We start from the raw sequence: 60,948 nt of genomic DNA, 5'->3' as shown, positions 1-60,948 counted from the left end.
ATACTGATCCAAGCAAGCATTAGCTCATAGCCTGTTCCTCTTCCTTATTTGAAGGTGTTTTTACCTTTCTCAGCATACCACAAGTTACTTCCTCCTTCCTTTGTTCTCATCTGCCTTTGCCTCTTTAAAAAAATTCTAAGTTGCTAGCCAATCGGGACAAATACAGACTGTGAGGTCCCGTTCCAGCCAGTGAAAACCAGACGCAGCAGTAGGGTGGATGCATCAGATTATAAATAACCCTGTCTCCTTTGTTCAGTGTACTCTCGTGGCAAAACTGCTGGTGAGTGTACCCTTTCTGCAGAAAGTAAAAATGGCCTTGATGAGTAACTTAAATTTATGTTCAAGTGCTATTTCTTTACGGTCCTGGGGAACAAGCATTTCAAACAGGTGGGGGAACGATTGCTGGAGACTTCTATTTGGTCATCTTGCTTTGCCCCCTCTTTCCAGAAATCTAGGTTTTAACAAGTCTCCAGCTAATAGTAATGTGCCTAAATTTTGAGAGCCACTGCTTTAGTCTATTCTGAATGGAAGAGTGGCAAGCATCACATGTCTGAGTCTACCAGTGGTTGCAATCTAAGCTGCATATTACAGCCACCTGGGGGAAGTTTTGAAAATCCTGGTGCCCAGGCTGCATTCAAAGCCAGTGAAATTTCGTAGGTGGCTCTGATGAGCAGCTGAGGCTGAGAACCACAGGTGTACTAGATTTTACATTGTGCCTTCCACCTTATAAAGCTCTTCAGTCATGCCCTTCTTCCTTAAAGCCATAAAGATAATGCACATGGGAACGGTATCTTGCATTTGAAAATGCTCTAGCAGATGCTACATATTTTCTGGAACAGATATGTGCCAGAGAAGATTCTTCACCACTGCACAGATGAAGCCACCTAGAAGGCAACTGACTTGCTCAAGATCAAAGAAAGTGACTGGGCCATGGCTCAAAACTAAGAATCCTGGGGCTCACTAATTTGTTTGTTCATTCATTCATTTATTCAACAGTCTATGTTGGCTACTGTGCTAGTTTCTGGACACATATGGACGAATGTCACTGAGCCCTGACGAAAGGATTTACAGTCTGCTGAGAAAATGGATGGACAGACAGACACGCAGCCACAACAATATGGAGAGTGCTTCAGTACAGGTGGCACAAGGTCCCCTGAGATGCAGACAGACACATAGCCACAACAATGTGGAGAGTGCTTACGTATAGGTGGCAACAAGGTCTCCTGAGATGATCCAGCAAGAATTCCCAAGCCTTTGGTGGAAGGGATAGCTGAGGAGAGTTTCCAGGGAAGCTTGGTTGGTGGTCTGGGACATGTAGGAGATGTCCAGGCAACAGCAGACAGCTTATATCAAGGTGTATCTAGAGAACAAACCTGGAGAAGCAGAGTGTTCTGAGAATCTCAAGGAAGGCCTAGTACCCAGACATAATGCCCCATTCAAGACCTTGCAAATCTTTTTCATCTTAGTCTTATTGTCCATTAACAGGTTTTTCAGTTACATTGGAGCAGTATCCGAGGGCAATGCCAGCACTCCAGGCCCTGCACCATTTTTGGTGGTATTCCAGAGAAAATGGGATTTGGTCTAGGGGTCTTGTCTTCCTTTTCTGGGCCAAGCACAGGGATAGGCTTTGCCTTCTCTGTGGTATAATAAATGGGGTGGAACCCAAGGAAATTGTTGGTGGGGGTTGCTCAGTACGTGAAGTGGGAAACTTTATGGTCCAGAGCTCAGCATTACCAGAACCAGGTCTGGCTTCCGTCCCGTGCAAGTTACTAGAGACCTGACCCTTTCAAGCCATTTGACCTCTGCATCTCTCATATTTGTACGGTGGCCATGCCTCCCTCATTGGGTTGCTGTGAGGCTTCAAGACAATAATTCCTGTGAACAGGAACAGCGAGATACCAGCTGCTTCACTGATGCTGTCACAGTGGAGGGAAGTAGGGGCTGGAAGTGGAGGACTGTGCTCACTATGGCTGTGTTCTCTCCAAAACCTTGACTCCAGAAATGTGTTTCACTAGCTGTGGGCTGAGGGCAGATCAGGAGTGAGAGAGCATGAGAGGGGCCTGCTGAGACTCCCTGGCCATGCAACTGTATTCAGTTTTTGGTTTTCCTTCTGGCACACATTGATGCAAGTGTTGCTGCTCAACAAGGAAACAGAAATACCTCGTGGATAACTGATGGCAAATAATGTTCTCCTCACATTTCTTACTACTTCCTGAAGAGGGCTGCTTCTGCATGAGGATGTGGAAAGAGGAAGCCCTCCCTGCCCAGAGGTGGATCCCAGAGGGAGCCAAGCAGTGGCTGTGCTTTGATTGGAGAGTGACGACCCTGCATAATCATGATCCCCCCAACTCCGGCACCCATTTGGCTCCACCTGGAGTGGGGTCAATTTCCTTACACAGGCTGCTTCAGATGCCCCTCTTTCCCCAAGATGATGATCACCCATTTTAGCAAACTCACCACTCTGAAAATCAGTCTATATTAACAAGAATAACAGACTGTATTTTGGCATTTTGGGGTCAACAATATGCAAGAGAGTAAAAATATGGAGAAAAATCTCTGGATATCCAGGAATGTAGGATTACAAACTGCTATGATAAATGACTTAAAAGATTACTTTAAAGTTTTTTATTTGAAAACAATTTCAAACTTGCAGAAAAGTTTCAAAAATAGTACAAAATATATCCTATGTACTTTATTCAGATTTGCCTGTTGCTAACATTTTCCTCCATTTATTATTTCTTCCCACCCCCTTTGCATATATACATTTTTTCCTGAAACCATTCAAGGATAAATTACCTTCATACTTGAGAGTAATTTACATATCTCATGGTTACTCACCCCTAAATACCTTAATGTGTATTTCCTAAGATTATGGACCTCCTTTTACTTAACTATTGCATGATTGTCAACTTCAGTAAGTTTTATGTTCTTTAATTTATTGTCTGCAAGGTGTGTAAGAACAGTAAAATGTGTTTTTTTAGTAAAAGGGTATATGAAGGCATGGAAATGTAAACTTTTGCTGAGGGTTAAAGGATTGTCTAAGATGAGGAAAGCTGAAGGTTCAAAAAAGTGGTTGAAAAATTGTGAAAATTGATCTTACAGAAGAAGTTCTCTGTGTGAACATGTTGACTAAATTCAAAAGGGTTATAAGGTTTTTGCTTCTTTAAAATTTCTGAGTCGTGATTTTGGCAAAATAAATAACTTGTGGTAATCTGTAATTCCCAAAATCAAACTTCAGTTTCAAAATTGTCTTCCCTGGCACCTGGCTTTTCAAATACTTCAGAAGGCCCCTGAAATGTCCAGAAGAGAGAGGTAAACAGGATTATTTGACATGTTCAGGTACATGGGATTGCCAAAATGATGCTCAATCTTCTTTAGGTTACATTTTTGTGAATAATACTAATATATATTCTGAAATTTTATAGGATTTCTAAAATTCTAATGTCTAAGTATATGTTACCAATCACAATTACAGTTATGTTAAGTTATTGTAAACCACAGAAATAACTAAAAGGCATACACCGTATACGACTTTGTAACTTTACTTCATCCTCTTCATTTACATAGGGTGTGTCCCAAGTAGAGGGTATTTAAACTCACAAAAACTGTAACAGGGCCTTTGAGCTCCTACGCTCAGGCCCGCTCCCACCCTGTGGAGTGTACTTTCATTTTCAATAAAACCCTTCATTCCTTCCTTGCTTTGTGCGTTGTGTCCAATTCTTTGTTCAAGACGCCGAAACCTGGACATCCTCCATCATTAACATATTGACTGTTTCTTGCGGCTGGAGTCCATTTCCACTCCAGTTTGCCCTCTGCACACGCATATACACACCCCAGCCCTGCACATGATGCTGCTGCCACTGCTGCCACTGCTACCAGTGTTTCATAGCTGCTGTGTCCTGTGCTCCATTTCTTTCCTCATCAATTGATTGTTTAACGTAGTGGCTTAAAATACAACCATTAATTGTTTCTCACATTTCTGTGGGTTGGCAATCTTGGTAGTTTTTCTGCTGGTCTCATCTGGGTATACACACATGGCTGTTTTCATCTTATGATTAAGCTGGGCTGAAGAGTCCAAGATGCCCTCACTCACACATCTGGCTGTTGGTGGGACGCCTCAGCTCTAAATGGCTGCTAAACATCCAGGAGGCCAGCATGGGCTTCCTCACAGCATGGCGGTCTCAGGTTTCCAAGAAGTTGAAGATGGAAGCTGCAAGGTCTCTTAAGGCCTAGACTCATGAAACCACACACATCACTTCCACGATATTTTATTGGTTAAAATAATAGACAAAGCCAGCCCATATGCAAGGAGGTACAGAAATAAACTCCAAGGGTGAAGTCTTGATGGGAGGGAGAGCAATGCCACATTGTAAATGGGCATGGATTCATCAGGGGCCATTATTATAATGATCTACCATACCCCATGATCTGGTGAGCAAGAATTAACCAAAACATGCCCCAGCAGGAAAAAAGCAAGCCTCTCTCAACTACAGCACTGGCATGTCAGCTAGTGATCTTTGGTGGCAAACAACAGAAACAGACTGTAGCCAACTTAAACAGAACAGCCATCCATGAGAAGGGCATCAGAAAGCTCACAGGCTTGGTGGAGGAGTTTTGCAATGAGACCTCAAAAGCATCAGGAACAGGGCAGCTCTGGGGGTGGGGAGCAGTCTCAAGCAGGGATTGATGGACAGCCATTTGAGGGGACTACCATGGGAATGACTTTATTTTTGCTGACTTTTTTTTTTTTTGTCTTTTTTTTTAGTGTCATTTGGCTCAAGATTCAGATTTCTTGGGGAGCACTGGCCTGACTTGGGACATGTTTCCAGGGCTTCGTTGGGTAAGTGGGCAGGAAACTTGATTGATAGGACTATGTGGGGTGGGGAGAAGGGAGCACCCCAAAGGAGAAGATGGGCACTGTGGCAAAAAGTGGAGGAGGTGCTAGGCAGGCAACAATGCCCACTGTCTCCTGATGTCCAACCTGTTCCTGGGGGCGCTCACTTGGATCTCTGGGGTCTGATAGTGACTTAGGAGTGATCCCCTAAATCTAACTCAATGACTCTGCTTTTACCCAATGAATGAAAACAGTCATTAAAAAACATTTTTCCCTCCTACATGCAAAATGTAATTTTAGGTTAATTTTGTCACACTGGACTTTTTTTTCTCATTAAACATTGTTTTCATGGGTCTCAAAATCCTGTGACAGATGTTTGGTCAAATTGATTCTGATTAATGAGTACCGATTTTAAAAACTAATAACTTCAAAAAACTGTCACACACACAAAAAAACAAATGGTCCACAAAACATTCTCCTTTCCTTCTGGACGTTTTATGATGCATTTATTGTTAACTAGTCTTTTACTATTAACTTAAATGTCCAGTTGAAACAAATAGTTCTGAGACTTTTTCCACCACTGATTAAGACTCGGGTGGCATGCATTAGGGCTAATATTCATTTGGCCTTCTGAGATTTCTGGGCAGACTTGGTGGCCTTGCCAGCTCCTGCAGGCTTCTTGTCCACTGCTTTAATGACATCCACAGCAACTTTCTGTATCACATCATCAACAGCAAAGGGACCCAGAAGAAAACAGTTAGAGAAGCTTTCTACACACAGAACCATATCAACAATGGCGGCATCACCTGATTTGAAGAATTTGGGTTCATCTTCCACCTTCCCACCAGAATGGTGACCAATCTTCTCCATCAGCTCAGCAAACTTGCAAGCAATATGAGCCATGTGAAAATCCAGTGCAGGGGCACAGCCAGTATTGATTCGGCCTTGATGGTTCAGGGTAATCACCTGAGCAGTGAAGCCAGTTGATTCCATTGATGGGTCATTTTTGCTGTCACCAACCAGGTTGCCACAATAAGCATCTTTGACAGACATGTTGTTGACATTGAAGCCCACGTTGTCCCCAGGAAGAGCTCCGCTCAAAGCTTACTAGTGCATTTCAGCAGACTTCAGTTGTGATGTTGACTTGAGCAAAGGTGCGGTACCCATGCTAGGCTTGAGAGCACCAGTCTCAATTTGGCCCACAGGGGCAGTATTGATACCACCAATATTGTGGACATCCCTGAAGGGCAGATGAAAGGGCTTCTTAGTTGGACAAGTTGGTGGTGGAATGCAATCCAGAGCTTCCAGCAGTATGGTTCCACAGGCATGGCCATTTTTATGGGTGACTTTCCATCCCTTGAGCCAAGGCATGTGAGCACCTGGGTGCAGCCTTCTGTCACTATTCCCACTGATAATTGGCACAAATGCTTCTGTGTCTGGGCTGTAGCCAATTTCTTAATGCAGATGCTAACTTCCTTAATAAATTCCTCATATCTCTTCTGGCGTTAAGGTAGCTCAGTGGAATCCATTTTCTTAACACCAACAATTAGTTGTTTCACACTCAGCGTGAGCCAGAAGGGTGTGCTCATGGGTCTGTCCATTCTTGGAGATAACAGGTTCAGATTCATCAATGGAAGCAACAGTCAGGCCAGGATAGACAGCCCCAAATGTCCCCGTAATCATGTTTTTGGTAAAGACTCAATGTCCTGGGGCATCAGTGATGATCACACAACACTTGCAGGTCTCCAGTTCCCACAGGGAGAGGTGAATGGTGATACAACACTCACTCTCAGCCCTCAGTTTTATGCAAGACCCAGGCTTACTTGAAGGAACCCTTTCCTATCTGAGCACCCACCTTCTCAAATTCTCTAAATGCCTCTTTTGTCGATCTGCTTAAACTAGAGTCTGTTGTCTGCAACTAAGAACCCTGCCTGATATACACATTCACACATGCCCCCGCTGCCGAGCTGTAAATGTTAAACAATAGGCTCTCTGGGGAAAAAAATGCCCTGTGCCATTTTGCACTCCCACCAGCAGTATAGGAGAGTTCAGGCTGCTTTGGTTCTTACCAGCATCTGTTTGTCAGCATGTTATTGATGTTGGTAAAAGAAACAATGCGATTAAAATAAATGTTCTAATATCATAGTGTGATTTTGGGTGTGGGGCAAAATATTAACACACCTTTCTATTCCTCTATCACTATTTTTACTATTAAAGAAAAGCGCACTTATTTCAGCCTAACACCTCCCATTTGTTGACCCATATAGTCACAAGTGGAGAATTTGGGGGTCTACCCCTTGAAATATTGTTTCATTGAAACCACAGAAATGTCTGAAAATGTATAGACATAGCTTCTCTAATTGTTCCTGTCCTCTCTGCAGGGGTGTAAGCGCATGGTGGGCAGAGCCGTCCCACCACTGGTCCAGGGTAAATCACTTTATCTCCCTGGGTTGTCCTATGAATGGGAAGGAGACTACGAATAAAGCGAATCAGGTATAGCAGTTCAACTTCAGGATCAGTCTGTAATTTAGTGTAATTTTCATGTTGGATTAGGAAGCACATTCAAAGACAAGAGGCATATGGTTAGTAACTAATTAACGGCCTTGATGGAATTCTTAACAATTCAGGATATCGTGCTGATTTGAAGCCATTGCCAGCTCCCTCTGTTAATAAGCTGTGCTCTGTTCCCCCTTATCTCTGACTCCCAGAGTCTGCTGCAGAGCTAGATAGGGATTTCAGCCTGCATGCCCATCAGGGCCTAACTTGCTGGGGACTGGCATCTGACCTCAGGACCCCCAACTTCAATTTTTCATCTACACGCAATTTTTCTTGTCTTACCTTCCAAGGCAATGTTCTCAGCACATGATCCCTGACATCCAGAGAAATCCTTGTTATCAGTGTCAGAGTATTTTAATAAGAGACTGGGCCCCATTTGTGCTCACTGGTGTGTGAGAAGAAGACCGAGAGCAAGGTGGGTGAAGGGGAGGCAGCAGAGCGGTGGTGAGCTCAAGCATTCCAAAGAACCAAATAAATGATTCTGGATAATCCACCATTTCAGTATTGCCTTTTCTCCCCTCTTTAGTGCAGATGGCATGGGACTGTATTAGATCAGGTGGTGACAGGAGGACAAGCACCTACTGAACTGCTCAGGCTGAAACATCTCATCCCCTCTGCCTCTTTAAAAGTAAACCTAGGAATTGCATTCACTCTGTTGTAATCCAATTTTGAAGCTTCTAGAAATAGGAAATTTGTTGCCAGGCCTCAGTAGAAGTAATTCCTTTCCCTAAAAATCAGGAAGGAATTAAAACAGCATGCAATGGGGCTGGTGAAGTGTGTCCTTGTAAAATATTAGACTTGGCTCGTCTGGTTTTAACTAATATGCCAAACTATAGGTGTGGATATAACTTATTTCTGAATTCCATGATGGTTATTTTATTGGATGTTTTCTCATTTGTGTATCTGAATTCTGAAGTGACAGAGACTCAATTTCCCTTTGATTCTCCTCCCCACCCAAGGTTTGACCCAGTGTATCAGTTAGCTTCTGCTATGTAACAAGTCACTCCAAAAGTCAGTGGTTTAGAATGACATATGTTTTTTTTTTTAAAATGGACTTTATTTTTTAGAGAAGTTTTAAGTTCATGGAAAAATGGTGCAGAAAGTAAAAAGAGCTCTTACACATCCTCTTCCCCAACACATATGCAGCCTCCCTGACTAACATCCAAACCAAAGTGATACATTTGTTATGATTGATAAACCTACATTGATACACCAAGATCAACCAAAATCTACAGCTTATCATAGGGTTCACTCTTGGTGTCCTATATTCTATGTGGTTGGGGCAAATGTACAATGACTTGTGTTCACCATTACAGTATCATGTAGATTGGTTCACTGCCCTAAAAATCCTCTGCTCTGCCTATTCATCTTCCCTCCTCCTAAGCCCTGATAACCACTGATTACCACTGATCATTTTACTGTCCCCCAATTTTGCCTTTTCTAGAATATCATGTATTTGGTATCCTACAGTATGTAGCCTTTTCAGACTGGCTTCTTTCACTTAGTAATATGCAGTTAAGTTTCTTCCATGGCTTGATAGCTCACTTTTTTTTAAGCATTGAGTATTCCATCATCTGGATGTACCATGATTTATCCACCTACTGAAGGACATCTTGGTTGCTTCCCAGTTTTGGCAATTACGAATAAAGCTGTATTAGCCCATTTTCATGTTGCTGATAAAGACATACCCAAAGACTGGGCAATTTACAAAAGAAAGAGGTTTAATTGGACTTACAGTTCCACATGGCTGGGGAGGCCTCACAATCGTGGTGGAAGGCAGGAGGAGCAAGTCACATCTTACGTGAATGGTGGCAGGCAAAACAAAAGAGCTTGTGCAGAGAAACCCCCAATTTTTAAATTTTTAAAACCATCCGATCTCATGAGACCCATTCACTATCATGAGAACAGCATGGGAAAGACCCATGCCCATGATTCAGTCATCTCCTACCACATGTGAGAATTATGGGAGCTACAAGATGAGATTTGGGTGGGGACACAGAGCCAAACCATCCATGCCTGACCCCTCCCAAATCTCATATCTTCACATTTCAAAACCAATCATGCCTTCCCAACAATCCCCCAAAGTCTCAACTCATTTCATCATTAACTCAAAAGTCCACAGTCCAACGTCTCCTGTGAGACAAGGCAAGTCCCTTCCACCTTCCACCTATGAGCCTGTAAAATCAAAAGCAAGTTAGTTACTTCCTAGATACAATGGGGGTACAGGCATTGGGTAAATACAGCCATTCCAAATGGGAGAAATTGGCCAAAACAAAGGGGCTACAGGCCCCATGCAAGTCCAAAATCCAGCAGGGCAGTGAAATCTTAAAGTTCCAAAATGATCTCCTTTGACTCCATCTCTCACATCTAGGTCACGCTGATGTAAGAGGTGGGTTCCCATGGTTTTGGGTAGCTTTGCTCCTGTGGCTTTGCAGGGTACAGCCTCTCTCATGGTTGCTTTCATGGGCTGGCGTTGAGTGTCTGCAGCTTTTCCAGGTGCATGGTGCAAGTTGTTGGTGGATCTACCATTCTGGAATCTGGAGGACGCTGGCCTTCTTCTCACAGTTCCACTAGGCAGTGCCCCAGTGGGGACTCTGTGTGGGGGCCCCCACCCCACATTTCCCTTCCACACTGGCCTAGCAGAGGTTTTTCATGGGTGCCCCACTCTGCAGCAGACTCCTGACTGGACATCCAGGTATTTCCATACATCCTCTGAAACCTAGGTGGAGGTTCCCAAACCTCAATCCTTGACTTCTGTGCACTCACAGGTTCAACACCATGTGGAAGCTGCCAAGGCTTGGGGCTTGCACCCTCTGAAGCCATGGCTGGAGCGGCTGAGAGGCAGGGCACAAAGTCCCTAGGCTGCGCACCAAATGGGAACCCTGGGCCTTTGGAAACCATTTTTTCCTCCTAGGCCTCTGGGCCTTTGATGGAAGATGCTGCTGTGAAGACCTCTGACATGCTCTGGAGACATTTTCTCCATTGTCTTAACATTTGGCTCCTTGTTATTAGGCAAATTTCTGCAGCTAGCTTGAATTTCTCTTCAGAAAATGGGATTTTATTTTCTATTGCATTGCCAGACTGCAAATTTCCCAAACTTCTAAGCTCTGTCTCCCTTTTGAAACTGAGTGCCTTTAACAGCACCCAAGTCACCTCATGAATGTGTTACTGCTTAGAAATTTCCTCCGCCAGATACCCTAAATCATCTCTCTCAAGTTTAAAGTTCCACAAGTCTCTAGGGCAGGGGCAAAATGCTGCCAGTCTCTTTTCTAAAACATAAGAGTTACCTTTGCTCCAGTTCCCAACAAGTTCCTCATCTCCCTCTGAGACCACCTCAGACTGGTCCTTATTGTTCATATCACTATCAGCATTTTTGTCAAAGCCATTCAACAGGTCTCTAGGAAGTTCCAAACTTTCCCACATTTTCCTGTTTTCTTCTGAGCCCTCCAAACTGTTCCAACCTCTGCCTGTTACCCAGTTCCAAAGTTACTTCCACATTTTTGAGGATATTTTCAGCAACACCTCACTCTACTGGTACCAATTTACTGTATCAGTCCATATTTACTCTGCTGATAAAGACATATCCAAGACTGTGCAATTTACAAAAGAAAGAGATTTAGTTGGATTTACAGTTCCACATGGCTGGGGAGGCCTCACAATCATGGTAGAAGGCAAGGAGGAGCAAGTCACATCTTATGTGGATGGCAGCAGGCAAAATAAAAGAGCTTGTGCAGATAAATTCCTGTTATTTAAAACCATCAGATCTTGTGAGACCCACTCACTATCATAAGAACAGGACAGGAAAGACCTGCCCCTATGATTCAATCACCTCCCACCAGGTCCCTCCCACAACATGTGGGAATTATGGGAGATATGCAGTCTATGCATGTCTATACATGTTAACAAAATTACATTTGTACCCCATAAATTTATACAAATACAAGATGAGATTTCTGTGGGGACACAGAGCCAAACCATATCAAAAACTGCTATAAATATCCATGTGTGGTTTTTGTGTGTACATAAGTTTTCAACTTTTTTGGGTAAGTGCTAAGAAGCAAAATTTCTGGATCATATAATAATAGCATATTTAGTGTTGTAAGAAACAGCCAAACTGTTTTCCAAAGTAGCTGCACTATTTTGCATTTCCATCTTCAGTGAGTGAGAGTTCCTGTTGCTCCACATCCTCACCAGCATTTGTTGTTGTCAGTATCTTCGATTTCTGCCATTCTAATAGATGCATAGTGGTAACATTCATTTTTTACTTTTTAAGATTCTGTTGGTTGTTCAGGTGGCCTTTCTCATCTGAACTTCTCAGGCGGGATGCCATGGTCTTGGATGATCTTAATTCTGTTACTGGGGCTTTGGCTGGAATGGTTGTGGCCTCATTCCATGTGATCTCTCATCCTCCAGCAGGCTAGACCAGGCTTCTTCACATGATGGTGGAAGGGTTCCCTGTAGCAAGAGGGTATGTCCAAGTAGAAAGCATTTTTCAAGCTGCTGTTTGGCTTGTTTGTTACATGAAAAAAAATGCAAGTCACACATCTAGGCCTAAATTGAAGAGATAGAGAAGAGCTGGATTCTATCTCTTCATGGAAGGATTTGCTCTATTTTCCCCTTCTATAGCAATTGGCGACTGTGATGTCTAACTCAGCACAGAGATAACCTCTGACATTACATCCAGTCACTCTAAATCCCCATCTAAGGGGGCACCCATAACATTGGAGATTACTTGGTGGGTACAATGTATGTTATTTGGGTGATGGGTACACTGACAACCCTGACTTCACCACTATGCAGTCTATGCATGTAACAAAATTACATTTGTACCCCATAAATTTATACAAATACAAATTAAAATAGATAAATAAAAACAGCTTCTTTAGTTAGTACAGGGAAGTATTATAGAAAGGAGATTAATTAATTCTGCTTTTCTAATTATTCAGCTGGTCTTGTTCCAAGGAGGCAGTCATCATCCCCTAAAACCCCAGCTGTAGGAGCTCAGAATCTTTGGTCTTAATGTTCTATAAAATAAAAGCAATACATTTACTCTTGCCTGCATTTCTTAACTGCTAAACAAGAAGTTTTTGAGGTTTAAGGGCTTACGATTAATTGTACTCCTTTGTCTTCCATCTTTAGAATCAGTTGAGAAACAGATACAAACAATGGGAATTAAACATCAAAATGATACCTCTATTGCTGACAGCACTGGTCCAGAGAAAGCAGCTTGGGGTACAGCCAGACAGGGCTCCTGCTTCTTCCCATAAGGACAGACTTGGCATTCTCCATGGGAGAGGAGCCTGGGTCTGCAGAGCAGGTCCACTGGCCTGGCCAGAAAAAAGGAAAGTTGTTGCTTCTCACCTTCTAGATTATGGCAGTCAAGACAGAGGGATCAGGGAAGGGCTCAGGAACAGGGAGAAAAGGGGCCACCAGGCTGTGTGTGAGTATGGCTCCTTCTCCCACCTCATCACCAGTAAGCTACAGCCCTGCCCTTTCCAGGGGAGGAGTGAGGAGCAAAAGGATGAAAAAATTAGGTGGAAGTTTTTTCCAAATACTTTCTATTTTGACTTTTGGGGAAATTTTTCTATATGCATATTGTGTTAACTTCTTGTTGAAGGAAAATACACAGAGGAGAGCACTCAACATGAGCAGACAACTCAGCACATTTTCACATATGGAAGACACTTGTGTAACCAGCACCCGGAACAACAATTGAGGCATTACCAGCCCCCTAGAAGCTGTATGGGTTCTTTTTGTGTCTGACTTCTTTTGCTCAAAATGATGATTGTGAGGTTCACCCATGTTGTGTGTAGATGCGACCTGTTAATTCTCGTTGCTGTGTAGTATTCCACTCTGTGAATACATTGCAATTTACCCATTCTACTGTTGATGGGTAAACTGCATCAACAGTAGAGTGGAATGCTCTGTGAATACATCTAGAAACCATGTCTAGTTTCTAGATTTGACTGATTAAAACATTCTGATATGTGCCTTTTGTGAAAATATGCAGGTATTTCTGTTAGGCATATCCCTAGAACTATCCTTTAGAACCCAGAGGTTCCACTTATAGAGATGTATGCACAAAAGATGCTTAGCAATTTTAGATAGTAAAAACCGTTTTCCAAAGTGGAACCGTGTCGTACTCCCACTGGCAGCATCATGAGAATTCCAGATGCCCACCTCCTTGCCTCCCAATATTTTGAAAAGGCAGAAGTTCTTGTTCTATAGATAAGTAAAATACTGAGAGAGAGAGAGACACAGAGAGAGAGACAGACAGAGAGAGAAAATAAGTCCCCCTATAATTGAAAAGGGAAGAATTTTTCAAATAATTTTTGAAAATTTTAAAAAATGCATCAATCCATCTTATTTTTTGATACAGTTCAAAATAAGTTGCAGACAATTATTAATAACAGACAGGGCCTTTTTAGGTGCAATACCTCCTTACAAGCAGAAGAGTGATTCATGATCTAACTTTAGAAACTTGAGATGCTCTCAAAATCTCATCCAGCTCTGTGGAGGAAGGATTCTGCAGACAAGATGTTCCCTCCACAGAAATTGTGATAAAGCACCAATTAGTGACTACAGCAAAGAAGTGGGAGTGTTTAACCTTTTGGGTGCACCAACAATGTGCTCCTTAATTTGAAAATAGGGTACAAAGTGTTAGCAAGTGAAGAAGAGTAATCGTTCATCACTCAACTTGACATATCTCCTTTGCAGCAGAAGCAGGAGAAGGGATCCTCTCTGCTCCATTTATTTTGGCTTTCATCTAACTTCTCTGAGAAAGGACCAGATGCTCTAATGAGGGGTACCAGACACTGAAAATATCTGGAGATCAGGATAAAACATGCTGACAACTTTCCCCTTGAGAAGCCCACCTTCCCTCCGAGCTCCTTAGAGCATTTTATCTGCATTACCCAGCAGCAAGTCTTATTATCCTTTTTTTGCAAATGGTAGAAAAGTGATGCAGGGAGGCTGAGCTGAAAAAGCTCACTTGAGGATACCAGGGAAGCCAAATGTTCAGCTCAAAATAGAAACCGAGAGCTCTGGGAAACTCAGACAGCCTGAGAAGGTCCTTTCATCTCTGGACCCTTCTGTATCTTTTTAGACAATAAGCCTTTCCCTGAAAGAATTTTTCCCCCTAATGACAGCGCTGCCAACTCTCCCTCCAGGATGTTGTAAAAAGGTGACATTTAACTGACGAAATGGAAACTCTAATTGACTTCTCCTAAAGTAGAAAAATAAGTGGCCTGTATTCCTTCTCTTGGCCAGATGTTTGTAATTGTCCCCTTGAGATTCTACCTTGGGGGAAGCTGAAAGAGGCAAAACAAAATAGTCCGCTTGAATTGGTCTACACACAAGAATTGTTTTTACTTCACGGTGGAAGATGTGGAGAGCCCATCCAAGAAGATAGTAATTTCGGGAAGAGGATTCCAGCTCATGTCACTAGCTGCCAGCCCCAGAATCTCTTGCAGTGATAAATAAGGAGCTTGAGGCGAACACTCCATTTTTAGATCTGGGTATATGGAGGCCTGTGCTTATTTGGACCAGTTGTGTTCCTTCCTTTGGATAATGGAATTCTGGCAGAGATGATGTGAGCAAAGTCTTGAAATGTGCTTGTTTAGGATGTCTTGCCCTCCTGTGTTGCAGTCATCATCATGAGAAGAACATGCCCCAGGGAGTCTGTGGGTCTGAGGAGGATGGACCAGCTGAGCTCAGCCTACATGGGCCAACCACTAGCCACTCTGAAAACATGCAAGCAAGAAATAATTGTTTACTATTGTGAGCCACTGAGTTTTGTGGTGGTCTGTTATGCATCACATTATGTTATAATGGACAAATATAGGGCTATTAAGAGTAGAATAAGTAGAGGAGGATTCTTAGCATGCTGTGGACAATGCTTACAAAAGTGTTTGGCTTAGGGTAGTCACATAGCAAGCACCTAGTAACTATCAGAGAAATGGAGCTCAACAGGTTGATTGTATATCATATAATTTAAAGATTAGAGTGAATCGCATTAAATATTCTGAATGTCTGGACTGTCTGTTGATATCTTCCTATTAATTGACAGTAACTTTTCTCTCTTTTTTTCTTTTTTTTTTTTTTTTTTTTTTTTTTTTTTTTTTTTTTTTGAGACGGAGTCTCGCTCTGTCGCCCAGGCTGGATTGCAGTGGGACGATCTCGGCTCACTGCAAGCTCCGCCTCCCAGCTTCACACCATTCTCCTGTCTCAGCCTCCCGAGTAGCTAGGACCACAAGTGCCCGCCAACATGCCTGGCTCATTTTCTTTTTTTTTTTTTTTTAGTGGAGACGGGGTTTCACCATGTTAGCCAGGATGGTCTTGTTCTCCTGACCTTGTGATCCACCCACCTCAGCCTCCCAAAGTGCTGGGATTACAGGCATGAGCCACTGTGCCTGGCCACTTTTCTCTCTTTTTTGTATCCTTTTCCCATGACTTCTTTACTGTCTTTTCTCCAATCAGTATTTCGGTATCTATTTATGACTCTCTATCTATGACATCCATCTATCTATGACTCAATCCTGGGCTGAACTATATACTCGACACATAGATTCTGCAATTAATATTCTGCTGTATTTGTTTTTTGTACATATGTATCTACGCTTGTATACATCCATCAATCCATCTTATTTTTTGATGCTTTTCAAATAAGTGGCAGACATCAGTACTCTTCACCACTATGGTGAATTTTGATAAATGCATACACTCATTATCCCTGAAGGTGTCCTTAGGCCCCTTTCCAGTTAAGTCTACCCCCAACCCCCAAGGTGAACACTATTCTGATTTTTTCCCACCATAGATTAGTTTTGCCTGTTTTAGAACTTCATATAAATGAAATTGTACCTGGTGTAATCTTTTGTGTCCAGCTTCTTTCATTAGCAAAATATTTTCGAGTACCTGTGTTGTTATAAGGGTCCTCATTTTAAAACAAATAATTTGACAAGATCTTTGCAAACTGATCTTTACTTTAAAATTTTGGACTTCCCTGATGTGTATTAAATACAGTAACCACCTTTAAATTAAATAGCCTAAATACAGTAACCACTTGAACTAAGCCTCCAAAACAGACATCTCTCTCATGTGTCTGTCAGACCTTGTCTTTTTGTTTTCATGCTCCCCACATCCCCCTACCTTGTTTAGCATTGATAAATATTTCAAAACTGCAGAAGGAATTTATCATATTTGTCTCATGGGCACAGAGCTTTTGATTTACTGTGTTCAGTAAGATGCAGGGGGCTAACCAAGCTCTTAGGATTAACTGCATCTGACTTTCCTTCAAAAGGTCATCAGCAGTACATCCTTAGTAGGCCTCACAATAGTGTGTCCACACTACGGGTTAGTGGGAGTGATTGAAAGGCTTGGCGAGTTGTCCTTCTGGGTTTGCTCTGGTTGGGCGATCAGAATCCATAGTACTGCGTGGGAAAACATGAAAGAAAATAAGTGAAAGTGACATGTTCCTCCAGAATAGCTAAAGGTCAGCGCTCACCCCATTCAACCACTGTATTCCCTAGACTTAGCATGAGGCGGTTGTTTCTAAAAGTCAAAGCCACACTTAGCGTGGTAATGTGGCTTTGTACCATGTCAAACTAGCTAAGCGGGAACTACGTTTCCCAGAATTCCCTTGCCTGTAGGTTTCCGGGGTGAGCACAGGCCACGTGACCTGATGCGTGCTTCGTGAGGCGGAAGTGAGGCAGCGCTGTCGTCTCGTAGGCTTGAAAGGTAGGTGCCCGACATTAGGGACTGTGGCAGCCCGGGAAATTGTCCCCGTCTGCTAGCTCACCTTGTGGGCGTGGAGCCCCTCTAACTTTCCTAACTCCCGGGCGGCCCGCGGGCCTGCGGCAGATTCAGCTCTCAGGACTCCACCTTCGGTTTCTTCCACTTCTGGGCCAGGCTGCTTGTCCTGCCACTCTCAGACCCCCCACCAGACACGGAAGCAACAGCAGTCCCTAAATGTTGCAACTCGCTCCTTCCCGCAAATGTAGAAGCTCAAATCCCTATAGCAAATTCCATATTCTATATCATTCTTAATGCTTCCATCTCTCTGGTTGAATCTAGAATGGATACAATCAGTGATGCACATTTACCAGACAGAGGATGTGCAGCGTTTACTGTTGATTTCTCTCTTTTCCTCCCTATCACCTCAGTTTAGTTCCAGGATCCACACTCCTCCACCATAGTCAGGAGATTCAGGGAAAGCTGGCAGGGTTCAGCTTTCAAGTTGACCCTTGATGAACCATGGCCAATCCTGTTAAGAGGCATGAAAGCCAATCCTAGCCAATGAGACGGGGGAGAAATCACTGAAGAACTTGTGGAAAACAGACCTTTTGGATAAAGAGACATGTATGGGGAAAAAGGGGCTTTTTAATGTTATTCTGGATGTTTCCCAAAAGTACTGCTGCTGCCTTGCCTCCCTGTCAGACGCTGGCCTTAGGATGACATGCGGCAGGAAGGAAGGACAGATCTGGAGTTTTTCAAGACTCACTGAGATGCGCAAGGAACCAACCCTCGAGTAGCCAACTCGTTCCTGTTTGCATGTGTCGGCTGAAAAGAATGAAAATAAACAAAATATAACTTTATTTCTAAGAGGTTACAACTTGCAGGCAGGAAGCAGGCTTCTACCTGAGGCCATAAAGCATACTTTGAACGAGAAAAGGTAGGTGTTTATGCTAGGTGGAGAGGTAGGATATATGTATTCTGTAGCATACAGGAGAAACCTATGAAAATTCATGGAGGAAACTCGTTAGAGACACGCACTGGGCTTACATATGAGGAATATCCAAAAGCGGACCACCTATGTCCCCTCTGGGGTGAAGATTTAACATTTAAATGTATTATAATTAGGCTATAAATGCAAAAAGGTGAAACATAGGGCACAAGTTCACGATCTGTGCAATCTCCGGAGACCAGTCTGATCTAGCCTGCAGCCGGCAGTCATCTGTCAAGAAGGGGCTCTTTGTAGCCAAGAGTAGCTGTCAGGTTGGAACCATGAAACCAAAAGGAAGGCATTGGCGGTTAGGTGAAGAGAAGAAGTCTTTTGGCCTTTTTTTCCTCTTCAAGTCAGCTTTTGATAAGATCTAGTAATAATAAGGGGATGGGTGTGGCTGCAGGTGGGACATGTCTGTTCTCTGTCCTGTCACAGCTAAGAGCTAAGAACTTCAGAGTCTTTCAGCCATAGAGGGTCCTGTTATCCATTGAAGGGATCAGTCCATTGGGATTTTGCCAGTTTTAGCATTGATCCTGTGTCCTGGGAAACCCCTCAATACTTAGCAGAAAGTCAGCCACTCTAGCCCTACCTCAGGACCTCTTTTATGGGAAAGAATAATTCCCTCAACTGCTTGAGCCATTTGAGTTGTGGCTGCTTTTGGTACTTGTAATTGAAAGCATCTTGAATGTTCTGGGACAGTAAAAGAATGTGCCTTTGTTTCTGACAGCAATTATAAAATCAATTATATGTTTATATTCTAAAAAATGTTTTGAGTAATGCCAACATCATTGGAAAAGTGCATCACTTAGAATATGTATTTGTGTGTCAATTTTGTTTGTTCAAAATCAGTTTCATTAATTTATGGGAAGATACACCTTGTACATTTTACCTAATTTAAAAAAATGTCGCCAGTTGAGCATACTTGTGATATATTCAAAGATAAATAAACGTTTTCAATTTTAGATATTCATATGTCTTTGGGTCTTTGTTTAGTTTTGTCCTAAAATAGGAGTGCTTTTATATGGGCCAGATTCCTGCAGTGATGCTATCTGGGAAGGAAGGGAGGGCATGATCTTTGTTCTACATGTTTAAAAGTCTCAAATGAGTTACTGGGATTTAAAAAATATATTCGCACATGAGTTTGGTACAGTTCGGTGAATTTTTTTTTTTTTTTTTTGAAAGAAAGAAAGGTTTCCAGGGCTTGACACTGTCCTGTGGGTGTGGTCAATTAATTGCATTATTGGTCCCAACTCTTTACACCTACCCTTTGCCATGTAGCCTGGTAGTGGCCTCTCACTATGACACTAGGATTTCCCATGTGATATTCTTTGGCCAGTAGATGCAAGCAAAGGTTTGAAGAGCACTGGGGAGTTGGGATTGTTTGCTCATATCTCTGCTTTCATGATTACAGTGTGCCTCGGTTAGCCTGGGGAGAATGAGTGTCACATGGTCCAAGCACCACTATTGCTACAGCTCATGATACGTCAGATAACTGCCAGATTTAAGTGGGCCCAGAGGAGACCAGAAGAATCACCCAGCTGAACCCAGCCTAAATTGCTGACACATTAACTCATGAGCTAAATAAATGCTTATTGTTTTAAGCCACTAAGTTCTGGGGAGGTTTGTTGTGTAGCATTATTGTGGCAATTCATAACCAAGACATCTTTTAAGCATTAGGGACATTTTGGGAAGGGCTGTAAGAGTTAAATATGTTGGCTTTATAGGCAGCTGTACCTTATACAGTTTAACTCAGAAGTTACTCAGTAATCACCCACTTATGCATGTGTATGTCTTATTCAAAGATGAGTGCAACAGTACCATTTTAAGTATATATGTGTGTCTTTATGCCTTTTGCCTTGCCCCAAAATGGGAGTGCCCTCAGATGGATCACATCCCACCAGTGGGAGCTGGTTTCTGTTTCACATGTGTAATAGTTATTGGGGGTTTTAGGAATGGGTTTTTCTGTTTGGTGTAATTAAGTGATTAAAGACTACATCCACCAGATTCCTGTGTAACTTCCTTACAGTAGTTTATGACCATGTTGGGGTTGTTTCCTACAGTTCTGATGGGAAATCATATATGACTAAATTTAAGTTAATTATAATTAAATAAAATTAAGAATTCCATTTATCATTTGCACCAGCCATGTGTTAAATGCTCAGTAGCCACATACAGCTAGTGGCCACTGCTTTGGCCAGCACAGATACAGAACACTTTTGTTACCTCAGAAAATTCTATCCGGCAGTGTTGGTCTCAATGCTTAGTTCACATTTTTTATTTACAGAATCTTTTTCTGCCTAAACTTCTAGTTTCTGCTGACCAGTTGCTTATGACAGATCCTCACTCTGGACCTCCCAGGAAAAATATTATTGTTCCCTAGTTTATTATATAAAACTCAAGCTAGCCTGTTTTGACACCTACATCATTGAATGTTCTCTTAGTTTACAGGTCACAGAGCTAGCCATTAAAGTGGAGTTTTTATTTTACAGAGGGAGTATCCATTCTGCCAGGGCAGAGTGAGGCTGTGGGAGGGGGTGATGGCCTCTGAGGAAACCCCCTGCCTGAGTTGTGAAAACCCCAGCAAAACCCGAGGGGAGAAAAGGAGAAGAAACCAAGGCACAGGAAAGGAATTTTGGGCAAAGTCAGGAAATGCCCAGGTACCACTGGACAAGGTTCCCTTGTATTTATCCTCCCACTTCCACCCCACTTTAGCTAGGATTTACTAGAGGGGACAGACTGTCTTTGCTTTCTGGTTTCCTCAAAGGATTTTCCTCCAGTTTCTCTCCACACTCACTCAGATGGGGTGACCTTTTTGGATGATGAATCTAGGGAGTATAAACTAAGCTCCTCTATGTCTGGAACTTTCCCTGGGTGGGCCCCTCACTGCCAGCCTTATGTTCAGAGGCCACCCAAGGAGGGTGACTGATGGGTGGGTGGGCACTCTTCTTTGTATTGTGGGGTTTAGTTGCAGGCCCATTGGGCCCTCACGTTGAGTCTTTTCTTTCAACAATACTTCTGTCAGGGATAAAGGCAAAATTTTGGTTTCCATCTGCCATTTTTTTTTTTGGTCTTTTTGTCTTGATTTCTTTGGAATTCAAGTGGGGAAGAAAGATGCTGTTTGTGGGGTGTTCCCGCAGACCTCAAAGTCTTGGTAAAATGTTTTCTGAGGCTGCCGCATGCTTGACTTGGGCTGCATTTGATCTCTGTACACACTGGTTCCACTTTGCCTTCTGCCATGAATGGAAGGGGCCTGAGGCCTTCACCAGAAGCAGATGCTTCTTGTACAGCCTGCAGAACCATAAGCCAAATAAACCTCTTTTTTTTTTTTCATAAATTACCCAGCCTCAGATATTCCTTCATAGCAACACAAAACAGATGAAGACGAATTGTGGACCAACCAACCAACCAACCAAGTGCTGACAAATGTGTACAGTGTCTTAGGTTGAGCTGCTGTAACAAAATATTATAGACTAGGTGGCTTAGATGACAGAAATTTATTTCTCACAATTCTGGAGGCCAGGAAGTCCAAGATCACTGTGCCTGCACATTCAGTGTCTCCTGAAGGCCTGCTTCTTGGCTGGTAGATGGCCATCTTCTTGCTTAGAGCATGTTCAGGATGGGCAGGGGGGCTCTTTTCCTCTTCTTCTCTCTTCTCTCTTCTTCCTCCTCCTCCCCCTCCTCTTCTCCCTCCTCCCCCTCCTCCTCCTCCTCCCCCTCCTCCTCCTCCTCCACCTCCTCCTCCTTCCTCCTCCTCTTCTTCTCCTTCTCTTCTTCCTCCTCCTCCTCTTCTTCTTCTTCTTCTTCTTCTTCTTCTTCTTCTTCTTCTTCTTCTTCTTCCTTCCTTCTTCCTCTTCTTCTTCTTCTTCTTCTTCTTCTTCTTCTTCTTCTTCTTCTTTTTCTTCTTCTTTTCTTCTTCTTTCTTCTTCTTTTTCTTTCTTCTTTCTTCTCTCTCTCTCTCTCTTTTTTTGTTTGTAGAGATGAAGTTCCACTATGTTGCCCAGGCTGGTCTCAGACTCCTGGACACAAGTGATCTTCCCACCTTGGCCTCCCAAAATGCTGGTATTATAGGTGTGAAGCACTGTGCCTGGCCTCCTCTTTTCTTATAAGTGCATTAATCCCATCATAGCCTACCCAATTTAATTGCCTCCTAAAGTCCCCACCTCCTAATATCATGATGTTGGGGATTAGGATTTAATATTTGAATATTGGGAGGACACAAATATTCAGTCCCTGACACAGAGCAACTAGAATCCTCACGCATTTGCTTGTGGGAATACAAAATGGTACTTTGGAAAACTATTTTGGAGAGCTTCCCAAGTGGAGGCTCAGTCCAGAATTCCTTTCCCAAAGCTTGAAAGGACTAGATAGTTACCCAGTTTACTTATTTATTTGAGTTGTTTTTTAAATTTTTAAATTTAAATTTTTAAGTTTAAACACAGTAAAATGCACAGGTCTCAAGTGTACAGTTGGGAGGTGGGTTAACAAGTGTGCACCCTGTGTAACCACTGCAGTCAAGTTACAGGACATTCCCATTATTCTAGAAAGTCCCTGAAAGTTCCCTAACCCTCAGTCCCAGGCAACCATGAATCTGCCTTCTGCCTTCTGTCATTATAGATTAGTTTGCTTCTTCTAGAACTTCATATAAATGGAAGCAAACGGGGCGTAGTCTTTTATGTCTTCCTACTATATGCTGTTTGAGTCCATTTATTTTCTGACATAATGGGGCCAGAGAAATGCCATCCCAAAGCAGATTTTGGTGATCCCTGGGTATGGCAGGCATTAGTGATGCCCCACCCATACCCTGCCCCCAACACAGTGGTGCCTACAGCCTGGCTCCCAGCTAGCTGCACTTGCCCCAGGGCTTTCTCTGGCCATTGACACCTGCCTTGTTCCCATCTCTGCATGCTGGAATTAATGTCCTGGGAGCAGTGGCTGATGGAGTTGGTGGGTAAGTCCCAGCTCCCCTGTCCCTCATGGGAGTGGGGTTAACTTGTCTTACATGAGTTTTCTAGAGTTTTCCTGCAAGATTAAACTCCAGTGGCCCAGGGTAACTTCTTTCTTTCTTTTTTTTTGAGATGGAGTCTTGCTCTTTTGCCCAGGCTGGAGTGCAGTGGTGCAATCTCGGCTCACTGCAACCTCTGCCTCCTGGGTTTACGCCATTCTCCTGCCTCAGCCTCCCGAGTAGCTGGGACTACGGGCGCCTGCCATCGTGCCCAGCTAATTTTTTTTTTTTTTTTTTTTTGTATTTTTAGTAGAGACGGGGTTTCACCATGTTAGCCAGAATGGTCTCGAGCTCCTGACCTCGTGATCTGCCCGCCTTGGCCTCCCAAAGCCCAGGGTAACCTCTTGAGTACACACCCTCTATTGGCTGGTTTCCCTTCTCCATCTCACTTCTCCATTCCCCCAACTACATCTCACAAATAAACTACTTTGAATTCATATCTCAGGTTCTTTGTCTGGGGGCAGACAAACAAGATTCCAGGAAATTATGTAAGTTTCAGACAAGAGGCTGCTGCCTGTTGGGTGTGCAGAATGGGGATCCTGATGTGCTACCTCATTGTCTTCTTCCCTAAGCAGTTATTATCAATCTCTTCTCATAGTTGGATTTTTAAACTTGTATGCATCTCTCTTGCCCATGTTCTGAGTTTCTGGGAGCAGGGATCACGTATCTGTCCTTCTCTTACCCCATGCAGGCTCCAGCTTATTATGTTGGGCAGGATTGGTACTTACCAACCCTCAATTGAACCATCAATCCTGTGAGTATTTCTGGGACCCAGGCCAGGGCTCAGCATTTTTAAAAATGTGACTGGACTCAGCAGGGGCCAGGGAAGTGGGTGATGGTCCTACTGGAAACCAGATGGCCCACAGAACAAAGATTTTAGCCTTCAGAGATGTTCATAAAAGTTGATTTCCCATCTGTGTCAAGGCTCAGAAGGTATGATGTCTTCTCAATGTGGAGATCCTGGTTTATGCCTCTGGTCTTTCAGTCTTTGGTAGAGACACTTTCAGACCTTCCTCTGGGGACTCATGGTGACAGCCCCATGCTGCCAGGAAGCAGCCTTCCACCTGACGATTGAAGAAGAAACCCCAGCTCCTGCTTGTTCATGCTTCTGCACACACTGCAGACGGCTCCATGCTCAAGGCAACTGGGGGCTGTGGGCCACGTGGCGTTCAGCTCCTTAGTACTAAAATGTGTTATATTCAGGTGTGAGCATTGGTCAACTCTCAGCAAATGTACACTTAAGATTTGTGCATTTGTGTGTAAATTTTACATTAAAAACTAAAGAAATATTAAACTGTAGTAAATGCTTTGCATGCTCAAGTGTTTGGGGGCTACTGATACTTGTAATTTACTTTGAAACATAAAAATAAGATAAAAATAAGATGGAGAGCTTCAAACAAGTGTAATATAATGCAATGATAGAATATTGGTGAATATTTGAGTGTTCCCTGTAGAAATCTTTCAACTTTGCAAAATATGCCTAAAAATTTTAAGAATAAGATGTTGGAAAAATTGTATTCAATTAAAAAACCATGGAGAGAGTGCACACTCATTACAAACAAAGCAGAATATATAAAGTAAAAGGTGAAAGTCCTTTCCTTCTCCTCTCACTGCATCTGATAACCAGGTGCAGGCACCTTGTCTGAGGCCCTCAGAGCAAGGGTAAACTCGGTGACATAGATTTGTTCCCATTCAGGGGATGGGGGTGGGTGACACTTCTTAATCCCATTCCCCCATTCTGTTTGATCCATCTGCCAGCCCAACACCTATGAGTGAATACATCTGCCCAGGTGCTGGGTTGGCAGGTGGGAGATGGATTTGCAAACTTTCAGAAAGAAAGCCCCCAGCCACATTTTGCTCCCAGTGAGGAGGTTGGCAAAAAAGGGAAATGACCTTTTGTTATTGAAATGTAATGACACCAAAGCTCTCTAAAATGATGGGGTTTCTCCTTGTTGCCTTCTGAGGAGCAATGGAAGAAGCTGTGGGTACCTGTGGTGGGCACCTGTCACTGTGTAACACCCTTTTCTTTCCTGTTACCCCAACTCCAATTCTGTCCAAGGGATGGGGAGCCCTGCTCAGGGGTGTGAATCTTGATGGACATGTGATTAAGTCCTTGCCAATGAGACCAGTGGAGGGCTTGGGACCTTTTCTTTCTGGTAAGCAATAGATCCAAGGAGAGGCCTTTTTTGTCCCTTTGGCTTGGGCTGCTGTCTTGTGAGGATGTGATGGAAAGTGCCATGGCAGCCCAGCAGCCGTGAAGTGACAAGCTGGGGACAAAAGGTAGAATGGTAGAATGCAAGAGTGGACACAGCACAGAGGTCTTGGCTGACCTCTCCGAGTCATGGTGGAAAAACCCAATTTTCAGACCTTGGAGGGCCTGTTATAACCCCGATTGCTGGCATGATGGTTCACTTTATGTGTCAACTTGACTGGGCCATGGGATCCCCAGACCAGAGGTAAAACATTATTTCAGAGAGTGTCCATGGAAGCATTTCTAGAAGGAGGGGACAGCATTTGAATTGGTGGACTGAGTAAGGCAGATGGCCCTGCCCAATATGGGAGGCATCATCCCATCTATTGAGGGTCTTAATGGGACAAAAAGTCAGGGGAAGGTGGAACTCAGCCTCTCTGCTGGGCCTGAGATGTGGATCTTCTCCTGCCTTTGGACATCTGGGGTCCTGGTCCAGGACTTACACCAACCCCCGCCACCCCCCAGTCCAGGCCTTCGGACCTGGACTGAATACACCCCCTGGCTCTGTCCCTTGTTTGCAGGTGGGACTTCTTGACCTCCAAAACCATGTGACCCAGTTCCTATAATAACTCCTTTCATCTCTCTCTATATATATCACATTGGTTCTTTTTCTTTGGAGAACCCTGATTAATACAGCAGGGTCCCATCCCCAGAGTTTTTGATTCAGCAGATCTGGCATGGGGCCTGAGAATGTGCATTTCTAATGAATCCCTTGGTGGAGTTGAAGCCACTGGCCTGGGGACCCCATTTTGGGACCACTGAATTGAACCATTATCAGTTTTTATGGTAGTGGTTGTTACTTGAAGCTAAAAGCATCCTATTTAATAAAATGGTTTTGCAATTTTTTATTTTTAAATTTTAATTTAATTGTATTTTTTAGGGAACAGATCTCCATGCCTCTCACATTCCTTTAAAGCATTTGAAGAATTCAGAAACGAAAAGCTACAAATCTGCCGGGACCAGATTCTTGGGTCTGAATGGCAACCAAAGGGGAAAGAATCTCAACAGGGCTGAGGAAGATTGTGTCCAGTTGCAGGGTGCGTGTTTTCAAGATGCCAATGGAGTGGCAGTCAAGGTAGGAGAAGCAGCCTGCCACCGTGCAGGTAACAAGGCAGCGGTGTCTGTTGAGAATTTAAATAATAAAACTGACTAGACATTGTCTCTACTTTTATTATTTCTATTGGAGGACAATTGTAAACAATGTCATTGGGGAAGTACTCCCTTGAGTCCTGGCATGTTTTGGATTTCTTATGTATGAGCTGTGGAACTGCATTCCCCTCGGACACACTGTGGCAGGAAAATGACAGCCCCATTGGGGACCTGCCTGAATAATTTAGATGGGACAACGCTGTCCTTAAGGAAAATGAGATACGGGCAGTGGTGGGACTCAGTTCTTTGTTGGCTGCTTATAGTGAACTTGCTAGGGAATTCCTGCCCTCCTCATTTTAAAATCTCTGTGCTGATGTTGTCCATACCTGGTGACCTCATGGCAAGAACATGGTTTTGGAAGACACTGGGCTTTGTTTAACTGCTCAACGTTGATAACAGCAGCTCATCCATCTTTGTAAATGTACTTTGAAGCTTTTTTCATTCTTCTGCATCATTTCCAGAAAGAACGAAGTTTCCAGCAACTCCATATAACAGAGCTTTGCTTACACATAAGAGCAGTTTGGTGTAGGAAAGGATACAGGCTCCAACTTGATGAAGCTCCCTATGGCCAAATCTGGGACAATTTATCGAGGAAAAAAACAATGATAATAGTAGATTATGACCCACAGAATAAACAAATACCCACAAGTCCATGCTGAGATAAATAAATAATTGAACAAATAAAGAAATGGGAGAGAAGAGGGCACTTTTCCTTAGAGCAGAATTCCAGTTATTAAATCTCGAGGGAGTAAGAAGCATAGAAAATGACTGCTGGGACTACATCACACTGATTGCTGCAGGGATGGGCCACGGATGGATGCAACAAGAGTGGGCCAGAGGATGATGCACAACAGGGCATTTGCAAGGTCTCAAGCACCTCCCCTAAAGATACTAATCACAGAGGGAAACATAGTAACTCTGCAGTGCAGAAGCCTGAAGGAGCCGCTTTAACCAAGTGATCAAGGACAACATTGGCAGAAATGGGACATAACATCATGGACGCCTGCTATGGTGCAGTGGGAAGAGCACAGGTCACCTTTGTGGTATCCTTGTCCCAAATGCATAACCTCCACCTGACCAGGAGAAAGCATCAGGCAGTCCTCAAAGGAGGGACATTTTTGGGAATAACTGGCCATATTCAAGTGTCAGGGTAACAATAGACAAAGACCGAAGAGCTGCCCCAGACTGCAAGGCACTAGGGAGACCTGAAACCAAATGGATATGGTCTCATATGGTCTGTAGATTAGTTAGTAGTCATGAACCAATGTGAATTTCTCAGATTATGTCACTGTACTGTGGTTATATAAGATGTTAGTTTTGGGGAAAGCTGGGAGCAGGTTAAACAGGTACTATTTTTGCAAACTTTTTATAAGGCTGAAATTATTTCAGAATAAAAGGTAAAGAAATAAACAGGTGGACTTTGGAGTCATTCTACCTCTCTTCAAATCTGGCTACACTACTTACTAACTGTGTGACATTGGGCAAGTTACTTCATTTCTCCCCTCAGTTTCCTTATTTCTAAAATGGGGATAAAAAGAGTACCTATCTGGGAGGCCGAGGTAGGTGGATCACTTTAGCCCAGGAGTTTGAGACCAACCTGGGCAACATGGTGAAACCCTGTTTCTACAAAAAGTACAAAAATTAGCCAGGTGTGGTGGCGCACGCCTGTATTCCCAGCTACTTGGGAGACTGAGGTGGGACGATCAAATGAGCCCAGGAGGCGGAGGCTGCAGTGAGCAGAGATCGCGCCACTGTACTCCAGCCTGGGTGACAGAGCAAGAACTTGTCTCAAAAAAAAAAAAAAGTACCTATGACAGAGGGTTGTAATGAGAGTTAAATGTGTTAATACATGTGTAGTACCTAGAACTCTGCACCTTGGCCCAGAGTAAAGGCTATACTATTATGTGTAATTATCAGAGGAGACTGGCAGCATCTTCTGATCTTAGGGACATTTAATCTCTCTGTGTGTGTCTCACTGTGCTTCTGGAAAGTTTCTGATGCAGGCCCCTGGACTGATTTCTTCTCCAATCAATTACTCTGGCCTAAAAGCATTTCCCTTTCTACCAGCAGCCAGATAAAGCCAAATTCAGGGCCAGGATCTGTAGTATTACCTTAAGTATTACCCACTTAATGGGACTTAAGTATTACCCAGTTTTAGAGGAATAAGAATAACTCTGTCTCACATAGGGTTTCACTGAGGAGATGTCGCATTGGAAAGACAGAGCCCATGTCACTAAAGAAGCTTCTGGGGCCAGTTTCCCTTATCCCCATCGCAGCCTGCAGACCTTTTGGGCTTACAGGACCAACATCCCTGATTGGTTTGGGAGGGGCGTGTGTGTGTGGATCTGCCTCACAAGGGCCTGTCTGAGCCGTTATCTGAGGTCATATGTTAGCACTTGTTTGGCCAATAAGACTGTAGCACACACACCAGCTTCAGTCCCCACTTGGCCTTACCTTTGATGTCACAATCTGACCTGTGGGTATTAATCTGGTCACAGCTGCTCACAGACCAGATGGCAAGGTCCAGGGGACTAGCACAGGAAGATGTGGAAGAGAAGTGACCATCAACCCAAGATCAAAGCAGAAGATGGACCTCCGGCGGGCCAGTTCGAGGTTCTGGGTTCAGTTCCAGAACCTGCCATGCCACATCCTCTAGAGCTGTCAGAATTTCAGAGCTTCCCAGTGTTTGAGGACATTAGGCTTCACATCAGGGAAGTGGGAGCTCAACTGGTCAAGAAAGTCAATGCCATCTTTCAGCTGGACATCACCAAAGATGGGAAGACCATTTTGCGGTGGACCATTGATCTGAAGAATGGTTCTGGGGACATGTATCCGGGACCTGCCAGGCTCCCAGCAGACACTGTCTTTACAATCCCGGAGCCCATCTTTATGGAACTGGTTTTGGGCAAAACGAACCCGCAGAAGGCTTTCCTTGCTGGCAAGTTCAAAGTGAGTGGCAAGGTTCTGCTTAGCCAGAAGCTGGAAAGGGTTTTCAAAGACTGGGCTAAATTTTAAGCATGCAAAAATACCAAGGAAGAACTTCTCTTCGATGATAATGTCGAGTGGAAATCATGCTTAATCTGAAGATTAAAGTAAAAAGTATCCAATATTTTTATTCAAATTCTTCCTATTCGAGTTTAATTGATTTTCCTGCTGATGGGTAAATTTTCAGGGAGGGTTCTGAAGCACTAAAAAGTGTTGTAGTGCATCAGTTGGAATCTTTGTCTTTGTCTTTTTTTTTTTTTTTTTTTTTTTTTTTAGCTCCATTTACGCCCTTTATGCTCCATTTATGCCAGGGTGAGAGCCACGTGTAGAGAAATGGGTGATTATGATCATTGGAATTAAATACTCCAATGATTGTGTTCTTGAGACATTTTTCCTTTTCTAAAAAAGTTTGATGTTTTGGGGGAAGAAGTGATAACCATCATTGCGGAGAGTACATTCCGCATGTTAACTTGATTCCATGAGGAAACTTTACTATGAGACTGGGGTGCTAAGGGAATTGGGCACCACAGGTCTGTGGGTGGAACCCAGGCAATAGAGGGGATGGTGCTGTTGGTGTATTATAATTTCTGATGGTTTCAATTCCAAGAAACTTGAAGGGCTTGGGAGGTGTTCTAGGCCAGTGGTTCTTAACTGGAGTATGCATCAGAATCACCGGAAAGGTTGGTTAAATTCTGGATTGCTGGGCTCCATCTCAGAGCTTCTACTCAGGAGATCTGGGCTGGAGAGAATGCACATTTCTAACAAGTTCCCAGGGGATGCTGATGGCACCACCCTTAGAGAATTCCAGCTCTGCTTCACTTCATGCCAAAGCTCTCAGTATTGACTAGAACTATTCTATTCTAGGCCAATGAGATGGTGCCATTAGTTAAAGGATCTCCCAGAGACAGACCCCACAGCCCTCTGTGGGCCATTTTAAAGCATCCATGCTGTCAGGAGCTTGTGCGTTGAACATTTTACAAAATCAGAGGGCAGCCTGGGAGATTTCCCTTCCAGAAGCTCCCTTCACATGTTGTCTGGGAGGATAGGATGAAGTCCGATGCAGCTGATGCAACCTCCTTGTGGGTGAGTGTATGTGTGTTCTTGGTTCACATGTGGTTTGTGTGTACCTTTAACTTGTGGGCTAAATATAGACAGTGTGGACACTCTGAAACCTAGAGGAAAGTTTCATCACAACTGCCATGCTCAAACACCTACACAGTGTGGACACTCTGAAACCTGGGTGGAAGTTTCATCATAACTGCCATGCTCAAATACATGCCTACCAAATAATCCTGCCATTCTGTTCTTGGGTATTTTGTTAAGAGAAAAGAAAGCATATGTACAAGCATAAAATAAACACTCACATGCATGTGAATGTTCATGGCAGCTGTGTTGGGAGTAGTCCTAAACTGGAAACAAGCCACATGTTCATCAATAGGTGAATGGGTGGACAAATTGTGCCGTGTCATACCATGGAATATTACTTAGCCATGAAAAGGAAGAAATGATTGGCATATACACAAACAACAATGTGGATAAATGGCAAAATAATTATGCTGAGTGAAAGAAGCCAGAGAGGACTGAGCACATACTATATGACTTGATTTGTATTAAATACTAGAAAATATAAACTGTAGTGACAGAAAAAAAAAAGGCAGTGGTTGCCAAGAGACAGGAGCATGGGGAAATGGGGAAGGATGGGGGGATTATGACAAATGTCATGAGGAAACTTGGGGGTAGTGGGTATATCCATTATCTTAATTGTGGTGATGTTTTCCCAAGTCAAAACATCACCTGTGCACTGCATATAAACACCTGCAGTTTATTATGTGTCATATAAGCTAATCAGGTTGTTTTTAAGAACCTGCCACCCTCCCTTAGAAGTAAGGCTTTTGTGTGGCTGTGTTCCTGAAGAGGAAGGATCAGCAACTCTCCCCTTCTCTCAGCGAGATGAGCCCTCTCACCTCATCTGGGTCTAGTGTTCAGCTCCTGACTATTTGGATGGCTCTGCAGAGGCCTTCCTCCATTTCATAGTAGAGAAAGGCAGAGTGAGAACTTGTTGCTTACGAAATATCATCCTCTCTGTGGGAAAGGAAGAGACCATTCGTCCGGAGAGTGCTCTACTCCACAGTTAGACATTGCTAAGGGGATGGGCACGGACTTAGTGCACATCCTGGCTGCTTCTCTCATGTGCGTCATTATAGGGGTGATCTGCATCTTGTCCCTGTCAGTGCCCCCAGCCTGTGAATGTCTCAGAGACTTCCAGTGGATTCTGAGCTCCGTTGTGAGCACTCAGCTCCACTGGCCCAGGCCACTCCCATTCAACCATGTTTGAGTGTCAGGCATGGGGCTGGCAGGTGTTTGGGGTGCCATTGTGCCACATTCCTTTTTTCTTCTTCTTTTTTTTTTTTTTTTTGCGATGAAGTCTCACTCTTGTCCCCCAGGCTGGAGTGCAATGGAACGATATCCGCTCACCGTAACCTCTGCCTCCCAGGTTCAAGCAATTCTCCTGCCTCAGCCTCCCGAGTAGCTGGGATCACAGGCCCCTGCCACCATGCCCAGCTAATTTTTGTATTTTTAGTAGAGACGGGGTTTCACCATGTTGGCCAGGCTGGTCTGGAACTCCTGACCTCAGCTGATCCGCCCACCTCAGCCTCCCAAAGTGCTGGGATTACAGGTGTGAGCCATTGTGCTCAGCTGTGCCACGTTCCTTTTTAAGGGAAGTGGCTCACTTAAGCCCCTGCTACCTGGGAGTCCTGCTCATACCATGTGTTTATTGTTTGGCCCTGAGACGGGAGTTGCTTAGAGATAGGAGAGTAGGCAGAGGGTTTATGCAGGCTCATGCCTGGGCTGGCATCTGACCTATGACCTATTCTGACTTGGAACAAAAAAAGTGACCTGAGCTAACTCGATTCCTTTCTCAAGAATTTGGAACTGGGAAAGTGAGAGCCTGAGCTACAAGCAAGCAGTGAGAATGGAATCGGAGAGGCTGGGATGCAGGGGGTGAGGAAGGGGCTGTGAGGAAGGGCAGCCATGGGGCAGGGGCGGGGGCTGGAGAGATGGAGGGGCAGGAGCCTGGAGTAGGGAGAGAAAGGTGGTCAAAAAGCGAGGAGTGGGAAGCCCAGGCCTCGGAAACGTGACCGCAAACCCCTTTCAATCTCAAGAAAACGTTCAATGCTGGATGCCACGTGAAGCTGCTGGAAGGACTCAGACTCTGGAATCAGAAGGGGAATTTTGAGCCCAGCATCACCATTTTACACCTGCCTGACCACAGGTGGGTACTGAATTGCCTCTTGCCCAAGCTTCCTCATCTGTAAATGGGACCAGGAGCCCTCGTGACAGTGGATTGCTGGGGAGCCCTCATTTGGGCGGCCCAGCAGAGCCCCTGGCTGGAAGTGGGCTTCCCGTGCATGTGAATCCCCTTCTCCACTGGGTAAGGGGAAGGGCAGGCACTTAGTCTGGCTCCCCACTGCCTCTAGGGACTTTCCTGCTTTTTCTCCTATACTCGGCTGGTGCCCTAGAAGGTCACATGCGGCTCAAAACACACATCTGTGTTTTGTTTGGTCTTTGCAAGGTGGGCCAACACAGTGTTAGTAAAGTTTGAATTAGGACATTGTATATAAAAAGTTGGATTTCTGTATTCTCTTTGAAAATTGGGTCATTTGGATACACTGAGCCTGTATTCCTGCCAGGCAACGGCTGCGGGTGTGGAGCGGGTGGGCTCTCCAGGCAGACCCAGGCACCACTCCTCCCCGCTTGGCCTCCCTGGCTCCAAGGCTGAGTGTTGGTGGCTGCAGTTTCCTTGGGCTGGGCCAGCCTTGCAGGGCCCCTGTGGGGATTTGTGCTCATGACCATGGCTCCCTACCATACATGGTCGCACTCTTTGCCTGTCAGTGTTCTATGGCTGTGTAACAGATTACCACACATTAAGTGGCTTACAACAACACCCATTCATTAACTCACAGCTTCTGGAAGCCAGAAGTCCAGGCAGGCTGGGCTGTCGTCTCAGCTCCCATGGCTGACCTTAAGGTATTGGCCACTCTGGGCTCTTCTCTGGGGGCTTGAGGGGAGACTCTTCTCCAAGCTCATTCAGGTTGCGGCAGAATTCACCTTCTTGTGGTGATAGGACTGTTTCCTATCAGCTGGGAATGCTCTCAGCAACTTGAGGCTGGCCACGTGGCTCCTCCATCTGCAAAGCCAGCAACGGTGTGTCGAGCCCTTCTCAGGCTTTGAATCTCTCTGAATTCTTCTGTCTTCATCTTCTGCCTCTTCGTGAAAGGACTCATGTGATTATACTGGGCCACTCAGATAATTCATAGTAAGCTCCCTATCTTAACGCGAATTTATTAGTAACCTTAATTATGTCTGCAAAATTCCTTCTGCCATGTGAGGTAATGCTGTGGAGTGAATGTGTCACCCCAGATTCATATGTCAAAACCTTGAATGTCAATGTGATGGTATTTGGAGGTGGTGCCTTTGGGAAGTAATTTGGGTTAGATGAGGTCACAAGAGTGGTTCCCCCATGATAATATTAGTGTCTGTATTAGTCTGTTGTCACATTGTTATATGAAAAACCTGAGGCTGGGTAATTTATAAAGGAAGAGGTTTAATTGGCTCATGGTTCTTCAGGCTGTATAGGAAGCATGATGCTGGCATCTGCTCAGCTTCTGAGGAGGTCTCAGGAAACTTACAGTCATGGCAGAAGGTAAAGGGGGAGTAGCACTTCACATGGCCAAAGAAGGAGCAAGGACTGGGCAGGGGAGGTTCTACACACTTTAAAACAACCGGATCTTGTGAGAGCTCCATCAAAAGAACAGCACCAAGGGGATGGCACTAAGCCATTCGTGAAGGAGCCACTCCCATGACCCAATCACCTCCCACCTGGCCCCACCTGCAACACTGGGGATTCCAGTTTGACATGAGAGTTGGTGAGAACACAGAACCAAACCATATCAGTGTTTTTATAAGAGGAAGAGACCAGAGCACTCGTTCTCTGTCTCTCTTTCTCTTTCTCTCTCTCTGTTCCCCCCTCTCTCTTTCTTATTCTCTCTGCCAATGAGGATGTAGCAAGTAGGTCACCATCTGTACACCAGGAAGAGGGCCTTCACCAGACTGGCACCCCGATCTTGGACTTACCAGCTTCCAATGATGAGAAATAAAAGTCTGTTGTTTAAGCCGCCTGTCTATGATACTTTGTGATAGAGCCCACACTAAGACAAATAATGTATTCATGGGTGTGATATCTCATCCTAGCCACAGTCCTGAAGACTGAGGTGTAGATCTTCTTGCAGGCATAATCCTGCCAACTCCCCCTCCACCTACCAACTCCCCCGCCTCCACCATCTGCATTCCATGCATGTTCTCAAGGTCATCCTCCAGGAAACTGCCCTGATTGAGCTGCTGTCTTTCTCTCCCACAATTTGTATACCTCTCCTTTTTCCAGCTCTGTGTTCTGCCTTTGTATGGGTGTGGTCCTATTTGGGCCACACAAATGCCCTGGCTTATCTGGGACATTCCCAGTTTGCCCTGCAATCTTGATGCTCAGTTGGTGGAATCTCCTTCTTCAGAAGAGGCGCAGTTTGGTGGATGACAGGTGACATGCCTCCCTCTGACCTCTCAGGACCTGTAAGTCTTGAAGGCAGAGATCAGTCAGGACCCTTCCATGTTTTCACTTTGTTTCGTTCTCTCAATCCCTGGCACCTACACTAGATTCTCAAAATATTTGTTGAATGAATAGACAAAAGCCTGAAATTAGAAAAAATGCATGTGGAAAAAAATCAAAATAATAGAAAAGGGTATAGAGAGAAAAATCAGTTCTTCATACTCCTCCTGACCCCTTTCCCCAATTTTCTCCCCCAAAGGCACGTACAGCTACCAGCTTCTTGTGTTTTCTTGCAGATATGTGCACACAAGCATCACTGTTCATGTTGTACGTGTCCCACCTCTCTTTGTTTTTATTTTTTCACAGGGGTGGAAGCCAACCCCAAATGTGATTCTCCACCTTGTGTTTTGAACATAGATCTCTCCTTCAAGTAATGCCCTCCTGAAGAGTCAGAGGTTGACTTGACTTGCCCACCTGAAACTTTGCTCACCTGAAACTTTGCTCACATTTGGCCATGCTCTGTAGGAAAAATCTCACAAGGGGCAGCTTTACATTTGAAGGGTGCATCATGAACCTCTCTTCCTTGGAGGCGGGATTTATTCTTCCTCGTGTGAGCAAGCAGTCCTGCCAGTCTTCAGTATCCCAGGAGCCAGGAGCTAAGCTGAGATACTGAAGGGACAGGAGAAGGTGGGGGTCGGAGTGCCTGAGCCCATCACATCTCCTGACTCCCCTGTCCTTGTGGGCTTCTATCTGTTCATGGCCAGGCAGAGAGTGCTATGATGTGAGGGGCCCCAGATCCTGCCAGGCATGAGGTTCTTTCCCTCTAGGACCCTAAGAGTTGCCTGATCTGGGACAGAGTCCTTGCTCTAAATTGGGACTCAACAGAGAGAACTACAGAATTAGTTCTTTCTGCCACCATCAGAAATTGGGATAGGAGAGCGGAAGGCTCACAGCTGGATCCTAGGTTTCCTAACAAGAATCTTGAGTTTATCTACAACCAGGAATATTCCATTCATTTGCATGAAGGAGGCAGAAAACCTATTCTGAAGAAGGATTTTTATCACTTTTCTGTTAGAGGTTCAGGAAACCCTTTTCTGGGAAACTGTCACCCCCCTGACCCCCCAACAGTTTTATGTAGGTGTTAATAAAACCCATAAAACCCACACTTACCTATCTTTCTATTTCTCTGCCAAAGGGTGGGAGGAGGGAAATCAGGCCCAAGTGATGACCATGGACACCTGGTGGTGAAGTGAAGGGCTCCTTCCAGGGACAGCTTGGAGGTGATAGTGTGTCAGCTTATATGCTGGGCATCCTTGGAAAGTAGCCCTTCATTCTCTGTTTCTAACCTGCTTCACACCATCCAAGGGACCTGCATCACTGAGTCAGTGGATGGTACATGGGAAGCTCTCATTGAGCATGAGACCTGGGCACCATAAGAACCTAATGCCATCTAGAATTGAAATGTTACCATTTCATTGGTTGAACAGTTCATTCATTTAGCTGTTGATTGTGCATCTTCTATGTGCCAGGCTCTGTGCTAAGCATTGGGATGCAATGGTGAATGGAGCCCCTTCCTTCCACCCAAGGAGATGACCATTGGAAGATAATCCTGAGAGCAGGAATCTGAGGCTCAGAGATTAAAGGCACATCTAGGCAAGGCTGCTAGAAGGGGTTACTGCAGAGTTTGGGCTAAAAGAGCTCCCCCAGAGATCCCACCTCTTTTGTCTCTGAACAGGATTAGATGTGCACTGTGCCCTAGGAAGGATGGAGCAAATGGCTCACAGCCCCTGTGGGAGTCTCAGTGAGGTGTGCCTGGCTGCCTGGAGAACAGAATGAGATTCTGGATCCTAGGGCAACTCTTAGGGACCTCACGATTTTGCAGATGATTTTTTCCATTCTCCAAACAAGGAACAGGGAAGTAGGACTGTCTCAGCTCCCATGGGTGGATCTGTTCACATGTGTTTTGGCACAAGTTCCAGGACAGCACCACCAAAGAGGGCAAGGTTTTTATTCTGGAGGTTTTAAGTTAGGGAAGATCTTGGATATTTAGCTGTAAATTGCCAGTTTCTTCTGTTCACTAACTGACTGAGCAATTAATCTATTTGCGTAAAAAGTATTTTTTGAGCACTCATGATGTCTTGGAGTTAATTACTTTTGGCAGGGCTGATAGTAAGCTGGGATATATGAGGCCAGAATTGGTTCCGATTGGTCAAACACCATTCTGGCTTTCAGTGACCCGTTCTGATGGGTTTTTTTCCTTTGCCATATGGTTATGAAACATTCTGGAAATCACTCCTGGTTTGAGGTGCTGGTGGCAAGCAAGCTGAGGTTTCTTTTCTCCTGGAGCTTGTATTTCCAGATAGGGGTTGTGGGTGGGTTGTGGGGAGACAAGCAATAGACAGCAAACGAATAACCAGAGAAGACACTTGAGAAAGGAAGGGAATGTGGCTAAGGGGACCTGGGTGGCCAGGGAAGGCCTCTCTGAGAAGGGGCTTCCTGAACCTCACACTCTAGTGGCAGGCCCTGGGGCAAAGATGCAACTGTCAGCTGTGGATTTGTGTGGTGATTCCAGGAAATATCCCTTGGGGAGTGGGGCAGTGGGACAGGGAGGGAAGGAAGGTGATACAGGGCATATTATTGAGCAGGTCATTGTTGAGGGGCTCAACCCCACAGAGCAGTTCAGGGAGACAGGGTAGAACAGCCCTCAGCGTTGTCCAGCCCAAGGAAAGAGGGAGTTGCAGAATTTTTAAACTAATTCCCATCCGTCTTTGGTTGAGGGCTTGTGATGGTAAATACTGAGTGTCAACTTGATTGGATTGAGGGATACAAAGTATTAATCCTGGGTGTGTCTGTGTGGGTGTTGCTAAAAGAGATTAACATTTGAGTCAGTGGGCTGGGGAAGGCAGATCCACTCTTCACCTGGTGAGCATAATCTAATCAGCTTCCAGCCAATATAAAGCAGACCGAAAAACGTGAAAAGGAGGGATGGGCCTAGCCTCCCAGGCTACATCTTTCTCCCGTGTTGGATGCTTCCTGCCCTGGAACATCAGACTCCAAGTTCTTCAGTTTTTGGACTGAGACTGGCTATCCTTGCTTTGCAGCTTGCAGACAGCCTATTGTGGGACCTTGTAATCATGTAAGTTAATACTTAGTAAACTCCTAAATATATATATATATATATATATATATATCCTATTAGTTCTGTCCCTCTAAGAGGACCCTGACTAATAGAGGGCTGCTCCTGGGACAGGGGTTTTTGATTCCCTGGGTCTGAGCATTTGAGAGAAAGCCCTCCAGCAGTTGGAAGTCAGGTGCAGCAGACTCTGATATGAGGTCCGGGAAGGATCAGAGCAAGTGCTGAGTCCTGGCGATCTCCAGCAGCGCTTGCATTTGAAGGGGCACCAGGACATGGCAGTTAGAACTTGAACTCTGGAAGCAGACTGCCTTGGGCTGGTTCTTGCCCCACTGGCCAAGTTGCTTTTATTTACTTTATTGTTTTATTTATTTTTTATTTTATTTTGAGATGGAGTCTTGCTCTGTCACCCAGGCTGGACTGCAGTGGCATAATCTCTACTCACTGCCACTTCTGCCTCCCGGGTTCAAGTGATTCTCCTGCCTCAGCCTTCTAAAGGACTACAGGTGTGCACCACCACACTCAGATAATTTTTGTATATTTAGTAGAGACTGGTTTTGCCATGTTGGCCAGGGTGGTCCCGAACTCCTGACCTCAGGTGATCCACCTGCCTCACCTCCCAAAGTGCTGGGATTACAGGCATGAGCCACTGCATCCAGCCTATTTACTTATTTTTTAATGCATTTTTAAAATTGAAGAATAACTTACATAGGAAGAAGGCTACACATTCTAAGTGTGCAGCTAACAAACTTCCCCAAATGGAAAACACCCGTGTAACCAACACAACACCTGGCTCAAGAAATAAGGCATGACTGGCGCCCCAGGAATCCTCACTCACAGCCCCTTCTAGTTACTATTGCCTCCAGGATAACCACTATTTTGACTCTAATGCCATAGACTTTAGTTTTGCCTACTTTTGTGCTTTATATAAATGGGACCATGCACTGCACACTCGGCTGTGTCTGGCGCCTTCCATTCAGAATTCTGTGTCTGAGATCCATCCACACTGTTGTGCACAGTTACTGCTCATTTGTTTTATTGCTGAGTGGTGTTCCATTGTATTTGGTTGTTTCCAGTTTAGGGTGATTTTAAATAGCGTTGCTGTGAGCCCTCTTGTATACCTACGGGAACAGGAAGTCTAATTTTGCCACTTAATATTAGTTAGTGTCTTATCCCAGTTTGCAGTGGCAGCTACAGTGTGGTGTTTTGCACACAGCTGGTGCTTTATAAATGTTTGTGGCATGAATCGAGAGGCAGGGCAAGTCCAGAGGTAGAGAAACAGGTCTTGCTGGGATTTGGCGTCTGGGTCACTGGGCCTCTGACCTCTTCCATGACCCTAGACTTTGGGCCCCACTTGCTGGGTTTCAGAGGGAAACTGACAGCCACAGGGCAGAGGAGACAAAAAGAAAGTCTCCCAGGTGTGCTGTTAACATGCGCAGCGCTTAACCATCTTGGGAACTACCCCCAGATGACAGCTGAGAATCCTCATTGACTTTTCTTTGAAGGAAAAAAAATTCTTCCAGACCTGTAACTAGGCTAATCACAAGAAACATCTGTGACCTCCTAAAAATATCTGCTTGGTACCATTTTGTAGAGCATAATATTTATATAGCCCAGCAGTGTAATTAAATTGATGTTTAGTTAACTGTTGGAAACAGCTGAAGGCTCCCAAAGCCCAGGATGAGATCTGCAGGCTGCCCTGGAATGGGCTGGAAAGGGGCCCTGGGAGGTGTTCCCTCAGGCTCTTGGTGGGGGGTCCTGGAGTGGCCACAGAGATTGGGGGGGCCTGAGGAACTGAGGAACATGCTGTGTTGAGGGACTGCGTGGCTCACTCAGGGGCAGCTGGATTCTAGTTGTTTCTATATTTCTGTCCAGCAGCCTCTGGAACGTCATTTCCTGCTGAGGAAAGGTTTTCTCTTAAAGGACTAATCAGAAAGTGCTCTGTCTCAAAGCGCCTTTGCTGTTGTTTTGTAGCCTGAGGAGATGAAGTGGGGTAATGGAGGGTTTTTCTGGAGGGTTTCATGCTTGTTCCTGGAGAACTGCTCGTATTGGTGGGGATCTCAGCCGGCAGGGAGTGAAGCCCGTGCTTTCTCTTACTCCTCATCAATAAAGAAAACAGCAAAGCTGAAGCGAGTTTTTTCTTTTTTGGAAAAAAAAAAATTCAACTTTTATTTTAGATTCAGATGTGCAGGTTTGTTACCTGGGCATATTGCGTGATGCTGAGGCTTGTGGACGACTGATCCCGTCCCCAGATACTAAGCATAGTTTTTAGGCAAAGGGGCTCCATAGCTTTTCAGCTGGGCAAGTTTCTCACTGGAGCCCCCCAAGGCCTGCAAAGCAGGACTGGAGCCTACTGCGGGCAGGGCCTGGTGTGGGGTCTCCTCTGAAGCCTTGAGATGCCATAAAAACATCAGGCCTTTACGGGGGTGCCTCCAGAGTGTGGTTAGGGGTGGGATTCAGAAGGGCCTCCGGGGAGCTTGAGAAGTCTGGAGTTGGGAAGGCAGTCCAGGGACAGTACGTCCCGTTTTGGCCATCCTCTTTTTTTGGAATTCTGCTCTTTGCATGAGGAAAAGGGAAAACTCATTGATGTTTTGAGCCCATAAGCGTTCCTTTATTCATTCATTCTGTGATAATTACCAAGCAACTACTACCTAATATACCTTCTCGGCCCTGTGCTGAGAGTACGGGATGCAAGGCTGAGCAAAATGGACACCTCCTGATATGGTTTGGCTGTGTCCCCACACAAATCTCATCTTGAATTGTAGTTCCCATAATCCGCACGTGTGGTGGGAGGGACCTTGTGAGAGGTAACTGAATCATGAAGGTGGGTTCGCCCATGCTATCCTCATGATAGTAAGTTCTCATGAGATCTGATGGTTTTATAAGGGGCTTCCTCCTTCACTTGGCTCTCATTCTTCTCCTTCGTGCCGCCATGTGAAGAAGGACGCGTTTACTGTCCCTTCTGCCATTGTTTTGCTTCCTGAGGCCTTGCCAGCCCTGTGAAACTGTGAGTCAATTAAACCTCTTTCCTTTTCAAATTACTCTGTCCCAGGCAGTTCTTTCTAGCAGCGTAAGAATGGAGTAATACACCTCTGATCCTCAGGGAACTCCCAGTGTGGTGCCTGGCTACACACACAGTGAGGGCTCAGGAGGGAAAGCTGAGGGGCTCTTCATAGACTTGGCAGGGGCTTAGGACAGACTTCCTGAGGAACAAGATCAGAGGAATGAGTGAGAGGTCCCTGAGATAGGGCAGAGATGAAACCGTTCCAGGCAGAGGAAACAGCATGTGCAAATGCCCTGTGGCTCACAGAGCACGATGAGTTCCAGGAGCAGAACAAGACCAGTGAAGATGGGGAAAGGGAGTCAGTGGCAGAAGGTTGGAGCCTGGGGCCTGGCTTTGTAGGCTGAAGCCAGAACTCTGGTGGTCATCCTTACATGATCTGAGACCTGGAACCACCTGCTGTGGTGTGGACTCCACGCTGGCCTTACTTTATTCTGGAAAAGAAAGTTGGGGTGGGCAATGGCACCCTTAAGGCTGGAGTTGCCAGAAAGATTTAGGTTTTCTCCCTATCTTGAAGTGTGTAACCCCAGACTCCTCCAAGCCCTGATGGTGACCATCAAGATGGAGGTGGCTCTATGACATCACTGAAGGGACTGTGAACAAGGACCTAAACCCAAACCCAGCTCCATGAAATTGAGGACTTCATCTCAGTGTCTGTCCAAGCCACAGCCTAATAGGTCCTTAAACAGACTCAAAGGGAGAAACGGCCCAGGGAAGAAGGAAAGCCACCACTTGCATTTCCCAGTGGCACCGCCTTTTATTCCGAGTCTAAAGTTATCCCAAGGCCACACATATGTGGACAGGGGATGGTGTGCTTGGGTGGGCTGGTGGTGTGGCGCCATGGGAAGTGGTTTGGAGGATGAGAGAACATGGTGCCCAGATCCACAATGCCATCCTTACCTCTCCAATGGGCTCTTGTGGGACCCCTCCACAATGAAGGGATGACTCCAGATGGTCTCTGTTTCCCTTGGATATTTATAATCCTAAAAACAGATCGGTATTTAAAAGTTAATGAAGAAAAGGAAAGTTAGCTCATCGATAACAATAAAAGGTGGTGTTTTGGGCACATTTGTCTATGTTCCTGGCATTGCATTCAGGGCTTAACATGTATCATCTTATTTCTCGTCACCACTACTTCTGAAATTAGATCCATTTCCACTGGGAGGGTGAAAACTTGCTGAGGTTTTGGCCTTAGAAATGTGGTGGTGCTTCCCCCTACTTCCAACCCATGTAATTAAAAATCTAAAAAATAAAACTATGCTAAACCATAAATCAAGTGCAAGATAGATTACCAAGCTCTGGGTGTTTCTCCACAATGACTAGTTTGATGTGTATTTTGAAACATTATTGTACATAAGTGTGGTTATTTTTATGTAAATTTGAATTATATGATTCTGAAATAGTTTAATATAAAATAAAAATAAAGTCTCACTTTACAACCCAAATATGAAATAGAATCCCAAGAGATTGAAGACAGTTGGGAATCTCATAATTTCAAGGGCCTTAAGATAGACTGGTTTGTGAGCTTTGTTGAAACTTGTCCAAGATGGGGCTGCTCTCAGCTGGTAAAATGGAAACCCATCATGCTTTGTGTTGTTACTATGGAAAGGTTGATCTGGACTTCAGTGAGCTGGGATTTACATGAGATCTTCAGGAAAGTATCTCTCTAATAAATAAAACTTCCATATAGCAAATTATGTTGGAAAAAAAATTCCTCAGTGCCTTTGAATTGTGTGTGGCCACAGTAGATACTTTCTCTGCCTACCGGGTCACTTAGGGGAAGAGAAGTTCAGTGACTTGCATAACAGCATAAGGTCATGGTGGAGCTGAGGTTTGGAAATTGGTCTGCCTGGTTCCAGGTGTCTTGTTGAGAGAGATCTAGTGTTCCTGACTTCCTCTTTAAATTACTAAAAAAAAAAAAATCAAAGAGCTAGACAGGGCTTTGAAACTCATTTAATCCAGGGCATGTGTTTTAGAGATGAATGAACTCAAATCGAGAGAAGAAAAACTGAATGACGTAAAACCATGGTTACTGTGCTTTGGTTGGCTTCACCAGTTTTCCAGGGAAGCTCTTGAAAGAGGCTGAGCTCTACTTCAAGCTGGTTCTTAGCCTCGCTGTGTGGTCACCAGGAGGCTACTTGCCCTCTCTTGGTTCAAGCCCCGCCTCTCAGGGAATCAGGTGGGTTGGATTAGGTGTACTCTCCCATTCCTTCAAGCTTGAGAGCTCTCTATCTCTGATTCCAGCCTCTTCTCATTGATTGAGTTACTTCCCATTGTCTCTTGGGGATAAAACTGGGGTGGTGGTAAGGGGAGGCCCCATAAGAAATGGGGTGGCATAAATGAACCAAGAATGTAGAGGCAATAATTTTTCCAAGGAAAATTTATTTGGTAAAGAGAAAATAAAATTTCTTTCCTTTTTTTAATTAATTAATTAATTTATTTATTTTTATTATACTTTAGGTTTTAGGGTACATGTGCACAATGTGCAGGTTTGTTACATATGTATCCATGTGCCATGTTGATTTCCTGCACCCATTAACTCGTCATTTAGCATTAGGTATATCTCCTAATGCTGTCCCTCCCCCCTCTCCCAACCCCACAACAGTCCCTGGAGTGTGATGTTCCCCTTCCTGTGTCCATGGGTTCTCATTGTTCAATTCCCACCTATGAGTGAGAACATGTGGTGTTTGGTTTTTTGTCCTTGTGATAGTTTACTGAGAATGATGTTTTCCAGTTTCATCCATGTCCCTACAAAGGACATGAACTCATCATTTTTTATGGCTGCATAGTATTCCATGGTGTATATGTGCCACATTTTCTTAATCCAGTCTATCGTTGTTGGACATTTGGGTTGGTTCCAAGTCTTTGCTATTGTGAATAGTGCCGCAGTAAACATACGTGTGCATGTGTCTTTATAGCAGCATGATTTATAGTCCTTTGGGTATATACCCAGTAATGGGATGGCAGGGTCAAGTGGTATTTCTAGTTCTAGATCCCTGAGGAATCGCCACACTGACTTCCACAATGGTTGAACTAGTTTACAGTCCCATCAACAGTGTAAAAGTGTTCCTATTTCTCCACATCCTCTCCAGCACCTGTTGTTTCCTGCTTTTTTAATGATGGCCATTCTAACTGGTGTGAGATGGTATCTCACTGTGGTTTTGATTTGCATTTCTCTGATGGCCAGTGATGATGAGCATTTCTTCATGTGTTTTTTGGCTGCATAAATGTCTTCTTTTGAGAAGTGTCTGTTCATGTCCTTTGCCCACTTTTTGATGGGGTTGTTTGTTTTTTTCTTGTAAATTTGTTTGAGTTCATTGTAGATTCTGGATATTAGCCCTTTGTCAGATGAGTAGGTTGCAAAAATTTTCTCCCATTCTGTAGGTTGCCTGTTCACTCTGATGGTAGTTTCTTTTGCTGTGCAGAAGCTCTTTAGTTTAATTAGATCCCATTTGTCAATTTTGGCTTTTGTTGCCATTGCTTTTGGTGTTTTAGACATGAAGTCCTTGCCCACGCCTATGTCCTGAATGGTATTGCCTAGGTTTTCTTATAGGATTTCAATGGTTTTAGGTCTAACATGTAAGTCTTTAATCCATCTTGAATTAATTTTTGTGTAAGGTGTAAGGAAGGGATCCAGTTTCAGCTTTCTACATATGGCTAGCCAGTTTTCCCAGCACCATTTATTAAATAGGGAATCCTTTCCCCATTTCTTGTTTTTGTCAGGTTTGTCAAAGATCAGATAGTTGTAGATATGTGGCATCATTTCTGAGGCTCTGTCCTGTTCCATTGATCTATGTCTCTGTTATGGTACCAGTACCATGCTGTTTTGTTTACTGTAGCCTTGTAGTATAGTTTGAAGTCAGGTAGTGTGATGTCTCCAGCTTTGTTCTTTTGGCTTAGGATTGACTTGGCGATGTGGGCTCTTTTTTGGTTCCATATGAACTTTAAAGTAGTTTTTTCCAATTCTGTGAAGAAAGTCATTGGTAGCTTGATGGGGATGGCATTGAATCTATAAACTACCTTGGGCAGTATGGCCATTTTCACGATATTGATTCTTCCAACCCATGAGCATGGAATGTTCTTCCATTTGTTTGTATCCTCTTTTATTTCATTGAGCAGTGGTTTGTAGTTCTCCTTGAAGAGGTCCTTCACATCCCTTGTAAGTTGGATTCCTAGGTATTTTATTCTCTTTGAAGCAATTGTGAATGGGAGTTCACTCATGATTTGGCTCTCTGTTTGTCTGTGATTGGTGTACAAGAATGCTTGTGATTTTTGTACATTGATTTTGTATCCTGAGACTTTGCTGAAGTTGCTAATCAGCTCAAGGAGATTTTGGGCTGAGACAATGGGGTTTTCTAGATATACAATCATGTCATCTGCAAACAGGGACAATTTGACTTCCTCTTTTCCTAATTGAATACCCTTTATTTCCTTCTCCTGCCTGATTGCTCTGGCCAGAACTTCCAGCACTATGTTGAATAGGAGTGGTGAGAGAGGGCATCCCTGTCTTGTGCCAGTTTTCAGAGGGAATGCTTCCAGTTTTTGCCCACGCAGTATGATATTGGCTGTGGGTTTGTCGTAGATAGCTCTTATTATTTTGAGATACCTCCCATCAATACCTAATTTATTGAGAGTTTTTAGCATGAAGGGTTGTTGAATTTTGTCAAAGGCCTTTTCTGCATCTATTGAGATAATCATGTGGTTTTTGTCTTTGGTTCTGTTGATATGCTGGATTACATTTATTGATTTGCATATGTTGAACGAGCCTTGCATCCCAGGGATGAAGCCCACTTGATTATGGTGGATAAGCTTTTTGATGTGCTGCTGGATTCAGTTTGCCAGTATTTTACTGAGGATTTTTGCATCAATGTTCATCAAGGATATTGGTCTGAAATTCTCTTTTTTGGTTATGTCTCTGCCAGGCTTTGGTATCAGGACGATGCTAGCTTCATCAAATGTGTTAGGGAGGATTCCCTCTTTTTCTATCAATTGGAATAGTTTCAGAAGGAATGGTACCAGTTCCTCCTTGTACCTCTGGTAGAATTCGGCTGTGAATCCATCAGGTCCTGGACTCTTTTTGGTTGGTAAGCTATTGGTTATTGCCACAATTTCAGAACCTGTTATTGGTCTATTCAGAGATTCAACTTCTTCCTGATTTAGTCTTGGGAGGGTGTATTTGTCAAGGAATTTATCCATTTCTTCTAGATTTTCTAGTTTATTTGCATAGAGGTGTTTGTAGTATTCTCTGATGGTAGATTGTATTTCTGTGGGATCAGTGGTGATATCCCCTTTTTCATTTTTTATTGCATCTATTTGGTTCTTCTCTCTTTTCTTCTTTATTAGTCTTGCTGGTGGTCTATCAATTTTGTTGATCTTTTCAAAAAACCAGCTCCTGGATTCATTAATTTTTTGAAGGGTTTTTTGTCTCTATTTCCTTCAGTTCTGCTCTGATTTTAGTTATTTCTCGCCTTCTGCTAGCTTTTGAATGTGTTTGCTCTTGCTTTTCTAGTTCTTTTAATTGTGATGTTAGGGTGTCCATTTTGGATCTTTCCTGCTTTCTCTTGTGGGCATTTAGTGCTATAAATTTCCCTCTACACACTGCTTTGAATGTGTCCCAGAGATTCTGGTATGTTGTGTCTTTGTTCTCATTGGTTTCAAAGAACATCTTTATTTCTGCCTTCATTTCATTATGTACCCAGTAGTCATTCAGGAGCAGGTTGTTGAGTTTCCATGTAGTTGAGCGGTTTTGAGTGAGTTTCTTAATCCTGAGTTCTAGTTTGATTGCACTGTGGTCTGAGAGACAGTTTGTTATAATTTCTGTTATTTTACATTTGCTGAGAAGAGCTTTACTTCCAACTATGTGGTCAATTTTGGAATAGGTGTGGTGTGGTGCTGAAAAAAATGTATATTCTGTTGATTTGGGGTGGAGAGTTCTGTAGATGTCTATTAGGTCCACTTTGTGTAGAGCTGAGTTCAATTCCTGGATATCCTTGTTAACTTTCTGTCTCATTGATCTGTCTAATGTTGACAGTGGGGTGTTAAAATCTCCCATTATTATTGTGTGGGAGTTTAAGTCCCTTTGTAGGTCACTCAGGACTTGCTTTATGAATCTGGGTGCTCCTGTGTTGGGTGCATATATATTTAGGATAGTTAGCTCTTCTTGTTGAATTGATCCCGTTACCCTTATGTAATGGCCTTCTTTGTCTCTTTTGATCTTTGTTGGTTTAAATTCTATTTTATGAGAGACTAGGATTGCAACCCCTGCCTTTTTTTGTTTTCCATTTGCTTGATAGATCTTCCTCCCTCCCTTTATTTTGAGTCTATGTGAGTCTCTGCACGTGAGATGGGTTTCCTGAATACAGCACACTGGTGGGTCCTGACTCCTTATCCAGTTTGCCAGTGTGTGTCTTTTAATTGGAGCATTTAGCCCATTTACATTTAATGTTAATATTGTTATGTGTGAATCTGATCCTGTCATTATGTTAGTTGGTTATTTTGCTCGTTAGTTGATGCAGTTTCTTCCCAGCCTCGACGGTCTTTACAATTTGGCATGTTTTTGCAGTGGCTGGTACCGGTTGTTCCTTTCCATGTTTAGTGCTTCCTTCAGGAGCTCTTTTAGGGCAGGCCTGGTGGTGACAAAATCACTCAGTGTTTGCTTGTCTGTAAAGTATTTTATTTCTCCTTCACTTATGAAGCTTAGTTTGGCTGGATAGGAAATTCTGGGTTGAAAATTCTTTTCTTTAAGAATGTTGAATATCGGCCCCCACTCTCTTCTGGCTTGTAGAGTTTCTGCCGAGAGATCAGCTGTTAGTCTCATGGGCTTCCCTTTGTGGGTAACCCGACCTTTCTCTCTGGCTGCCCTTAACATTTTTTCCTTCATTTCAACTTTGGTGAATCTGAGAATTATGTGTCTTGGAGTTGGTCTTCTCGAGGAGTATCTTTGTGGCGTTCTCTGTATTTCCTGAATCTGAATGTTGGCCTGCCTTGCTAGATTAGGGAAGTTCTCCTGGATAATATCTTGCAGAGTGTTTTCCAACTTGGTTCCATTCTTCCCGTCATTTTCAGGTACACCAATCAGACGTAGGTTTGGTCTTTTCACATAGTCCCAAATTTCTTGGAGGCTTTGTTCATTTCTTTTTATTCTTTTTTCTCTAAACTTCCCTTCTCGCTTCATTTCATTCATTTCATCTTCCATCAGTGATACCCTTTCTTCCAGTTGATCGCATCTGCTACGGAGGCTTCTGCAATCTTCACGTAGTTCTCGAAACTTGGCTTTCAGCTCCATCAGCTCCTTTAAGCCCTTCTCTCCATTGGTTATTCTAGTTATCCATTCTTCTAATTTTTTTTCAAAGTTTTTAACTTCTTTGCTATTGTTTTGAATTTCCTCCCGTAGCTCAGAGTAGTTTGATCGTCTGAAGCCTTCTTCTCTCAACTCGTCAAAGTCATCCTCCATCCAGCTTTGTTCCGTTGCTGGTGAGGAACCGCGTTCCTTTGGAGGAGGAGAGGTGCTCTGCTTTTTAGAGTTTCCAGTTTTTCTGCTTTGTTTTTTCCCCATCTTTGTGGTTTTATCTACTTTTGGTCTTTGATGATGGTGATGTACAGATGGGTTTTTGGTGTGGATGTCCTTTCTCTTTGTTAGTTTTCCTTCTACCAGACAGGACCCTCAGCTGCAGGTCTGTTGGAGTTTACTAGAGGTCCACTCCAGACCCTGTTTGGCTGGGTGTCAGCAGCAGTGGCTGCAGAACAGTGGATTTTTGTGAGACCACAAATTCAGCTGTCTGATAGTTCCTCTGGAAGTTTTGTCTCAGAGGAGTACCTGGCCGAGTGAGGTGTCAGACTGTCCCTACTGGGGGGATGCCTCCCAGTTAGGCTGCTCACGGGTGAGGGACCCACTTTAGGAGGCAGTCTGTCTGTTCTCAGATCTCCAGCTGCGTGCTGGGAGAACCACTACTCTCTTCAAAGCTGTCAGTCAGACAGGTCATTTAAGTCTGTGGAGGTTCCTGCTGACTTTTTGTCTGTGCCCTGCCCCCAGAGGTGGAGCCTACAGAGGCAGGCAGGCCTCCTTGAGCTGTGGTGGGCTCCACCCAGTTCGAGCTTCCTGGCTGCTTTGTTTACCTAAGCAAGCCTGGGCAATGGCGGGCGCCCCTCCCCCAGCCTTGCTGCCGCCTTGCAGCTTGATCTCAGACTGCTGTGCTAGCAATCAGTGAGACTCCATGGGCATAGGACCCTCCGAGCCAGGTGCGGGACACAATCTCCTAGTGTGCCGTTTTCCAGGCCCGTTGGAAAAGCGCAGTATTAGGGTGGGACTGACCCGATATTCCAGGTGCCGTCTGTTACCCCTTTCTTTGACTAGGAAAGGGAATTCCCTGACCCCTTGCGCTTCCCGAGTGAGGCAATGCCTCGCCCTGCTTGGGCTCGCACACAGTGCGCTTCACCAACTGTCCTGCACCCACTGTTTGGCACTCCCTAGTGAGATGAAACTGGTACCTCAAACAGAAATGCAGAAATCACCCGTCTTCTGTGTCGCTCAGGCTGGGAGCTGGAGACCGGAGCTGTTCCTATTGGGCCATCTTGGCTCCACCCCTGTCCTTTTTTATTTTAAAGAAATAGCCAAGATGACTGACCAGTATACGATGAATTTCCATTTTTCTTGTTTTTTTTTTTTTTTTTTTTTTTTTAGACAGAGTCTCGCTCAGTTGCCCAGGCTGGAGTGCAGTGGCCCGATTTCGGCTCACTGCAAGCTCCGCCTCCTGGGTTCATGCCATTCTCCTGCCTCAGCCTCCAGAGTAGCTGGGATTACAGGCGCCCACCACCATGCCCGGCTAATTTTTTGTACTTTTAGTAGAGACGGGGTTTCACCGTGTTAGCCAGGATGGTCTCGATCTCCTGACCTTGTGATCCGCCCGCCTCGGCCTCCCAAAGTGCTGGGATTACAGGCGTGAGCCACCGCACCCGGCTCCATTTTTCTTTATTACAAAGAATCATTCAAAGATGCTCTCCCATTTTCATACCCACACAACACATAAAGCTCAACACACACTTGCACACATATGCACATCAAACATGCCCTGTCAATCAAGCATCACAATGAGCTGAATTAATAAGCTGTTCAAGGCAGACAGCTCTGGGCAGGACTTGGTTATGGCTTTGGTGGGAGTCTCTTTGGAGAAGTCCACTTGGTGGGGTGCATAGGCACAGAACCTTGAAAAACTTTCTGAGATGTCACTGACCAGCTTGGCTGTTATCTAAAATTGTCTCCTGTTTATATTTTCTTCATCTTGAACAACTCTGTGACATATGATTAGTTATAAGGTTTCTCATATCTCCCAATATTTTCTCTAAAGTTGGATTCCAATGTCTTTTTTGAGTGGCAGTGTCCAAATTACTTAGAGCCACAACAACACTGAGTCACAAGCTATCTCAAAACTCTGCAATAAGTTGTGCTAAGCACAGCACTGAATTATACTCATGGACCTGTGGTCTGATTGACGATCTGCTAATTAAGGCTGGCTGGGCCCTGCCCCTTCAGTCCCTCATCTCCTTTCCCTCCCTGCTATGGTTTGAATGTGTCCCTCAAATTTCACGTGTTGGATACTCAATCCCCAATGTGGCAGTATGAGAGGTGGGGCATTTAAGAGGTGAACTGGTCATGAAGGCTCTTCTCTTTTCAAATAGATTAACTCATTCATGGGTTAATGAATTAATGAATTGATGGGTTATTGTAGAAGTGGAACTGGTGGCTTTATAAGCAGAGGAAGAGAGGCCTGAGCTAGCATGCTCAGCTCCCTTGCCACGTAATGTCCTGCATGGTCTCAAGACTCTTCAGAGAGTCCCCACTGGCAAGAAGGATTTCACCAGATGTGACCTCTGAACCTTGGACTTCCCAGCCTCCAGAACTGTAAGACATAAATTTCACTTCTTATAAATTACCCTGTTTCAGATATTCTGTTATAAGCAACAGAAAATGAACTGAGACACTCCCCTTTAGACCAGTGGCATGGTCTGGGCACATTTTCCCCATGGTGATGGCAGAGGGGAAACACATCATTGGGCTAACATCCCACAGGCCAGAGCAAGTGACATGGCCAAACTCAGAAGCAGGAAGTACGGCATTAAAATGCACATCAGAAGTGAAGGAAGAGAGTGGAAATGTGAAGACAGTCATTGTGGTCAATATCCACTGTGACAAATTTATCAGTTCTGGTGGTTTTAAACATTTGCAAATTCTTTGTTACTCCTCCCATCAAGAGGTGGGATCCAGGTCCCCTCCCTCTCAGCTGGGGTGGGCCATTGTGGCTGCCTGGATGAACACAATGTGGCAGAGGTGATACTGCATGACTTTCTAGGCTTCTGCTGGTTTCTTGCACACTTCTGCCCCTTGTGAGAAGTTCTGACACCCCAAGGTCCCCATGTGGGGAGACCAGACGGAGATGCTCAGGGATGCCTGGATTCCCAGCGAGGAATCTCTGGAGAGGGCCACAGACACTGCATGTCTCTGCAAACACATGGGAATCCCTGAGAAAGAACTGCCCAATGGAGCCCAGTTAACCCCCAGATCCATGAGCAAATCATTGTTCCGGTTTTATGCCACTGTTTTGGGGTGGCTCATTATGCAGTATTAGATAACTGGAAAATCAAGGCTACAATTTCTAGCAAGGAATGGTGCATGGGGTGAATTGCAGCTCCCCCACTTGCCACCGGGTTGTGACCTTGGATAAGTGCTCTGATGTCCCTGAATCTCAGCTTTTTCATCTGTAAAAATGGGGATCGTGTTCCCTGCCTCCTATGATTGCTGCCAGATTAAACACCTAGCACAGGGCCTGGATGGTGGCAGGTGCTCAGTCAATACTGATGGAATAAATAACTGCTTACTGCTCAATGGGGCTCATAGGGTGAATTCTGGCTGAGTAGAGCTCGGAGGCCAAAAAATGGGCAGATGGGATGATTGACACAGTGCTGTGGTTCAGCCTAGGCTACAAATTATGGCCTTTAGAGGCTGTTTGTGTGTGTGTGTGTGTGTGTGTGTGTGTGTGTGTGTGCATGCTTTCAAATCTTCCTTTAATAAGGAAGTGGAGACCTTTTTTTTTTTTTTTTTTGCCCTGTTGCCCAGGCTGGAGTGCAATGGCACGATCTTGGCTTACTGCCACCTCCGCCTCCCAGGTTCAAGCAATTCTCCTGCCTCAGTCTCCCGAGTTGGGATTACAGGTACCCGCCACCACACCTGGCTAATTTTTTTATTTTTAGTAGAGACGGGGTTTCGCCATGTTGGCCAGGCTGGTCTGGAGCTCCTGGCCTCAGGTGATCCACCTGCTTTGGCCTCCCAAAGTGCTGGGATTACAGGCATGAGCCACCATGCCTAGCCCCTTTTGCAGTCTTGATTGATGTGTGTGAAACCCATTTCCTGGAGCTCTCAGGGGAACACTTTTTGTGTGTGCAGATCCCTATTTCATGAAGTTGCAGGGACATAGAATATATAATTTGTTTGGGGCATTGCTTTGAGCAGGCTGATAAAAGTGGAAGCTAAAAAATCCTCCCTCAGATCCTGTAGTCAGCCTGTTTGGGTTTCTTCCCCATCTCTGCAACCTGAAGGGAAGGATCTTTCTTTTATTGCCCCATATGATCCACAGGAAGGATCTTCCTTTTAACAAACTTCTTCTTGACAAATAACACCCATAATGCAGAAGGTGCACGCATCCTGTGTTCATCTTGATGAAGTTTCATAAACTACAGGCAGCCGTATTTTCATAAACCAACTTCCAGACCCAGAAACAGAATCCCTTCCAGCACCCCAGATGTCCCTTCTCCTCTTTCTTGTCCCTACTTAGTCCCCCAACCTAGGGGAACCACAATTCTGCCTTAAAAATAACATTGTTTAGTTTCCCCAGTTTTTGCTGTTCCCATAAACAAAATCATGCACCCTGATTTTGTGTCTGGATTCCTCGGCTACACGCTGTCTCTGTAACACTCACGCATTTGTTGCACATCTTTTGGCTCATTCATCCTCTTAGTTGTATCATATTTTATTTTATGAATATACCACAATTTATTTATCTGTTCTACTGTTGATGGGTAGTTTCCAGATTTGTGTCCCATCTACTGTCTCTCCAGCATGAAGCTTATCTAACTTACCTCCCCAGCATGTGGCTTAAATACCTGGAACATTTGCTTGGAACATGAAGGAAGGAAGGCAGGTTCTTTATAAATTCAAATCCATCCTATCCGGTTGCCCACACTGTGCTGAGAGTCCTCACTGGCTGCTCCAGCCTCTCCCATCCAAATGGCCAGACTTCAAGGAGTGGAGGGTGAGAACCCTCTCCCTTGTCTGTTCCAACCGCCAGTGCCTGAAATCTCACCTCGGGAGGGCCCTTCCTTTCCCACTGTTAAAATACAACACCCCCGCCAGGCGCGGTGGCTCATGCCTGTAATCCCAGCACTTTGGGAGGCTGAGGCGGGCGGATCACGAGGTCAGGAGATCGAGACCATCCTGGCTAACACGGTGAAACCCCGTCTCTACTAAAAACACAAAAAATTAGCCGGGCGTGGTGGCGGGCGCTTGTAGTCCCAGCTACTCCGGAGGCGGAGGCAGGAGAATGGCGTGAACCCGGGAGGTGGAGCTTGCAGTGAGCCGAGATCGCGCCACTGCAGTCCGGCCTGGGCGAAAGAGCGAGACTCCGTCTCAAAAAAAAAAAAAAGAAAGAAAGAAAATACGACACCCCCCTCCACCCAGAAGGCGTGTTCTCCAAAGTGAGCCTTCTATGTCACTTGTCCCTAAAGAGAAGAAAAGAACAAGACTTCCTGATAACTGATCTGGGCCAGGAATGCAGCAGCACTTGATGTTTGAGGGAAGCGGTTTTTCATTGAAGAGGGGAGGAAAAGGAACGTGCCCCAAAGCAAGGTGGGAACTTTGACTACAAACTCAGTGGGGCTCCGCATTCTGCCTGTGGCTAGCTCCTTTTATCGGGCACTGCAATTGAAGCAGGAGATTAGATTTGGGACCTTTAACTCAACCTAATCCCAAATGCACCTTTATTTTATGTCTCACTAAGGAAGAACTAGCATTGCAATGGAAAACTATGGCATCCTACTTTCTTTAGAATTTTATTTTCAACTTATTTGAATGGGCTTTACATTTAATTAGGTAAAAATTTTTATAATATAGTACTTGGGTGAATATAAAAAGAAAAATATAAGCAAAATAAAATTGGTTAATATATTCTAAATTTCTTAACATGGACCTGATTTTTCTGATTCACTTTTGACTCCCAAATTGTTGTTGCCTGTGGTCTCTCCACTCCGCTGGCAATGTCATCCCGAGTGCCATGAAGAGTCTTGGTAGTACGGTAATTCTGTTCTTTAATTTTATCTTTAACTAACGAATAATGATTGCATATATTTATAGGGTATAATGTGATGTTTTGGTATGTGTTTACATTGTAGAATGATAAAATCAAGTAAATTAACATATCTATCACCTCATGTATTTATCAATTTTTGTGATAAGAATATTTAAAACCCAATCTTTAAGCAATTTTGAAATATACAATGCTATGATTAATTATACTCATCATGCTGTACAATAGATCACCAAAGCTTTGACCCTCTGCCTGGCTGAATGTTGTACTTTTTAGTCAACATCTCTCTTTTCTCCATCCACCCCCATCCCTGAGCCTTTGATAAACACCATCCTACTCTCTCCTTCTATGAGTTTGCCTTTTATCATCCATGTACGAACTAAAAGCATTGGCCCTGGGTTCTGAAGCTAGTTTTGCAGCCTGCTTCTGATTCCTGCTTTGCGGAGGGCTCCTGAAGGCATATCTTCCCTTCTCACCCCCAGACCAATTAGGAGAGGCTCCAGGATTTCCATGCACATGGCGGATACCACTCTGCTGGGTTTGAGGCTGGTGCTTTTGATATTCATGCATGTAACAGGCAAGGGCAACTATATGGCATGACTACTTCTTAGAGGAAGTGGTTGTAAGGAAGCTTTGATATATACTAAGATGCATTCCAACTTCAGAACTGCTAAGATACAGAAAAAAGTATAAGCTAGAATCAATGCAAAAATCACAGCACCATCCCTGCCTGCTGGTCAGCTGCGCCATCCCCCAGAATCACGGCCTCCCAGAAGCCTGCAGCCTCTTCGTGAGTCGTAACCTGTGTCTGAACACTCGATTTATCTTCATCTTTCTGGAAAGACTGTATGTAAACTGATTACATTGCTCTACTCCCCACTTCCCTCCAAACTGAACCAAGTAACACAATTCATTGGCTTTTCTGGAGCAAGAGGAGAGTGATATCAGCATTCAGACCCAGGAGTGCTGTGGGTTATGTTCATCATCTAGGCATAAAATGGCTCAGCATCAAAGCAGCCCTGGGGAGGGTTAATGTCCAGGCTCTCTTCTGCTTCTGCTGATCTCCACCACACTTACCTCTTTGCAGGGTGTGCTGCGGGTCTGGACTGGTGAGAACTGAGCCTGGGAGAGGAGACCAAGCAAAGGCTTAATTTTCTGCTCTGTTTTCCCCAGTTTGCCCGGGGATCATCTTTAGCGCTGGCAGATAGGAGGCTTTGTTCTTCATTGCTCCTCCATTAAAGTGCTGTCCCTGAGATCCCTAGAAAGAGTTTGTTTTATTTGTTTTTCGGCCAGAGGTGCATTCAGAAAAAGGCCCAGGCAACTCCCCAGAGGAAGTTCATTCTCTATTTTTAGTGGCTCAGGAGCCTGGAGATGCAATATTAATCTTCTTCCACCTCAGAGCTTGCCGAGAAAGGATTTGGGGGCTTAAAGGGGATGGCTTACTTTTCTTTTGGTTCAGCATGATAATGGCCACAGACTCTGTGAGGGGACTCTGTCTGTTCTACATGAGGTTTTGAACAGATTACTTTTCTCAGCCAGCTTCCTGGGGAGAGACTCACTTTCATTGAGAAGATGCCTTGAGCTTTGTAGAATAAAACAATGCTTCAGGCCTGATGAAAGAGATACCGTTCTGCAGAGGCCAGGGAATGCTTTTCTTGACGTTCTGGAGAGAGGCAAAGCGGAAGAGAGAAAGGAGAGGGAGGCTGGGGACTGGCAAGAGACCCCACTGTGGGAGCTCAGATCATTAATCTTAATTCTCCCACACCCCTGCCATGGCCCCAGACGTGGGGGAAGGTGATGAGGTGTTTTCCTCTGACTTTAGCTTTGGCTGTGTGACTTGTTTTGGTCAGTGGGGTGTTAGCAGATATCACATGGGTAGAGGCTTGAAAGGCTCTTGGGTGGGGATTTTGCTCTGTTGCACTCCTGACTTTTACCATAGCAAGAACATGCCTTGGCTATTTGTAGGACCAGGGACAAGAAGAAACACATGGAACAGACCTAAGCCCAACCCACAGCTTGTGCAAAGTCCACCCAAGTCCAGACTATTAGCCAAACCCCAGCCAACCCACAGATATGTGGTCAGAGAATAAATTCTCATTGTTGTGTAATACTGTGCTTTGGGATTATTTGTTATGCAGCACATTGTGGCAATAGCTGACTAATACAGAACTCTTTCTTATTCTCTCAAATCATTAATAAAGTCAATAAATTCATGAAATACTTGGGATAAATGATGTTTTAAAAATGGGAACCAGTGAGGGATTGTGTGTGAATTGTAAGGCCTTATTGAAGGAGAAGGAAGTGTTTGGAAGAAAGTTCGAGATGGAGAGATGCTGTAGGGACAGCTTTAGAGCCTCATAAGGCGGTGGAAATTGGGGCTGGGCTAAGTTTCACTGGCTCTCTGAGAGACATAGACCATTCAGTGGATATTCAGCTTAAATAAGAAAAGATACAAGACAGACACCAAGAATTCAGGTCCATTAGTCAAAGTTTTCCAGAGAAACAAAACCAATAGGATTTGTGTGTGTGTGTACTTACGCATATGTATATATATATTTTATTTATGTTTTAAAAGAATTGGCTCAAATGATTATGGAGGCTGACAAGTCCAAATTCTGCAGGGTGGGCTGGCAAGCTGGAGACCCAGGGAGGAGTCATTGTTGCAGTTTGAGCCTGAAGGTAGTCTGCCATGGAGCCAGGAAGAGCCAATGCTGTAGAACAAGTCTGAAGGCCTTCTCATGGCTGATTGCTTCTTGCTCAAGGGAGGTCAGTATTTTGTTCTATTTCAAGGCTTCAACTGACTGGATGAGGCTCACATTATGCAGGATGATGCTTTAGTTCACCAATTTAAATGTTCGTCTCATTCAAAACCACCCTCACAGAAACATCAAAATGTTTGAGCATGTATCTGGGCACTGTGGCCCAGCCAATTTGACACATGAAATTAACCATCACAGTTGGCTTTAATCTTTCTCTAGTTCTACAAAAAGAAACCCATTGGCTCCATATCAGCAAGTTATAAGTTACCAAGGAGAGAGCTAGCATCCAACTCAAATCATGTCCCAGAGGACGTGACTTGTGGCTATTGTTGAGAAAATTTTCTATTGGGCCTACTGAATCCACCAAGCTTTGCCAAAATATCATTGCCACCATTCTTTAAAAAGTCTTTATTGGGTTATAGCATATATAAATAGAGTGCACAAGTCATAATGTGCTTCTTGATGAATTTTCACAAAGTGAACTAGCACTGGGTCAAAAAACAGAATATTATGAATACCCCCAAGCCCCTCTCATGCTCCCCTCTAATCACTACTCTCTTCCTAAGGGTAACCATTACCTCGCCTTTTAAAACCACAGATTAGTGTTGCCTGCTGTGTACATTATGGCAGGTGTATTTTCCAAAGACCTCTGCACTAATATATTCCGTCGTTCCTTTCCTGAGAATGTGCTGCCGACATTCCTCTGTCTCTGTTTCCTCTCTTTGAGTATGTGTGGTCCTGGGACTATAGCAGAAGTAATAGCATGTGACTTCTGGGGCTTAGTTATAAAAGACAATGACTCCCTGATCCTTTTGGGGTGATCACTCTTGGAATCCAGCCACATGCAAGGCCAAGTTGATGTGTTCCAACCACAGCTCCAGTTGAGGTCTCAGCTGACAGCCAGCATTGCCTACCACCTATAGGAGGAGAAGCTTTCAGATGATTCCACCCCCCTGCATTCCCATCTTCCCAGGTACCTCAGAGTGGAGTAGAGATGAGTTGTCGTCTACTAAGCCTTGCCCAAATGCAGACTTATAAAAAAATGTTGCTGCTGTTTAAAGCCAATAACTTTTCAGGTCATTTGTTGCACAGCAAGAGATAGCTAGAGTATACTTTATACAAATGGTGTCCTCCAGTAGGTATACTTTCCTGACATTCCACGTTATGTCTGTGAGAGTCTCCATGTTGTTGCATGTAGTCATAGACTGTTTATTATTTTTGCTTTATAGTATGTGATTATATGAATAAAATACAATTTATATATTCATTGTGCTACTGACAATCATCATTTGTTTCTAGTTGGGGCTATTAATAAAAGTCAAAGATTCTAGTACATGTCTTCTGGTAAATGTCAGCACATGTTTCTATTGGGCATGTACCTAGAATTGGAATTGCTGTGCCTTGGAGTCCGTCTGTGGTCCACTTCAGTAGTTACTGTCAAAAAGTTTGCTAGTATTCTTTTTTGAACAAAATGTTAAAAGCCATGTCATAGGCTTGTTTATGGAGTGATGCTCTGAGGTTTGATCCTGTGAGGGAGGGAGGTCTGATCAGAGGTGCCCTAGTCATCTCTAGAAAAGACACTAGGTCAGCACTTGGATTTATTCACTCTGTAACCCCATGGCCAAGTAGGCTTGCAAAGAATGTGAACTTTAACAGCAGCAATTTGTAGACTGGGAGCCTCCTGGTGTTACACTACTGTGGAGTAGCCCTTTCTTATATTCCTCTTTCTGACTTCCCTTTAACAAATTTGTGAAAACACGCACAAAGTCAAAATTTGGCCTTGTCTTTGGAAACAATCATTGCCACAGTCCAAGGAAGTTTCCTGTAGGTGTTCCATGATTAAGAACATTCATGAGCCACACACAACAGGCTTTACTCTCTATATCAGATTAGTCTGGAAAGACCCTGATGGAGTAAAGGGACAAGGCTAAATTGCCCTTTTATATGCCTTGGTTTGTATTTTAAATGGAAATTAAACCCAACAGCCACAGCACCTGCAACGCACAACTGAAGCGATGACATAATGCACCATGACTGAGATGATGGCAAAGATAACTGTAGTGCTGTTGCTGCCCATCCAACAGCAATTATGAAGACACAATTAATAATAGCCTTGATTTCAGGCTGATGAAATATGAACAAAATGTGCTTGTCAGAATGGCCACAACATAGCATTTGAATATCATGCCCAGCCACAATCTCTCTCCTTTTGCCTATGTATTTGGATTGTACATGCTGATTTTTGCCTCTGTCAGCTTAGATAATTAAAGATAACTTAAATGTGATTCCTGATTCTGTTAATGGTTTGAAATAAGTATTATAGCTTCTCCATGTCCCTGTCTGAATTTATCGAATGTTCAAGATGGATATTTCCCAAAAGGAAACATTTCTTGTACCTGTCGCTGGTGTTGAGGAACGTTTGGTGTGCTCCTGGTAGGAACTGTTCCCTTGGAAATGAGATCGTAGATATCACCCTTAGGGCTAACAATGTCTGGGAAGCAGCTGAGTGGTCCGTGATGTGGACAAAGGAGAGAGCAGGACAGGGAAGTGATAGAGAGAGAAAGATTGAGAAGGGAGAAGCAATGAGACAGCAGCAGCCAGGATGGCAGGAAGATGTGGAAGTGGGGAGAAAGCTACAGCTGATAGAGATTGGTTAAGGCCTCAGAGGGCCTCCGTGGGCTGCTCCCATGTACTTTGGCTATAGAGCACAAAATAATGCACTTGAGGGGTTCTTGTGAGCTTCTTCTATAAAATGGGATGATGTTAATGATGGCGATGGTGATGATCTACAGGTACCTCCTTATGTTATCATGAAGATTCATAGAGATGATACATACAAGGTCTTTATCTCAGCACCCAGAGGGTAAGTGCTTAAGAAATGTGGTGAATCTTAAAATTCTACACAGGTGGTAATCTAGATTGTAAATAACAAACCTTGTCTGATAAAAATCTGGACAATAATCTGGCTATTTTTTTGTTTTTAGCACACATCAATGACCAGTTTTCAAAACAGATTATCATCAGGTAAATGTAATTGAAGCAAATAGAGTGACATGTAAGACACTTTAGAATCCTGCAGAGTCCCAGGAAATCTGCTGGGACCACGCTTTGCCATAGGCAGTAAAGCCTTTTGGGCAGAAGTTTATGTACTGCCTGGGTTCAAATCCTGGCTCTGCCATTCACCAGCTTTATGACCATGGGTGAGTTGCCTAACGTCTCTGAGCCTCAGTTTCTCATCTGCGAAAGGGAAATAGTGATAGGGTCCATTACATAGGGTTGTTGTGAAAGCTTAATATGGTTAGGCAAAAACTTAAATAGGTCTGAGCATACAACACTCAATATGGTAGTTCTCCTTATCCATGGTTTCAGTTACCAACTGCGAAAATGGAAGTGGCTGTGTCTTTCCAGGACTGTAGCTCCTGTCTGGTCCCTGCCCTCCACCCCAAACTTGACCCCTCAAGGCTGTAGCACTCACTGGATTCCAGCTCAGACCTAGGTATGTTAATGAATTCTGAGGACTAAAAATAAAATCCTAAGCCCTGCA

General features: G+C 44.2%; 2 protein-coding genes, 1 long non-coding RNA gene and 1 pseudogene across 4 annotated transcripts; 2 read left to right on the top strand and 2 right to left on the bottom strand.

The window, feature by feature from the left end:
- Positions 1-5,452: 5,452 nt before the first annotated feature.
- LOC129474886 (putative elongation factor 1-alpha-like 3) lies at positions 5,453-6,517 on the bottom strand (annotated as a pseudogene).
- A 10,324-nt stretch (positions 6,518-16,841) lies between these two features.
- LOC129474604 (uncharacterized) lies at positions 16,842-19,080 on the top strand. The gene is made up of 2 exons (XR_008654581.2): positions 16,842-17,125; positions 17,551-19,080. It is a non-coding gene; the product is annotated as an uncharacterized lncRNA (long non-coding RNA).
- Positions 19,081-24,613: 5,533 nt separating this feature from the next.
- Positions 24,614-53,607, bottom strand: LOC129474670 (putative uncharacterized protein SCP2D1-AS1). Of its 2 annotated transcripts, none has more exons than XM_055266175.2 (3): positions 53,423-53,607; positions 42,194-42,276; positions 24,614-25,379 (listed from the first exon to the last, which is right to left on the bottom strand). In XM_055266175.2, the coding sequence occupies exons 1-3, from the start codon at positions 53,453-53,455 to the stop codon at positions 25,118-25,120; spliced, it is 378 nt and encodes a 125-aa protein (XP_055122150.1). In that variant the 5' UTR covers positions 53,456-53,607; the 3' UTR covers positions 24,614-25,117. The 2 variants fall into 2 exon arrangements, with proteins under 2 accessions (XP_055122150.1, XP_055122151.1); XM_055266176.2 differs by having other exon boundaries at positions 53,447-53,607.
- SCP2D1 (SCP2 sterol binding domain containing 1) lies at positions 28,970-29,621 on the top strand. The gene has a single exon (XM_055266174.2). It carries the CDS (start codon positions 29,057-29,059, stop codon positions 29,525-29,527), a length of 471 nt encoding a protein of 156 aa, XP_055122149.1. The 5' UTR covers positions 28,970-29,056; the 3' UTR covers positions 29,528-29,621.
- Positions 53,608-60,948: the final 7,341 nt, after the last annotated feature.

Source organism: Symphalangus syndactylus, chromosome 24 (genome assembly GCF_028878055.3).
Source record: "Symphalangus syndactylus isolate Jambi chromosome 24, NHGRI_mSymSyn1-v2.1_pri, whole genome shotgun sequence".
NCBI classification, from domain to species: domain Eukaryota; kingdom Metazoa; phylum Chordata; class Mammalia; order Primates; family Hylobatidae; genus Symphalangus; species Symphalangus syndactylus.
This window is presented reverse-complemented; position numbering and strand designations above follow the sequence as displayed.

Excerpts from the sequence above, each read along its gene's own strand:
- SCP2D1 (XM_055266174.2), top strand. The coding sequence starts at position 29,057 with ATGTGGAAGAGAAGTGACCATCAACCCAAGATCAAAGCAGAAGATGGA.
- LOC129474670 (XM_055266175.2), bottom strand. The coding sequence starts at position 53,455 with ATGTTCCAGGTATTTAAGCCACATGCTGGGGAG. Across the intron at positions 42,277-53,422 it reads TTAAGCCACATGCTGGGGAG|GATTATAAATATCCAAGGGA; the intron begins GTAAGTTAGATA and ends ATCTGTTTTTAG. Across the intron at positions 25,380-42,193 it reads CACAAGAGCCCATTGGAGAG|CTTGTCACTTCACGGCTGCT; the intron begins GTAAGGATGGCA and ends TTTTGTCCCCAG.